At 40.0% G+C, this 69,500-nt stretch overlaps 8 protein-coding genes across 9 annotated transcripts; 5 read left to right on the plus strand and 3 right to left on the minus strand.

Moving 5' to 3' along the window:
- Nucleotides 1-261: 261 nt before the first annotated feature.
- LOC120775781 (xaa-Pro aminopeptidase 3) lies at nt 262-2,378 on the plus strand. Its single transcript, XM_040106118.1, has 5 exons — nt 262-439; nt 502-773; nt 842-1,649; nt 1,717-1,847; nt 1,906-2,378. The coding sequence occupies exons 1-5, from the start codon at nt 391-393 to the stop codon at nt 2,194-2,196; spliced, it is 1,551 nt and encodes a 516-aa protein (XP_039962052.1). The 5' UTR covers nt 262-390; the 3' UTR covers nt 2,197-2,378.
- On the minus strand, nt 2,269-10,563 carry LOC120775780 (general transcription factor 3C polypeptide 1). Its single transcript, XM_040106117.1, has 13 exons — nt 10,273-10,563; nt 10,016-10,212; nt 9,811-9,950; nt 9,543-9,752; nt 9,192-9,474; nt 8,608-8,972; nt 8,454-8,550; nt 5,562-8,396; nt 3,646-4,385; nt 3,431-3,584; nt 2,958-3,370; nt 2,568-2,839; nt 2,269-2,492 (listed from the first exon to the last, which is right to left on the minus strand). The coding sequence occupies exons 1-13, from the start codon at nt 10,358-10,360 to the stop codon at nt 2,377-2,379; spliced, it is 5,910 nt and encodes a 1,969-aa protein (XP_039962051.1). The 5' UTR covers nt 10,361-10,563; the 3' UTR covers nt 2,269-2,376.
- Nucleotides 10,564-11,023: 460 nt separating this feature from the next.
- Nucleotides 11,024-16,887, plus strand: LOC120775286 (probable ATP-dependent RNA helicase DHX34). The gene is made up of 12 exons (XM_040105399.1): nt 11,024-11,898; nt 11,966-12,332; nt 12,438-12,586; nt 12,649-12,870; nt 12,929-13,126; nt 13,186-13,380; nt 13,452-13,588; nt 14,956-15,549; nt 15,613-15,845; nt 15,909-16,185; nt 16,274-16,395; nt 16,463-16,887. Exons 1-12 carry the CDS (start codon nt 11,131-11,133, stop codon nt 16,651-16,653), a joined length of 3,453 nt encoding a protein of 1,150 aa, XP_039961333.1. The 5' UTR covers nt 11,024-11,130; the 3' UTR covers nt 16,654-16,887.
- A 2,593-nt stretch (nt 16,888-19,480) lies between these two features.
- LOC120774076 (5'-3' exoribonuclease 1) lies at nt 19,481-27,339 on the minus strand. The gene is made up of 19 exons (XM_040103394.1): nt 27,204-27,339; nt 26,901-27,017; nt 26,394-26,831; nt 25,870-26,311; nt 25,576-25,805; nt 25,404-25,519; nt 25,147-25,339; nt 24,912-25,085; nt 24,554-24,844; nt 24,225-24,493; nt 23,946-24,096; nt 23,714-23,882; nt 23,425-23,657; nt 23,041-23,355; nt 21,938-22,286; nt 20,878-21,851; nt 20,559-20,801; nt 20,368-20,502; nt 19,481-20,304 (listed from the first exon to the last, which is right to left on the minus strand). Exons 2-19 carry the CDS (start codon nt 26,973-26,975, stop codon nt 20,239-20,241), a joined length of 4,863 nt encoding a protein of 1,620 aa, XP_039959328.1. The 5' UTR covers nt 26,976-27,017; nt 27,204-27,339; the 3' UTR covers nt 19,481-20,238.
- A 569-nt stretch (nt 27,340-27,908) lies between these two features.
- LOC120775191 (segment polarity protein dishevelled) lies at nt 27,909-30,295 on the plus strand. Its single transcript, XM_040105246.1, has one exon. The coding sequence runs from the start codon at nt 28,357-28,359 to the stop codon at nt 30,112-30,114; it is 1,758 nt and encodes a 585-aa protein (XP_039961180.1). The 5' UTR covers nt 27,909-28,356; the 3' UTR covers nt 30,115-30,295.
- A 3,703-nt stretch (nt 30,296-33,998) lies between these two features.
- On the plus strand, nt 33,999-38,004 carry LOC120774936. Of its 2 annotated transcripts, none has more exons than XM_040104815.1 (6): nt 33,999-34,590; nt 34,657-35,269; nt 36,720-37,137; nt 37,206-37,384; nt 37,443-37,597; nt 37,687-38,004. In XM_040104815.1, the coding sequence occupies exons 1-6, from the start codon at nt 34,416-34,418 to the stop codon at nt 37,899-37,901; spliced, it is 1,755 nt and encodes a 584-aa protein (XP_039960749.1). In that variant the 5' UTR covers nt 33,999-34,415; the 3' UTR covers nt 37,902-38,004. The 2 variants fall into 2 exon arrangements, with proteins under 2 accessions (XP_039960749.1, XP_039960750.1); XM_040104816.1 differs by having other exon boundaries at nt 37,443-37,627; nt 37,687-37,775.
- Nucleotides 38,005-39,744: 1,740 nt separating this feature from the next.
- Nucleotides 39,745-46,236, minus strand: LOC120775910. The gene is made up of 4 exons (XM_040106302.1): nt 46,093-46,236; nt 41,590-41,900; nt 41,369-41,479; nt 39,745-39,904 (listed from the first exon to the last, which is right to left on the minus strand). Exons 1-4 carry the CDS (start codon nt 46,234-46,236, stop codon nt 39,745-39,747), a joined length of 726 nt encoding a protein of 241 aa, XP_039962236.1.
- Nucleotides 46,237-57,416: 11,180 nt separating this feature from the next.
- LOC120775909 (intraflagellar transport protein 56) lies at nt 57,417-61,895 on the plus strand. The gene is made up of 7 exons (XM_040106301.1): nt 57,417-57,507; nt 57,573-57,707; nt 59,645-60,054; nt 60,116-60,563; nt 60,637-60,969; nt 61,428-61,555; nt 61,622-61,895. Exons 1-7 carry the CDS (start codon nt 57,505-57,507, stop codon nt 61,818-61,820), a joined length of 1,656 nt encoding a protein of 551 aa, XP_039962235.1. The 5' UTR covers nt 57,417-57,504; the 3' UTR covers nt 61,821-61,895.
- Nucleotides 61,896-69,500: the final 7,605 nt, after the last annotated feature.

A 69,500-nucleotide genomic window follows, 5' to 3' on the forward strand; every position in this document is an offset into this window, starting at 1 on the left:
AATGCAGTTAAAATAACCATTTATTGAAAAACAAGTTTAGAATCATATAACTCGAAACTCAAGGGAAGTTAATCAAATATCTCATACGTTTTTATTTTCCGTTTGGGAAGGCCTAACTGATCCATTATTAAGATCCATATGGTGGTGCATTTGCTACGGTGCTTTCTAAACTGCCATAAGAAATGTTTCCCATAAAACCAACAACAAACACATGGCAGTTATTAAAGTTCGTTCACAATAGCGATCAGCTGTTCCGGTATGTGATAATACGAGCAATCAAAGTGATTACGTTTGACAAACTCTTATTTTTATCATTTATTAAACAAAATTTTTTTAGGAAATCGTCAAAATTTGTATTAGTTCATATATATAAAGAAACAAATCAAAAATATGTTTATTTTTAAGAATACGAGAAGAATTAAAACGCTCGGCAAATTTGGTAACGATAATGTGTCAAATAAGCTATATGGCTTGTATTAAATGTGGAACCTTTTTCTCTAGACCACAAAGCATTGTTATCATCATCATCATCAGCATCGTCATCAGATGCGCCGGCTGCTGCAACACTGAATAGGAGTTTCTTGCAAACTTTACGTTCAGAAACATTTGGTCAACCTACTTATGTGACACATCCACATCTTATAAATGAGGGTGAGCTTGTTATTGGACAAAATGTGGAAACATTTCGAGAGCGACGTTTGCGCCTTATGAGTGGCATACAAAAGTACGCAGAAGACCATAAAGTTGACCAACAAACGAAAAAATCAAATTTGGTAAAATAATTAATAAATAAATGCTATAATTTTCTTTTGTGTGCTTACAAACCAAACAACTCTTCAAGGTGATTGTGCCGTCCGCTTCCAAAAAATACATGAGTGATAAGATTCCCTACGTTTTTCGTCAAAATTCTGACTTCTATTACTTGAGTGGTTGTCTGGAGCCCGACTCTGTGCTCGTTATGTCCATAAACGAGAAAGCAGACATCAAATCCATATTATTTATGCGGCCAAAAGATAAGCACGCTGAGATGTGGGATGGCGCACGTACTGGTGTTGAGAATGCGCCCGATTTTTTCGGTGTTGACGAAGCATACACAGTGCAACAATTTCCAGAAATTCTCAAAAAACACATTACAAGCGAAAAACCACACGTGTGGTATGATATGGCCGCATCAGATCAACAGAGCCTAAGCAACGATGTTCAAAATGTGGCTGGCGCTACATCCGCTCCAAACTCACCCGCTACATTTATACAAAGCATGCGACTTTTTAAATCGATTTGTGAACAAGAGCTCATGCGTAAAACGTGCCAAATCGCTTCAAGAGCAATAAATGAAGTAATCAGCGAATCGCGACCAGGCATCTCAGAGCATCATCTATTTGCTGCAGTCGATTACAAGTGCCGCATGAAGAATGCCAGCTACTTGGCTTATCCGCCCGTGGTGGCCGGCGGCAATAACGCGACTACAATACATTACATAAACAATACGCAGCTGACCAAAAGTGGTGAAATGCTGCTTATGGATGCTGGTTGCGAATATGGCGGTTACACAAGTGACATCACACGCACATGGCCCACAGATGGTACATTCACACCCGCGCAAAAAGTCTTGTACGACGTGTTACTGCAATTGCAGAAGGAATTGATATGTAAGCGTTAAATATATGTATGTATTATTCAGCATCGAGACTTATTATTCCATTTATATGCTTGTAGGTACCTTATTGAAGCCCGGTGGCGAAACATTGGACGAACTATTCGATACGATGTGCATAAAGTTGGGCAAGTACTTGCAAGAAGTCGGTATCGCGCCCAAAGATATAGCTGATGATAACGGTTATGCACGTGTAAGTTTGGGTTTGGATTTCAATCAGTACAAATGTTGTTCTAACATATTTCCTGCAGGCCGGTTACAAGTTCTGCCCACATCATGTATCCCACTATCTCGGCATGGACGTGCATGACACACCCTTAATGCCGCGTTCATTGCGTCTTTTGCCGGGTATGGTGTGCACGGTGGAACCGGGAATTTATATAGCACAAGACCGAAAGGATGTGCCAAAAGAGTTTCGCGGCATCGGCATACGCATTGAGGACGATGTGCTCATCACCAGCGACAATAACGTGGAAGTGCTCACAGCGGAATGCGTAAAAGAGCGCGAAGAAATTGAAAATATATTTCTTGCGAAGCGATAAAAAAAAACACTCACTCATTTTCAGTTTAACAAAAAACACTCACTCATTTATAATACAAAAAAAAAAATTACATTGTGGTTGTAATGTAAAGACTTTGCGACAAAGCCAGCTTAATTTATTCTGTTCTAGTGTTAACAATCTTAAAATAAAAGGGTATTATCAGCTAACTAGATAAAACGTTTAAAAAAACTGCGTGCTGTATTTTTTCTTGCCAATGAAAATGGCCATACGTGTCATGGCGTCCGCATGCGCAGTCACGTAAGTGTGTTCTGGATCATAAAACTCCGTTACAATACCTAAAAGAGTGTTTTTTGTTATTATTTACAAAAAAAAAACAAAAAAAAAAAAATCAATGACAATCAGCTACTCACTCTCTTGTACGTCCTCATAAGCTGAGAAAAGGTTTACAGGTGCCGGTTTCATCTCGCTTAAATGAAGGCACTTCAATTCACCCAGTATTTCGAGTAGAAACATTATTTCCACTGGTGGCAAATGCGGAAAGTTCGTGCAAATATCCGAAACCATGCAACCCGAACGGCTAATACACTCGGTTAGTATTGAGCCCAACCAACGATCCAATACACGTCGATTAATGGTGCCATTCAGACGGATCCAGGCATGGGGCTTCATTACAATAACATCACTGCAAAGGAATATGTAAATAATTCGTTTAATTTTACCGTTATCATTTAAATTAAATTGTGTAAAAAATATTTGACAGATAAAACGCTACTGCAGATATTAAAATATGATTGGATTACCTCTTGCTGTCCTTTTCCTTGTTCTTGCTTTCTTTACTTGCGCTTTCAAAGCGTTTTACTGGCTTCGGTACACGCTTACTAAACCGTTGGTCGTCTGCATTGACTCGAGTATCGTCAGCTAATTTAGCTCTTTTACTGGTGCTAGATCCATCTGCATCATCGCTATCCGCTACTTCCGCATTACCACTTGGGCTTTGCTCGGCATCGCTTGCGCCGCGTTTGAGACTCACTGTACCATCAGGTCCTAATTTTTCGCGCTCCAGCCTTTTCAGATGGAAGGTGTGCACGACCCACGGGCGAATGTGGGATTTATGTACATACATCATGGTGGCAACACCAACACGTTTCACGAGATAATGCTCGGAGAGTAGACGCAAAGCGCGCGATAGAAACTGGGCGTAGGGGAATTCACGCTGTGAGAAAACACTCGTATTTTATTAATTTGCTATTTTTTTTATATAAAAAGTAAATACCAGCAAATCCGCGACGGGCACGCCGAGCTTACGCGCTTCAATAAATCGCAGCAGGTCTTCAACGTGCTGCTGTTCCATAGCATTAAAACCCAATTTGCTCAATTTTGGCTTAATTGCTTCGAAGGTGTTCTCTGTGTACTTCCAATGCGATTCACTATTGAAACAAATTGAATGTACTACATGTATAAACTTCCAAGCTCAGCTCATTTACTTACTCTACGATTTTCCTCAGTATATTTTCACGATCCAGTTCAGTCTCCGCCAAAAGTTGGGATACGAACACGTCATTGTGTGCCATTGTCATATCTTTAAATGTGTTGGGCACACATGGCTTGGCTTCCAACTGCAAAGTGGGCAGGTTCACTACAAACACATCCTGTGCACGCGCAAGACGCTCCTCCTTGTTTAGCGTCGGCTCATACTCATCGTTTTTGTCATTGTCCTCCTCGGCCATATTGAACTGCAGTATTTCACAACACAACTGATGCCAATCAACGGTTTTGTTGATCTTTACATTCGCCGACACACGTCCCAGATCCTTGCGGTCATAGGCGGTCTCTTTCTCGCGCCAAAATGACTCCAGCATGCGTACGAGCGTCAGCAAATTCGACGATTCCACCGTCACGGAACAGCCACTCAATGCGAGATTCAGCAACTTTTGTGGTGGCATCTCAGTCAACTCGCGCAAAATGTTGCGCTTCTCCTGCACTATCAGCTCGATGGCGTTAATGTAGTTGGCATGTTTGAGCACACAGTTGAAAGGGCATTCGATGCGCAGTGTATCGTGTTCGTCATCTTTATGCATCAAGCGGCTGAAATTGATCTCCACCTCCTGGTTGAGGTGGTCGAGTGCGCAGAAGAAGTGCAGGTGCCGCGTAGGCAGTTTGGATATGAAGTCATAGGGGCTGTAATTGATTTTGTAGCTTAAGTTGGCGGGTTGGAACTTAACGCGGACCTTTAAATAAAAAAAGAACAAGAAGTCACGTTAATTTCGGTTGCCAGAAGCTATAATATCCTTCATAGTAGCATTTCCTATAGCATAGGAAATATAAAAAAGTATAAAAAGATCTTTATCTTAATTTTTGTCGGTCTGTTTGTATGGCAGCTATATGGTGGTCCGATCTGAACAATTTCTTCAGAGGTTGCGTCCCTGTCTGAGACAATAGCCCATGCCAAATTTCGTGAACATATCTCGTCAAATGAAAAATCTTTCCACACAATCACTGCTTCCACTGTGCCTGAAGAACGGTGATTTCGAAAGATGAGCAGCTTTTTGAAAGAAGAGCACGTGTGAAATATTTCAGATCAATAGCACAAAAACTGAGTGACCAGATGGTATATACAAACAGGTGGACAGGCAGACCGACACTGTTAAACCTACTGAGCTGTTGTTGTTTTAGCGGGTACCTAGTCTCTGTTAGGATGGAAGGATTAGCTAAGTTGTCTTTGACGTCATCTAACGGAAAGCCTAAGAAACGTGCTGGTTCAACGGGGTCGGACCAAAGGGAGAAGTGTGTTAGATGAGTGGGGTTGGTGAGGCATGCAAAGAGGTGGACAGTGTCGTGCGGAGACTCATTGCACAAAGGACATACATTGGATACGTCGGAGTCTTTTCTGGGCAAGTAGGAGGTTAATCTGTTACAGTATCCAGAACGAAGTTGCGCAAGGGTCACTCCCGTTTCTCGCGGCAACTCGAGCTCTTCGTCTGCAATGAGTGGTGGTTTGACTTCGAGTACGTCATTCACTGGAAGGGAGTCGGTGAAGGTGTTGATGGCTCTATTGTGAATGTCGGTCAGTGCCTGTTGGAAGTTTGTTTCGTCCGAAGTCTGGTCGACGTATTGTCTAATTTCGCTAGCTTAGGTCTTCATAGGTTCTCCGACGTTTCCTTCTGGCTATTACAAGCTTAGTATTAGCTATATAATTCAGAATTGTAAAAATGGATTTTCGAAAGTTTTATAAAGGCAACCCAAGACCCTCACACAAAGCGCTCAAATATCCATTTTTGTATACTGTGCCTTGAAACGGTCGAAAAAAGTACTTGAAGACCGAATGGTGGAAAGAAATTTGAAATTTGTATTGGACTTTAATGTTCAAGCAATAGAATAACGGTAAATAATTTCCCGAACATTACCTGCTTCTCGCTGGCTTCATTTTCGAAGTTCTTCGTATATTCCGTTTCGGGCGCATTATCGAAAATGCAATGATAGTGATCGAGTATACGGTCCATTGAAGACAACGTCTGCCTTTGTTCAGCATCGACAGTCAATATATTGCTGGGAAATTTGATATTACAATCCCAAAAGTTTCGCGCCAAACCCTCGGTAATGAAGAAAAGTTGACCTGCATTGGGCGATCGTAGCTCCACCAAGTTTTTTGCTGGCTGCGCGCTACTAGTTGATGCCAAGTCCATAAATTCCTCTACGGGCTTCATAAAAACACCCATTGCGCTCTCGAAGAAACCAAAGAGAGAGTCGTAAACAAAATATGGTATGCGCAGATAGAATAAGCGACGTTGGTATTGCACCGACAGCGAGTAAGCCGGGCTAGTTAGTTGATTGGGTAGCTTTTCGATGTTTTTGCGCTTATTCGCCACGATCAGTGCGCCATTGCGCGCTATATGGAAGGCGCGTTGCAGTATTTCTTCCGAGAATTTTTTGAAAATCTCAAAAGTTTGTGCCGTATAGGAGGTCTTGTCGAGCGCCGAACACAACGAGCTGTGCAGCACGTTAATGGCCAGCATTGCCAGCGCATCCTGTTCGTCGGCGGGGTCAATATATTTCATAAGCTTCTCTTCCGTTGTCGCCATGCGTTTCACGTACAGACGCTCGAACTCATCGATACTGTCGGGTATGGTGAAGCGTGGTCGCAAAGCGGTAATCGCCTCTTTGCCTTTGGTGTTGTGCACCAACAGATGTAGGAAATGCAAAATGTTTATGAAATGCACCGCCAAAGCATCGCAGTACTCCTCACGCACCGTATAGACACCTTTTAGTTGTTGTAGAAAATTTTCACCATAGCGTTCCTGGATTTCCACATTGGTCTGCAGCATGTGCACCCAAGTGGGCACCTCCGGAATATGCCGTCCTTTCTTCACGATGTACTGCATACGCCGATGGCACGCTTGCGTAGTCTTGTTGCGTATGCCCAGGTTGTGTCTGATGACGTCACGACAAATTTTACCAACCACAATGAGTCCGAGTACCGGCACCGGCGCCGCTATGTATATATAAACGGCGCGTGCTAATTTCAGGAAGTCATCCTCATCCTTGCCCCAGCTGGCGCGCAGCGTGCGCATGTTCTTCAGTGCATCCCGATCGATGGCATCGCGTATGGAGGCCGGCTTTTTTTTGGCACTACGTTTGATTGCCACCGCATGTGGCAAGCGCTTCACGTGCCCGCCACGACCGCCGTGCAAACGTGTCTTGCGCAAGCCCATGAGACGCAAATGTTTACTGCTGCCGTTGCGCATTAACGGTATACGGCCCGTGCGTGTTTGCACCGGTTTCACGTTCGTGCGCAGTATCCACGACCAGCTGCGCAACGCATGCGCAAACAGATGCGCCGCAAAACCGGCTGCGCCTGCGCGATCGCCGGGCACTTCACCGTTATCGTAGTGTGGTGCATCGTCAAAGCTTACAGCGGGTAAAAAGTGAAACTCTCGACGACTTTGCGACTTCTCATTATGCTTGGCACTTAGCAGGCCGAGTTTGGTATACACACAAATGCGGTGCACATGCGTCCAGTACTGGGTGATGTCCTCAAATGTGGCAAAATGAAAATTCAACTCTTCATATTTGCGTTCCATATTGACAGTGGCGAAGCTGGCTTCCGAAGGTGTTGTATCGAGTATTTGTGTGCGCCGATTTAGATACACCCAAATCATCATAGTATCTTTGAAATTTTGGCTCTCACCCACTTGTATTAGACCCATGTGATTTAGTAGCTTCAGGACCATCGTGCAAATGCGTTGCAAGTAAATGCGATTTATTTGATTCTGCAACTCCATTGGCAGCTGTCGTATAAGATAGTGCTGGCGTATGGGGTGGGTCAAGTAATCGTCGAGCACATTGCCGCCCGTCGGCTGGAAGCGAAATATTTTATTGAATATTGAGAGTGGCATGCGTTCAATGGCGTCCAAAAAGTTCACCCAACCGGCCGGCTTGTCGGCATACTTCGGCAGCGGCGGTATGAATGTGCGCCAGTTAAGCTCCGACATATAACTGTGCTGCACCTCGACGCCAGCATGTAAACTCTGTAAAAACTCGTTCACCTGCAGCGATGGCTCCGTCTCTTTCCATGTGCGGAGCAAAGGTTCGTCGATTTCCAGCATCTCTTTATTTTCATTCAATTCCACCACGATATAGAAAAGAAACTCGTGCATGTAACGGGATATGAGGAATTTAGGTGGATTAGGCAACTGCTCGATGGCGGCGTTCGGCGTCGTACTTTTGGTGTCGAGGGCTTTTGGCGCTTTTCGTGTTAATTTTGCAGCACGCTTTCGCAGCATGCGTAATTTATTCTGTTTCTTTTGCTCCTCCCGCTGTCTGGTTCGCAAGAGCATATTTTTTAAACGTTTCACCTCCCTATCCACCAATAGGTGGTCTTGATCAATTTGCGGATGTGCTACATAATGGTATTTACGCATGTGTTCTTGGTATTTTAAGCGAATCTCGTATGCCTTCAAATTGTCGGTTTTCTTCATTTCCATGAGCATGCGCTGCAAGGATTTGAAGCAAATTTCATCTTTGAAACCACGCTGCCGCTCCGTTTCTTGCAATTTATTACGTAAAATAACGGTATTCATTATGGCGTGCTCGTTCAGCTGTTGAATTATAAAGTCGTGACGGGATTGCTGACGGCTGGTAAAGGTTATACGGAATGGCTTGTCCTTATGTACGTACTCCTCCACCGTGGCTTTGACTTGTGGACAGTCTACGGCCAAGGTTTCGTCCAGCTGCGGTGTGGGCTGCAATTGAGCTAAATGTTAACCACTTAGTTACTGATATAAATGTGCTTGACATACCGGCATGCTGCTGCTGAATTTGACCACTTCCGCTGGTTTTTCAACGCTCTTTTCTTTCGCCAACTTCTCTGCATTAATCACTTCTAATGCAACAAATCTAAAACGGACAAGTAACAGATATAAGTTATGCAAAAATATTTGATTTGGCAAGTACTTGTGGATGCGTTGGCGTCCCTCATCAACGACATGCGGTACTATCAAGCCGTCACGTTGCATCGCTTTGACCATCTGACGCACCACGCAGTGCGATTCGCTGAGATAATTGGATAGCTCTGTGTGACTGCAACCGCGCGTGCCATGTCGCAAGACAGCGCGATAGAATTCCTCCTTCAGCGGCATATCTACAAAAGAATGCTTATTATCGGTGAAAGCGTCTTTAAAGCTGATTCCCGTCTCCTTTTCCTCCTCCGCAAGCTCCTCCTCTATAAGCTCTTCTAAGGGTCTATCAGGGCTCCGCAAAGTAATCGCAAGAACACTTAGCTCTTTGCTTTTTCCGCTTTTGCGTCCAGTCAGCACTTTCTGAAAAATGAAATGTAAAACACCATTCATACTAAAATATATGTATGTAGGAATATGATTGTTGTTGTGGTTTTTGTAGTGGCAGAAAACATTATTTAAGTAATTTCAAGGAATGGTGCCGAGTTGACAGTTCTTTGCTGGATAAAAATCCAGGTCCGTTTCGGTTACTTAGACACGACTGTCGTGGGAACGGTTTAGGCATATGATCGTTTTACTTACTTTCACCTCAAAGATGCGCTGAAAGAAAGGAGTGAGTACAAAACGCCGGAATTTGGATTTACGTGCAAATATTGGAACCAAGGTGCGAAATTCTGTTAACGGTAAGTTTTGCTGTTCCGACTTTTTTACTAGCTCATAAATTTTTTCTATGAGAGTAATTATATTTCGGGGAATTTCCGGCACGTACTGCGGTAAATTGAGTAGGGATGTAACAACGGGACGATCACCACGAAATTCATGGAAAGGTTGGTGCTTTATCAAACCGAAATGAGCCAATTTTTGTCTAAAAGTATGTATGTAATTAATAAATACTCGTCACCATATATGTGATTAGTGTGTGCTCATATTTACTTGATATAAAAAATCACAGAGGAGTCTTTGCAAAACTGAAATAGGGAATAAGGGCCAGAGGTTGTCTCCCCATTGTAGCGTGAACGTCCTACAGCTTCCCAGAAACAATATTGTACCAGAGTTAAGTCTCGCGGAATAGGTTTATTCCGCGGTGTAAGCACGCAAAAGCGCAATTCTTGTGAGGCCACCACAACAAAGCGTTTATCCCACCTGCAATCAATGCCTGTATTAACAAAAAAATCTTATTTTATATAAATGTGTTGGTCACCTTTCCAAGATAGCTTCGACATTTAAATCACTAACTTCAACGGCTTCTACTTTCTTCCGCTCCTTATAGAATTCACACGAACCGCGTATTTCACCATCTTCAATTGGTACATATTTGTACCGCATAAATTTGTTGGGATCCTTTGAATGGAAATGATATATTTTGTGATATTATCATTATTAAATTTACTGGCGGTACTACCAACCGGCATAATGGGTACTCCGAAATCCGGGTCCACAAGCGTAAAGCGACTCTCACATTGCACAGTTGCTCTCTCCGTTGGTAATTCGTAAAAATCTAGCTGATGGTTGTTTTGTTTGATGAAATTCCACACACGGTTCATCACATCTGATGGCAGAGGTAATTCCACACCCAAGTCGATACTTAAGTAAGCCCATAGTGCTATAAGAACAAACATTAATATGTATTTTGGGAAAATTTTTATATATGAAATTTCAGTACATGGTAATGTTATGCCTTCTAAACCTTCCAAAGCAATTTCTTCTAATATAGCTCGGGAAATCGGACAACGTCGGATGGGTCGAGCCATATTTCAATGAGTTTTGTTCCACTATAAATTGATTTTCTCCAGAGCCAGCATTCAGCACACTTTATGAAACACTTAGGCACTACACAGGAGCTGTCATTGTGTACTTTGGTAAACAACTTTATTAATGTTGTTTTATTTTTGGTTTCGGAGATACGAAGCACACTTCACTATCTATTATTTTGTTTAAGAAACTTTAATCATATGTTTACAGCAGCTGTTTCAAAATATTTGTGAAAAGTGCCGTATATTTATATATTTCTCAATGGATGTCAAACTCTCAGTCTATGTTCAGACATGAAAACCTTTGTTGCTAATTATCAGCAACTTCTCGCTCTTTGTTGCCAGAGGTATCAAATACTGATGTGTGCCAATCTTACAAAAACTACAAACTAAGCTGAATTTTTATATAATGAAAAATACTTGTATTTAACATACATATATTAATAAAGTTAATAGTGTCTAATTATTTTTGTTTTTGCAAGAACTTTTTTTTAATATTTGTTTGTTTAATCTTTTAAGCAATTGCGAATGATTCCATTCATTCACAGTTTAATTGCCGGCTGTTTTATGTTTTCCTCTTCATAAACGTAAACATTTTATATTATCAGTTTTTATTTTGCTCTAACAAAAATGTGTCACAAAAAATATACAAAAGGAATTAATATATATTAAAGATACACATTCACAACAACAATTCGTTAATATTTTAAGCTATACATACAATTTGGACACATCGCGTAAACGTTCTTCTAAGGATTAACAGATGAAAAATGTCTAAATCGTCCAAACATTTTAAAAAATCGAGCTCTTTTGGAGAGGAAACCAATTTAATTAATTTTTCATTTTGCGACCACAAGTCTGTCTTCCGGCATTTGCTGGAAGGCAATGACAAACATTCGGCCCCCATTGTAGAGGATGAAACCGATTTTTGGAAATTTGTAAATAAATATGAAAGTATGTTACGCAGCGCGGGTCAACCAATACTCGGGAAACCCTTATCAGACGCTGAATTAAGTAATCCAGCATCATATCATAAGCTCAAATATATACCATTGCAATTAGAACGCGGCAGTGACTCCGAACAACTCAGACGTGGATGTCACAATAATGATGAACGAATATTCACAAAACTGAAAGCACGACAGTTCCGAGAAATTGTGCTCATCTATCTGGATTTTAAGCAAAAGGAAAGATTTACGAAAATTAAGAAATTACGCCTAGCACAAAAATCGCTACCCATCGCAAATTTCAAGCAAAAAATACAAGCTGAGCTCAAAGAAACACGAGTACTGATTATAGCTGGTGATACAGGTTGTGGAAAGTCTACACAAGTGCCACAGTATTTATATGAATTTGGTTATCGTAGCATAGCGTGCACGCAACCGCGTCGCTTAGCTTGTGTTTCACTGTCCAAACGGGTTGCGCATGAGATGCTTGACGATTATGGCTCCAAAGTTGGTTTTCAAATAAGGTTTGAAAAAAATAAAACAAAAAATACGAATATAGTCTTCATCACTGAAGGGCTACTATTAAGACAAGTAAGCACACATTTTTTTTACATACGTAAGTGGCTCAAAATTAATATTTTAGCATTTATTTTTCTAGTTGGCAGTGGAAGCTAATTTAGAGCAGTATGATGTGCTCATTTTGGATGAAATACACGAACGTAATCTCTTTGGCGACTTTTTGTTGGGTGTCACCAAATGCTTGCTACATGCCAAGCCAGATTTGAAGCTGATACTTATGTCAGCCACTATAAATGTGGAATTGTTTCATAATTACTTTAAGAATGAGGGAGCAGCACTCATTGAGGTGCCAGGCCGATTATATCCGATTAAAACTATTTTTATGCCACCACCAAGTTTGGAACTGAAAGGGGGTGCAAGCGGCAGCAAAACTGCTAAAAGCACGAATCGCTTAGATCCAGCACCTTACATACAAGTGTTAAGTTTGATTGATCAAAAATACCCTAGTGAGTAAAAATTAAAATTGCTATTAACTAAAAAATTATATTTGGATGACATTTCTTTCTACATCGAGTTAACTAATGTCAACATACATATGTATATATTTTTAGCAACTGAGCGCGGTGATGTCCTAATATTTGTTAGTGGCGTAAACGAAATCACAACGGTTTGCGATGCCGCCAAGGAATACGCTGAGCAAAACTCACATTGGATCATATTACCGCTGCACAGTGGTTTGGCGCTCGCTGATCAAGACAAAGTTAGACTCTTAAATAATAAATAAATATGCATTTTCTAACTGTAATTGCGTTTCATAAATAGGTATTCGACTATGCACCGGACGGCATGCGCAAATGCATAGTGTCCACAAACATTGCAGAAACTTCACTCACAGTCGATGGCGTGCGTTTCGTCATCGATTCTGGGAAAGTGAAGGAAATGAGTTACGATTCGAGTTGTAAAGGCCAACGCTTGAAAGAGTTTTGGGTATCAAAATCCTCAGCCGAACAACGTAAAGGTCGTGCTGGACGCACAGGACCCGGCGTAAGTGTTGAAAAATAAATAAATCACGTATGTAAGTATTTATGTGCGTATTTTGCAGACTTGCTTTCGCCTCTTCTCAGAGAAACAGTACGATACTTTCGAGGCATATCCCACACCAGAAATATTCCGTGTGCCTTTGGAAACGATACTTTTGCAAATGACTTCAATGGGTTTGCCGAATGTGCGTTCGTTCCCGTTTATTGAATCCCCCGAAGAAGAGTGCATTGAGCAAGCCATTTGGTCGCTTAAGCAGCATGTGAGTTTCGTAAATTTTTCCCTAATAAACTATCGACAGTGTGTTGTTTTGCATTATAGAATGCGCTTGCTGTAGATGAAAAGATCACACCACTTGGCAAGTCACTCTCCAATTTACCGGTTGACATTACAATCGGCAAAATGTTGCTTATGGGTTGTGTTTTTCCCGATGTTGAGAAGATTTTAACGCTGGCTGCTATCATGAGCGTGCAGAATCCGTTTACGAATCGCGCCTACACGGATCGCAAGTGTGAGGTTAGTTATTGATACAGTTAGTTAACATTATAAGATGTTTTTTGTTTTTTAATATTTCATTTGCATCGCAGCAAGAACGTGAGCCTCTTCAGTCCGATCAAGGTGATGTGTTTACCTTACTGTGCGCTTATCACGAGTGGCTGCAATTAAAATGGCATAATGAGAACACCAGAAAATGGTGTCATAAACTTGGTATTGAGGAACAACGGTAAGAGTATTTATTAAGAAAAACAGAATTTTCACTTGTAGAAAATAGTTGAATAGTTTATATGTATATATGTATATATCTCAGCAACTATTTGAGATACCTCAATCCTACTCGGAGAGAGGGTTACATTTTACCTCGAAATGGTAAGGTCGAATATAGTGAAAATAGGTGACTATCACGTCCATCTCTCTGATAACGATATGTATAAGCAGAAACCACCCAGAAAGAGAGGGCTCCGACATTCCCACGACAGCCGGTTCAACGTACCGGAATTTTATCTCACCAAGGGCTGTTTTTTCGGCGATCTAAAAAAAAAAAGAACGATCCTGGTAGCGTTGGACTTGCAAAAAGTCTTTGAAACAGTCAGTCACACAGCGCTAGTGCAGGACGTCGAAAAAACTACGGTCCTCCAGAACTGAAGAGGTGCGTTTCACTGCATCCAGGCGATTAGACCCAGACTTATCAGAATACTGCTCTCGGGACTACGACAGGATGCCTCTTGATGTCTCTAATCGAACACCTGCATAGTGAGGCCCGTATGCCCCCAGTAAAGGAGCACAATGAACTCTGTGCTTTCGCAGAAAGCATCCTTGTAGTCACCTGCTTGGAGCGGAACCGCCTCCTAGGAACATCAAGAGGTCATTTCTTAATAACGTCGACGATGACGACAATAGACAGTACGCAGACCAGACTTCGGACGCAATTAACTTCCGACAAGCACTGAACGCCATTCCCAGTGGAGCAATCAACACCTTCACCAACTCCCTTTAGGTGAATGTCGTATTTGGAGTCAAACCACCACCCATTGCAGACGAAGAGCTCGAGTTGCCGTGAGAAACGAGAGTGACCCTTGCACAGCTTCGTTCTGAATACAGTAGCAGGTTAAACTCCTACTTATCCAGAATAGACCCTGACCAACCCTGTCGAAACAGCACGTTTCTGGGGCCTTCCTTTGGATGGCGTCGACGACAATTTAGCTAATCCTTACCATCCTAACGGGGATTTGGTACCCGTTACAATAACAACCACATATCTTATAATGGATATCGGTGGTTCTAACAAATGAGCGGTTTCTTCGGAGAAAACGACGTGTTCAAATTTTCAGATCGATATCTCAAAAAGTGAGAGAGACAGACGGTCATTTATATATATATACCTTATAAGGTCTCCGTTATTTCCTTTTGGGTGTTATAAATTTCGTTGTAAACAATCAGAAAAAGTCCCCTAATAATTTTAAGAAATACAGGGTTGATAGTCCCTGGTCGGATAAAAATATTCGCTATTCCTGTTACATAAGTATACCCGACTTATGCCGATTATTTCATATTCAAAATAATTTTTTACTCAAATCTCCCTTGTCCCCACAGGTTTTATGAGATCACCAAATTGCGCAACCAATTCCAAAATATACTCGAAAGTTGTAACATGACCTGTAAGAATTCGGATGGCGCACCACTGAGCAGCGCTGAGCGTGCGCGCCGTCATGGTGAAGTGCGCCAGCTGAAGGCGATCAAACGCAAACAGAAATACCAAGAACCGCGCAAACGCAAAGTCCTCAAACACAGCGGTTACGGTGCAGGCGATGATGAGTACGACGACGCTGCCGCAGGCGATGACATACGCGACGTGGACTTCCGGCTGCAGCACGATGCTGGCAAATTGGAGGTGCTCTTAAACTCTGCCAAAGGCGACAAACTGCGCGATGTCTTGCTGCTCAAGCTAATCTTAGTCAGCGGCTTCTATCCGCAAATTGCGATTGCTGACGAGTTCAACTACTGCAAAAGTGGCAGTCAACAGTTCTTCCACACATTTCTAAAGCCCTTCATATCCATACATCCGAACGCGTATTTTGCCAAATATTTCGATGTGCTCAAACTGAACGATAGCGACATACTGGACAAGCCAAGCTACTACACGCCGAAGCAGCTACTAAGCACGCGACATCAGGTGTTGTGCTATCAGTAAGCAAAGTCACATATTTCATAAACGCTCTTTTTAACATTAATCGTTTACTGCACTCTTAGAAATTTGCTGGAGACCGCAAAGCCCTATTTGATGAATTGCATACGCATGCCTGCCGCACAGACGCTACTGCTGTTCTCCTATTCGGTGGACACCAATGCATCCGTCACACGCATAGTGTGCGATTCGTGGCTGTGCCTGGAGTTTCCCGTGCCGGAGACGGGCTGTGAGCTGCTGTGCCGCGCCATTAAACTGCGCCGTTTGTGGGCCAAACTGTTGTCACAAAAACTGACCGGTAATCATTCTACACTGCATAATAGACACTGAAGTGCTTTCAATAACATCTTTATACACGTAGATTTAGTAAACAATGTGGAGAGCCAAAGTGTAAAGAAGACGAAACACGCCAAAGACGAAGAGTCCGAACTCTGGGAGTCACTCATCGACTTCATAAGCGCAAATGTGAGTTATACGATAAAGCGCTTGCTGCCCGCCGACTTGAAATCGCTTTACACGCAACAAAAAGTTAGTAATTTCGAAGCTTTCGACGTCAATCCGTTCGCTGCCGACTATACGGTGAGCCATAACGAAGAAAAAGGTGGCATAAACGTGCTGGAAAATGTGGTTTATGGTTGGTGAGTGGAAGTAAAATTATATAGCTCAATATATTAGATATTTCGCTGTTGATGTCCTCATTAATATATCCACTACTCGCCAACTCAGTCTACAAGAAGTGCAATGGACGCTGGCAATGGAGGCGGAAATGCGTCAACACACGTGGATTTGCAAGACATGCGACACAGAGATGGCGTTGGACACCATAGAGAAATTGTTGCACAAAACAAGTGAGTAAATAATGGAGAGAGTAAAATATTTATGTCAAATATTATATTCAATATGTACTGCTTGTAGCTTGCCGCGCCACGAGCTCTTCTACAACAATTAAAAGCGAAGCCGTTTCACCAACGTTGCCTGGCACATCGGGGTCGAGCAAGGGCAGCGCTTACTTCTGCGAGTTCTGCCAAAAAGAATTGCAAAATATGAGTAAAATTGATATTTTGAAGCACAAAAAATATTGCAACAAAACTGATGCGGCGAAGTGAAATGCAAATAAACAGAAAACCAAGAAAACCCGTTAACTTCGACTACACAAAAGCTAAAGGTTACAAAAATATATTTATTTTCCTTTTGATCGGTCAGTTTATATAGCAGCAAACTATATGCTATGGTAGTCCGATCTCAGCAACATGTTTGGAAATTGTATCGTTGTCGTCGGTTTAACTAAATTTCGTGAAGTTATCTTGTCAAATAAAAATGTTTTCCATACAAAGACTTGATTTTCAGCGATGTTGTTGTTGTTATTGTTGTTGTAACGGTTATCTAATATCTTTGACCCCAAGTACGCCATTCACTGAAAGGATGTCGGTGAAAGTGTTTACTGTGACTGGCGGTCAATGCATGTCTGAAGTCAGTTGCGTCCGAAGGTCCGACGACATTATCATGCAATCATCAGCGTGCGAGGTAATAGAAATTCTCTCTGTTGGTTGAGGGAATTTCGAAGCAATTATACGTAACCACCAATTCTTCTCAATTTGAAATTTTTACCTCGCAACAGTATGGATGATTGCCGACCGCTCAGGTAGTTCATAGTCCGCCTCTTCAACCCCGGAGGGAGCGTAGATTTTTCTCAAGTTGTTGTTGTAGCGGCAGAATTCTGCCGAGTTGATTGTCCTTGGCCGGATGAAAATCGCACGCAGACCCGACTATCGAAGGAAGTAGCTTTGTGTGGTTGACCATGTCAAAGGCCAACGCTACGAGGTTTGTCCCCCCGAAGGGTGAATTTTGGTTGAGGTCATGAACTATCTTTATGACGCTAAGTGATGTGCGCTTTACAGAAGCCAAGTTGGTGGTTTGCTGGACTCAGGTGGTGAGGGGAAGTCGGTGTCAAGTGTCTTCACTTCTGGGGAGAGGAGAGTTATCGAACGATAGGACTCCTCTTTGTTGGCGAGTTCCCAGGTTTCAGTAGCGGCATCACTCTTTTGATTTTCTACACATCGCGTATTTGAAGAGTGGTCAGCGACAGGTTGAGGACCTTATACCAGTTGGTGTTATTCCAGCCTAGGTGCTTTAGCATCAGCATGTTTATTTCATCAGGGCCAATGAAATTGGAGGTTTTTGCTTTATTGATGACACTCCGAATCTCCTCATCGGTGAAAGTAGTGCACAGCCTTATGACATTTTGCGCAGCCGTTGTGTAACACATCATTTGGCTTTATCTACCGAAGGGTGCAGTGTGAATTGCCAGCTAAAATAACTCGCGCACTTCTTCGGGTCTGAAGAGGCATGGCCTTTGAATTGTATTTCATTTCTCTTCGGGTTAGACAAAGTCTTGGCAGTAGTCCAAAGTTTTCTCACATAGGTGGAGAGGTTGCAAGACTTCAGGTGCTCTATCCACTTATGTTGATTTACCATTTCTCGTATCTCAAAATTGATATCTCATGTTGGATATCACAGGGATCGGTATGGCGTCTTGAGCTCACGCTAAAACGTGTTCCGCAATTCTTCCAGCAGGGATGAAGTGAGCGGTAGCAGCTGCGATCACCTTGCGGAATTGACGATCGCAAACGATCACGTCCGAAGAAATTGGTAATGCGGTGAAAGTGTTCTCATGAAATTCTGTGAAGCCGACCCAGTAAGTTTTGTTAAAGTCAACGAAGGTACGGTTATCCACAGAAATAAACATGTGAGGTTTCTGGATCGAGATAATTATGGGCTGTGACCAGAATCAGCATGGATCGCCAGGTTATGCAATTTATCAGACTACCACCAACCCATAATTCTGATACGGGCTTCGTCATTCATTGTGCAGAACGTCGAATCGTCTATCTGTTCCGCCAGCTTTCCACTATCCTCTTTCGACGGGGATGGACCGTCGGGTGAGGGGTGTCGGATGTGTAAGGTTAACTGGTCATGCAAAGAGGTGGTTAGAGTCATGTAGGGACTCATTGCACATATATGTATTTGGTATGTCTGGGGCGATTCCGGAAAAGTGGGAGTTTAACCTGCTAGAGAATCAAGAACGAAGCTGCGTAAAGATGAGTTCTGGATTGATTTTGATCGATGAGTATGTAAGGCGGTCTTATAGTGGTTCGATAACGGCGGTACCGACAAATGAGCAACTTTTTAGGAAGATAAGGACGTGTCAGAGTAATTTAGAGATTGCACAGACGGGCATGATTAAATCGACTCCGCTCGTTATATCATCTGAGCATTCATATTCGTAGTCGGAAAAGTCTTTTCGTATTTTCAATCAAACTTCAACTATTTTTTTTAATCTTTATACTACAAAATAAATAAACAAATATGTACCACTTTTTGCCATTTTTTCCGCTAGAGACTTATTCGATCAGTGCAAAGCTTTCATTAGTGTAAATCGAACTTTCGAAATTTCCAGAACGAAAGCGAGCGAACCATTGTTGTGCTTCACGAACTGAGACAGCATTGTCTCCGTGAACTTCAAAAATTTTATTGGTGGCTTGCGTGGCATTCTTCCATTTTTTCTGTAACTTTATTCCAACTTCGCTGAATTTTATTTTTTTTTCGTTAAATGAAGCTTAAAATCTCACCTTTCCAGCACTATATGGTATGACACAATGTGATTGTGTGATTCCCACGACAGTCGGGTCTACGTAACCGGAACGGACCCGGATTTTTATCCGGCCAAGGACTGTTAACTTGGCAGAATTCTGTCGCTACAACACAATGTGATTAGTAGCACAGGTGATATACGACTGCAACGACATCTATTGACAAAATACGAAAATACTTTTTCGATCACCCAATATATTTAACTTTGAGCGTCTCTGACGTTTTCTTCTGAATGTTACAAAGTTCATGATCCTGTGCAGGATATAATAAAAACAATATTTGTTATTTTTTGCTGTATGCCCAATTTTTTGTTGTTTGGTTGTTACTATTAATGTACATAATATGGCCAGCTAATACATATACATATATAGTTGTAAGTCTAGGCGCGGCCAAGCGCTTCTTTTTAACACTTAACCGTTAAACTAATTACAATAATTAAAATAATTTACATACATGAAGTGTGTGTGTGTGTACTTTTTTACAAAATATGAGATTGGGCATGGGGAATACATATATGTATATATATTTATATATGTATGTATGTATGCATACGTTAGCATTAGTAAAGTTTGTATATCGAATAATTAAGCTTACTTGCGGAATTTTTTTCTTTGCTTTTTTTCTTAAATAGCGCTAGATTTAGATTAATGTAATTATGTGATGCGATTCATCATCGGAAAAAACAATATGCAGCTATACAATAATTTATATATTTAAGCCTACATATGTATGCATATGCAGATGTCCAATAATTTACATGTGAAGCTCGTTGGGAAAACAAACTGAATGGTCAAACAACATGAGATACTCCAAATTTAACTCTAGCAACTAGCAATTAAACGTAAAACAATTTTGCGAAATTTGTAGGACTTAAAAATGCGCTGCATATAATTTTCCTCTTTTTTTGTGATTTTCGAAATTTTTTAATTTTAAATTTTTTTGGATTTTTTTTATATTTTTTTTATAAAAAGGTATGGATGTGTTCGACAGCTATTTGATCAACAATAGCTGCCTCTATAGTTTCACACAAAGAAAATAGCTCACTGAGCGTTGTCAAAACGTGCGCCGATCTTCGGGACGCGCGGCGAACGTTTTCTTCTCGGCTGCTGCAAAGGCAAGAAATTTAGTGAGTGAAGTAACAAGAAAAAAGCAAAAACAAAATTAAATACCTCAGCTTTAGCGCTGCAGCCCTCATTCTTGGCGGTACTAGTTGCTTCTGTGCTGCTTTGCTCCGGCAGCTGTTGCGCATTTTGTGGCAGATTCTGCGTGTTTGATGCTTCGGACATGATTTGCAATTTGCTCAACTGCAAGCAGTGTTTGAATATAGAAAATCTGTTTTTTTAGAGAATTATTAACTTACATTTTGCTGCAGCGCCTGCACGTTGGCCTTCTTGGTGTTTATGGGTGCGCCTTTGACGGCGCTGACGGTGCGCTGGCGCTCTTGGTGCGGCGTAGGCTGTTGCGGTGATGCCGGGACGTGCGCTTGTGCCTGCTGATGGGCGTTGCCGCGCAGCACCTGCAGCGGTATGAAGGCGCTTCGCGCATGACCCATGTTCTCCGTTGTGGCGTTAGGTAGGGGCTTTTCATTAATCGGATGGATCATCTAAAGGAAGCAAAAAAAAAAACGAAGGAATAAAAATTAGATGTCTGTCGGTGAGAAAATGTCGTAAGCAGCTTACTTGGAAGGGCAGCAGCGGCGGGTGTGGCGGTGTGTGCTGCTGCATTGGGTACACTGGCGCATGAAGCATCTTTGGTGGATAGCAGCCACAACCCATGTTGTTGTAGTGTGTTGGCGGCGGTGGTGGCATCGGCTGGCCAGGCAGCCTATTGACGGCTCCGTAAGGTATCAGCGGTGGAGCCAATTGTGGTGGCTGTTGTTGCTGTTGCTGTAGTGGGAAAATGGGCTGCAGCGGTCGGTTGAGCGCTTGATAATGTTGCCGCCTATTTGGTGGCAGTTGTTGTGCTTGCTGCGCATCGCTGCGCCAACCAGCCGGCGGTTGAGGTAACTGTTTCTTCAACGGTTGCGGGCCGTCGCTCTTGTCCTTTTGATTCGTTTGCGGCTGCACAGTGGCTGGGTTCAAACCGACACCGAGCAGACTCTTCAACGCTTGCGTGCCCGCTTGACAATCGCTCGCTTCGCTTACATTCGCCGTTTTCGGGGCGGCTGTTCGGTTGCCGAGTAGTAACTTTTGCATTAGCTGCTCTTGTGGATTCTCCGATTTCGCCGTTGTATATTCGCCTTTTGTCGTCGAATCAATTACTTTGCTTTGGATTTTGCCATTCCTTTGCTCCGCATTGGCCAGCGCTAGTTCTTTCGCCACCGTGTGCTTCACTTTGGTTTCCGCCGCTGGCATCCAGAAGTCATCGGCGTCAATTGCACCGCCACCACCGGCACGTTTATATGTGCTTTGCGCGGGCAACAATGCCTTCGGCGGCTCGGTTCTCGGTTGCAGTATGCTAATTTTCGCATTATTACTGCTGCTAGGCTCGTTGGAGCCGCTCGGTTCACTTGGCTCGCTCGACTGTTGTGGCGTCAGCTGCTGTTGTTGTTGTTTTTGTGTTTGTGCAAAGCCATTGTGATTGTTCTGCACATCTCTGTCTTCGTTTGGTAATTGATTCGGCTTCGTGTCCTGCATTTCGTTTTGTTTGTTATCTATCATATGGGGGGAAGAGAGAAAACATAAAAGGTGTGAAGTAGAATATATACAAATATAAAGTAAAAAAAAATCTGTCACTCACCTTGTGCGAAAATGTGTAACAACGCCGACTCCGATACCCTGTAAACGCGCTCCTCGGCAATACCGTACACATCGTTGCCGCTCGGCAGATGCTTATCGAAGAGTATCTCATAGAATATGTCTACGGACTTCACACATTCCATGCGCACTGGGTTCGGATCGGTTATCGGATACACGCCGATTACGGTGCCCTTCGCACCTAGCGGTACCATGTAGGTGGTCTTCACCACCACCACACGATCGAATAATTTCACAGGTCGTTTGGGCTTGTAGATATTTGCCAGCGTTACGTCAGGTTTGAGCAGCAGGTGGGGCTTCACTTGCAGCTTTACAGTCTTCACAGGTAAAGTCTAGAAACAAGAATAAAAATAAAATTGAAAAAATCAAAATTAAATACAGAAAAAAAAAATTTTAAAAATATTAAATAAAAAAATTTAATTAAAAAATACAAAAAATTAAATAAAAAATTAAATTAAAATTAAAATAAATAACATAAAAAAGTTTTATTAAAAAAAAATTAAAATTAAATAAAATTATAAAATTAATAAAACAAATCAAAAATTAAATTAAAAAAAAAAAAATTTTTAATTAAAAAAAAAAGTAAAAAATATAAAACAAATCAAAAGTAAAATTATAAAACAGACGTGTGCTCTTCCGATCTTTAAAAAACAAATCAAAATTAAATAAAAATAAAATTATAAAACAAATCAAAAATTAAATTAAAAGAAAAATCAGAAATAAATAAAAAAAAATAAAATTAAAAAAATCAAAAGTAAAATTATAAAACAAATCAGAAATAAAATTAAAAAAAAAGTTAAAAGAAATCAAAAAAAAAAAGACAAAAAAGAATAAAAAATAAAATTATAAAACAAATCAAAAAGAGAATTGAAAAAAAAAATAAAATCAAAAATAAAATAGACAAAAAAAAAATAAAAACAAATCAAAAATAAATACAAAAAAGGGTGGCAAAATTTTAAATTCAAAAATTGTGGATTAAAAATTGGATTTTTCATTTTTGATTCCAACATCTTGGATTAAAAATTTAATTTTTGTATAAAAAATTTTCAATCCCATTTTTATTTTTAATGTTTTTCCATGTAATACCTTTAATTGTTCGATGGCGTCCAGCACGCTCTCAACGGCTTCCTTCTCCATTGTTTGTGAGCCACATAAACGTCTGTCTGCCTTTACATGTTCTTGGCTCTTTAGCCACGTGATAATCTCATCTAATTTATGCTCACCGACTTCTTCGGGGAAGAGATCTTCTTCAAAGCAGAATTCATTGCGCTCCGAGGAGCGACTTAAGTAATCAAAAACCATGGGATACTTTAAATAATACTCTTGTATCAGCGATATGGCTTTGGATGAATAAAACCACTGATTGTTTATGCGACGGCAATAGCCTGCGCGCTCTTCTTGCTGCAAAGAAAAACAATAAAATTAAAATCATACTAAATAATGAGCTTCTTTACTCTAACACACACATACCTGCTTGGGAAATTTAAGCTGCAAGCCAATATTGACCTTAGACACATTCTCCGGCAATTCCTTTCGCCGCGCGCCCGCCACCACCAAAACCGTGCCAGTCACGCGACCAAGACAACGCATTTGTACACTAACTGTGGTGGCAACTTGGAAGGAATTCACGTAGTCACGCTCCAATTTGTGTTGCAAGAGCCGTGCGGCCGTGAAATCAGGCTCGGGGAGTACCGTTATATTTACTGTAATTAAAATTATTAAATAAATGAACAAAATAATGTTATAAGCGTTGTTATACCTTTCAAACGACCACATTCATATACGAGCATGGGATTAAGTACAGTGCCTTCGCTACCAAAGTAAGGACTGCCTAAGAAGAACACTGTACTGTCGGTAGGAAAGAAGTTCTCCACCTTTTTGGGCTGCGTCACCACGCTTTTTTGTACAGCAATCTCAGAAACTACAGCCTGCGAATAAATAACGGTATAGCTTAAAAAATATTTAAGGACAACAACAAATTTTAAACTAACCTGCGCCGGATAGGCGGTCACCGAATAGCCCCAGGCATCGTTGACGATGATCTTGCCTTGATTGCCACAAACGCAAGTGGTGCCTATGTGTACGCGCACATGCACCAGCACCGAAAAGTCGTCCAATTCAATGCCCATGCGTGTGCTGAGGCTGGAGGAGGGGGGAAAAAAAAACAAAAATATATAAATCATAGTTAATCATAATAAGTCAAGTAGTTTGGGCACAAGCAAGCATATTTAAGCACTTACTGGGTACCCGTCACAACAACAACAACTTACTGTTCCTGTGCCGTCTTCATGTGGATTTGAAATAGCCTTGGTTCCATGTCTTTTATGCCTTCGGCGTCAATGTATTTTTCCCTGTTGGATATGCCAACTACTTTGGATTTGATCAAATGCGGCCAGCCAGTGTAAACGACTTGATTCAAATACTTTTCAGCAACAGTGTAAATATCATCTAATCCCTTGCGCATATGTGGCTTCAGTATTAGATTTTCGCTGCGACTTGGTTGCTCGAAAACGCGTACGCGCGCAAATTTCAACTCGAACTATGTAAGAAATGGCATTAATGGACAATATATAAAAAGTAACAGTTAAACTCAACATACGTCGTATTTCAGATGCTTCATGGTCGGAAAGCCAGGGAAGAAGACTGTACGTGCGGCATTTGGCAGCTCCACACATACAGTCTTGTCGGACGGCACAGCGATTTCTTTCGACCAAATCTGCTGTTCGGTGCAGAACACACTATATAACGGTCTTAACGAGAATATACCGGGCGCGCTGCCTTGCGATTCCGGATGATAATCGTACTGTTGCATTGGACCATGACGATTTCGCTTCATTTCGGCTGGTGTGAGATTTTTTTCGCAAGCTCTCATTGCATCTAGCAAACGTTTCTAAGAATATGCATATATTAAAATTTAATTAGTAAGTATAAACTAGTAACATGTGTGCGTTGCTTACTTCGTCAATGAATGGTATTAGGACGACCGCTTCCCATTCGTGTTTCTTGCCATTTAAATCGGTTTCGAAGTCTTTTGGATAAAACTCGAGCAACTCGCTGGTGGTGCTGGTCATTAGTTCACGGTATGCTTCCGGCAACAAGTCCTTGCTAGCGGCTGGTAGCACAGCTAAGAGCTTTATATAAATTGCAGTTAAATTTTTGTTTTGTATTTTCTCATTTGTGTGGTTAACTTACCTGTTCGAATGGCAGGAACGGTTCACCCAAATTAAACTTAATTCTATAGTCTTTAAAGTTTTTCAGGTCACTGATAAACGGTGCATAATGATGGGGATAATACCAATCCCATGACTGCACACCTCTGTAGTAGTAGTCCAAAATCCATTGAAGTGCGGTTATGTAACAAATAGCTTGCTCACGCTTTGATTCACTATAATTTGTAAAATTTATTATATATTTTTATATCGTTACCACCATTATAATCATGTATTTACCAATTCATATCGTTTTGATTCAACTTATTCATATAATAATTGCGTTTATAAGTCTCAAACTCATCCGCCAAGTGTTGTTCTTCATCGGACAAATCTTCGTTGTCATCTTCTAAGAACTGTAAAAAAAAGCAATTATTAAAAAATAGTTATTGGAATGGCTTCATGTGCTCACCTGTCTGCTGCTCTCAATTAGATCAGCGAGATCAGCATCTTGATTGTCCAACGTTATCTCATTTACATCAAAATCGAATGCTTCATCTATGCCGTTTTTAGTTTGTTTGGCTTCGAAATATTTCAAATCTGCGTGATTTTCCTGAAATATTTCGTATTCGACATTCGAAAGTTCGGCGAAATATTTCTCCAAACGCTCCAAATTTAATTTTCCCTTCACATTAATGTTGCCTAAAAATAGTACAATTAATTAATTTAAAAGGAAAATTCATAAAAAAAAATGTTATGCTGTTACCTCCAAGCGTTGGGTAAACTTTGATATAGGTCTTATATAATAACGGCAACGCATTTGAAGAGATATGCATACACGGCAAATGCGGTATAAAATCATTGCCCACAAGGAATCCCATCAGTACCCAGTCATCGATAAGATTTGATATGTTAAAATTGTCATAATTTTTCTTTAATTCGTCAAATTCCAGCTCTAGATATTCACGCAACAATCCTAAATGTAGTAGGAAAAAGCGCGTCTCCTCAACAGAAGCTTGCTTTGTCTTACGTCCGAATTTTACTTCTTCGCGCAATACTACGAAATGGAGCTCGTGCGTACATTGTCCCAAAATAATTAAATCTGCATCCAATCCATAGAGGCAGTGGCGCGTATTCGGATCATAGTCTTTTTGTGATTTGAGGTATCGAATGTAATCCATTATTTTATGTTCTCCTTCGCCTGGTGCCTAAAATGTTATTATATATTTAAATATATATACATACGTATTTGAGTAAATTAAACGTTATACAAAATATAACTCGACCTACATCATGCCCACTCAGTATAACACGGCACTTTTGCCATAATGGATCTGAACTGATTTTACTCTTTATGAAATAGCGCAGTGCCTCTTGCAGACGCACCATAAATTCGGTGCCAGGCGTAATGCAGTTGCTATCAAAGCGTTCAGTTTCACGCACTTCACCGCGACTTTTGGCTTTCGCTTCTAATATTTCAGCATCTTTGGCAGAGCGAAAACGCCGACTGCGCTGTTGATTCATTTTAGCGCGAGGGGCTACGCCGTCAACGGCCATAAAAAATAGCTTTTGTGGCTTAATTAGAAAGAATAACTTATCGATGTAATTAAAAATGTCTTTAAACATGTTTTCCTCTGTAATAGTAAAGTGAAAGTTGCTGTCATCAGGATGTGAACATGTATGTATAATTCCGTTCATGTCAAGATAAAGATTGTCAAAATCCGGAATCTGGAGGAGAAATTCAAAAACATTGTTGTTGATAATTGCCTTAAAACATAGTAAAAATTTAACACTTACACTTTGTTCTCTTGCCAACTCACTCAGGCAAGGGTAACGTTCGCTGATGTAGCGGAAAAATTTTGGTACTCCCATATTTACAGTTTTTTTCCAGAGGTCACAGTCACAGCCCACAAACTATATTATAAAAATAAGATTTTTAAATTGTACAATATCAAAACATTCACTTTTTTTCAAAACAGTATAAACACCAATTTTAGTGGTGTCCTTCAATTATTCTGCATCCAACAAGATTTGCAATCTGTTGGTTTGTTGTTGTGCTTCTTGAAAATATTTCCACGCGCTAACAATAAAAAAACATACCAAAATAGGGAATTATACAATTCTAGTTCCTAACAACTTTCACTGTTTGTTGAATACAAATAATTGCGGAATTTATGCAATGTATTCTAATTTAATCACTATAAAAACAAGTGAACTAAGACCAACTTTTTTGCACCATTTGTTGCAATGAAAAGCAAATAAAAACGAAAAATTTGGCAATTTATTCAATTCAAAGTCCCGTTCGATTTAGAAGAATACACATGGTTGCATTTCCTAACGGTGGTTGTAAAGTGATGCCATTAAAAATATTAGAAGAATTATAAACAGATATATATGTAAATTAATGCCAAAATTTTAATAAAATTACTACATGTAATAAAAATTAATCAATTTGACTTCAAACAAATATTTTTTTCAAAAAACACACAATTATTATAAAGCCTGTATTGAAATTTGCATATAACACGACTCCGAAAAAGTGGGATTTGTGCCGAACGTGATTTGTAAAAATTCGATAAAAATTTAGTTTATTAAATATATTACATAATAAAAAGTATTTATATATAAATATACAAACTTTGCATAGATATGTTTTAGAAATTTAATATTAAAAATATATATATTATTGGTATTAGATGCCAGTGCATTAAAAATTCCAACACTGCTTCCAGGGTATTGCACGAAGTATACCGTGAACTTATCATCCACACATGTGTGGATTTCAAATTCGGAATGTCAAATAGTTTTGCTGCTTTTTCGCTGTCTGCGTATTTTTTCCAGTAATTAATTAGTAAAAAAGTACTTGTAAACAAAAAGAAAATCAGTTTTTATTAATTTTAGAGAATAAGTTAAGCATTTCGTATACGATCTGTGTTATATGTGAAGAAGAAAAGTAAAAACGTCGCTATTTTAAGCTAAAAAACATGCTCCGACGCGAGCAACGCCTTCGGTGAACAGCAGCGGAGGAGCAGCGCCCAAGCCCCACTGTTAACCCAACCCAAAAGAAAAAAATTCTTGAAACTTCGTCGGGGTATTAAAATGCTATGTATTGATGCAAATTAATGTTATAGCAAAAACAATAAGAGTGTATGAAAACAATTATTCTTGAAATATAAAGTGATACGGAAACAAAACAAATAAATAAATTTAGCACTTATCGAATTTATAAAACACATACACACACAACAACAAAATGGACGCAGATAAGAATAGTCATGAAACAAAAGTCATCTATCACATTGATGACGAGACTACCCCTTATTTGGTGAAAATTCCCATACCCTCGGCGCAGGTTACACTAAAGGACTTCAAAATGGTGCTCAATAAACAAAATAACAACTACAAATATTTCTTTAAATCTATGGATGCGGATTTTGGTGTGGTAAAAGAGGAAATTGCTGATGACTCCACTATATTGCCTTGTTTCAATGGGCGAGTAGTTTCTTGGCTGGTTTCAGCTGACGGTACAAATCAGTCTGATAACTGTTCGGAGTTGCCAGTAAGCGAATGTGAGGTGCGTCCAAATATGCGTGGTGCTCAACAACAGAAAATCGGTGGTGGAGGAGGAGTTGTCGGTGGCATGATGGGTGTAGGCATGTCTTCTATGGGAGTTGGTGGTGGCGGAGGTGGAGGCATGGGTGTAGGTTTAGCGAATACTGGCGTTATAACAAATCCGATGATGCAACATACTCTTACATATCAATCTGCTTCAGTGCTCTCAAGTGATTTAGATTCGACCAGCCTGTTTGGCACTGAATCTGAAATAACACTTGATCGTGACATGACCGACTACAGCAGCGTTCAAAGACTGCAGGTGCGTAAAAAACCACAAAGGCGTAAAAAACGTGCTCCAAGTATGTCACGCACATCCAGTTATTCATCGATAACTGACTCGACAATGTCGTTGAATATCATCACCGTATCCATAAACATGGAGGCGGTTAATTTCCTGGGTATTTCGATTGTGGGCCAATCGAATCGTGGCGGCGATGGTGGAATATATGTCGGAAGCATAATGAAGGGCGGCGCTGTAGCGTTAGATGGTCGCATTGAACCAGGCGATATGATACTGCAAGTAAACGAAGTAAACTTTGAAAACATGACCAATGATGAGGCTGTGCGTGTGCTGCGTGAGGTTGTACAGAAGCCTGGTCCCATCAAATTGGTTGTAGCTAAATGCTGGGATCCAAATCCAAAAGGCTACTTTACCATACCCCGAACTGAGCCGGTTCGTCCCATCGATCCGGGCGCATGGGTGGCACACACTCAGGCATTGACTGCACACGATAGTATTATTCCCGATATACCAGAGCCGATCAAAGAGCGTTTGGATCAAAATAATTTGGAGGAAATTGTAAAAGCCATGACAAAGCCTGATAGTGGTTTAGAAATAAGAGATCGAATGTGGCTGAAAATAACCATACCGAAGGCATTCATTGGTGCCGATGCCGTTAATTGGGTACTAGAGAATGTTGAAGATGTGCAAGATCGCCGTGAAGCACGTCGTATTGTATCGGCAATGCTACGTAACAACTATATTAAACATACCGTTAACAAGCTGACATTTTCTGAGCAGTGCTATTATGTCGTTAATGAAGATCGTAATACACATTGCCGTTCAAATATCAGTCATGCCGATACGGAAAGTATTACAAGCGACATTGGACCTCTGCCGAATCCTCCAATCTATATGCCATACTCAGCCACCTATAATCCCAGTCACGGTTATCAGCCCATACAATATGGATTAACAGAGCGACACATCTCTTCCGGTTCGAGTAGTTCGGATGTGTTGACGAGCAAGGATATATCAGCATCGCAAAGCGACATCACATCGGTTATACACCAGACCAACCAAATGACCATCGCTCATGGCTCAAATAAATCTTCCGGTTCGTCGAATCGTGGCACCAACGAACAGGATGCGTCGGTTTTTAATTACGTACTGTAGAAATTGCAATGAAATTGTGTTTATTCTTTTTATATACAAGTACATACACACATAATTATACATAAATACATTACATGCATACATACATAATTTTGGATAAAATTTGGAGAATTTAGTAACCACAATGATAATAAAAATAATTAAATACCACATAACGATAACCATAAAGTAAATAAAATAATAAAAACATATAGTTTTGACTTATTATTTAATATATTCTCATGGTTTGTAGAATTGAGGGAATATTTCAGATATGTAAGACTCTATCGATGCCAAAGTGACTAGTGGAAAATATACCATTAATTGTTTAATTCCAAGCGACATCCACTAATACATTTATTACAAAATTTCATTAAATTGAAAGTTAATGGTACTTTAAAAATGGTAAATAATTCCAGCTTTCTGATTTCTAATGCATATGTATGTAAGTATAAATATTTCAATCATACGAATGCATAAATTATATTTTTTTTATATTTTTATAGGCTCATTTATATCTTACACCTGGTCTTTCCAACTTAGTAGATGTCTTCCTCTTCCTTTGCTCCTCCCGACGGGTACTGCGTCGAATACTCTCGAAGCTGGAGTATTTTCATCCATTCGGACTACATGACTTAGCCAGCGTAGCCGCTGTCTCTAAACTACTGTCTAACTATGTAAACGTTGACGTATAGCTCATCGTTCTATCGGCTGCAGTATTCGCCTAAATCTTTCATAGAACCCTTCTTTCGAAAACTTGTAACGCCGACTCATCAGATGTGGTCATCGTCTATGCCTCTACACAATATAGCAGGAAGCGGATGATGAGTGACTTGGAGGGTTTTGTCTTTGTTCGTGACTTTAAGAGAAGACTTTACTTCTCAATTCTTACTCAGTCCGAAGTAGCACCTGTTGGCAAGAGTTATTCTGCGTTGTATTTCGAGGCTGATGTAGTGCAGGCTTAAAAAACACATTTTCAACACGGGTATAGCTTCTAGTACAAGCTATCAGTTTTACGACATGAAGCCAGAAACTCTTGAGCACCTGATTTTAAACTACACAGCAGTGTGTAGACGCAGTGTCAAGGCCGTTGGATCTATATACCCGAACTAACAAAGTTAGAACTACGAAATCACAGACCTGCTAAAATCCGGCATAATTCTGCTGCCGTAGAACGCCTGTCGGTGCATTGAAATGATTGCGATGATAGTGAACTTTGCGCTTTCTTTTAAACAATGTGTTGATATTCCACCATAACAACAACAAACAGCTATTTTTCTGTGATTGCTTTACATGACCTCCAAAATACATTTTCAGAAAGAACACGATGACAATATTGTCCTATAAACACATCATACGCAAAAACTTCCAAATAAATGGGGTAAATCTTTTTGGATCCATCTAGAAAGAAGCCTTCGTGAAACCGTAATCATCCTTACACAATTGCGTTCTGGTCATTTGATTGAAGTACTACCTACTCCGGCGCTGAACTCCAACAAACCAAATTTATTCATTTAATACTCCATTCTTTAAGATCCAACACCAATGAATGAGTACAATTTCTGGTACTACCGTTAGATGCCATTTTCAGCAATAAATTGGAGTGAAGTCGCTGCTACGATGACAAAGCAGGAGACTTTCATACGTTTCCACGACAGTGGATACCTAACCAGTATGATCATTCATCCAAATTACTTCAGGAATGTTTTCTGCGGTTAAAAAAACAATAAGCTCCAAATTTCAAAATTATATTTATAATTTCAAAGAAAAAATATCTACTGCATACTTTCTGGCGCTAAGGTATTGTTTAAGAATTATTGAAAGTTAATAATACAAATTATATAGTTTTTTTAACTGAATTTTTTTTGTAGTTTTATTTTTGTTTAAAGTTCTAAACTTATCTGGGGAAAAAATTCTTTCATTATATTCGCATATGACAAACGCACTTCAGTGCATACATATATACATATTATATATGGATAAGGTATAGAAAGGGAAGCTGTATGCAGTTTTTAACAAAATATAAATTTATAAGTTCTGTATTAGAAAGTGGACCATCGGATTTGGTTGATTAAATTTTGCTAACTTATCTTCTTCTTTGTATGGTTACTGAATGAAAACACTATAAATATATACTGTTATATCCTGAACTATGATGTTTGTAACACACAAAACGAAACGTCAGAGATCCTATATGATTGTCCATCCGTTGAGTCCAATTTTCGATACTTGTTCGACCAATTTGACTGGTAACTGGTGAATGACATGCGTGGTGTTTTGTTCCAAGCGCTAAATCGGAAATCGGGGAAACGGGTTGTCCGCATATTCTTTAGACTTTACATATCTCCACAGGAAAAAGTCGAATGGTGTGATATCACGTGATCTTGGGCTCAAAACCACCGATCCAAAAAAGAATTTTTCTGCCTTCCGAAGTGTTCTCTCAATAAATCCATTAATTGATGCGATGTGTTGGAAGTGGCGCCGTCTTGTTGAAACTAAATGTCGCCGAAATTACTAGCTTCAACTTTAAGCATTAAATGCGCGATAACGGTTGTTGTTGTTGTTTCAATGGTTATCAATCCCCGTTATGGTAAGGGTTATCTGTGTTGTCATCGACGTCATCTAACGGGAGGCCCAGGAAACGTGCGATAACGGTCTCCATTGACGGTTACGTTCTCACAGGCATCGTTTTTGAAGCAATATAGACCGATAATTCCGCCGGCTCACAAACCACACCAAACCGTTGTTTGTTTCGTTGAAGTCGCTTGGGAAGGTCGAGCGGCTCCAGCTCTTGCACAAGCTGTATTTTGTACGCTTTCTATTTAAGATATGGATGTAAAATGTGCCGAGTCGTTCCATACGTCAGCCCGAGTTGCTGCGAACAGCGCCGAATCGACTTTCCGCAGTCTTCGTCTACACTCTCAGCTACGGCTGCTATATTTTCGTCATGGAATCATTGTATTTATGAAGGGTATTACAAATTTTCTAAATGTCAAACTAACTGACGATGCTTCAGTCCAGACCTTGAAACCTTTTTTTGATTCGGTGAACTAACCGAGTTAATATCTCATTCGGTTCATAACCTCGGTTTACTTTTCAAAGGTACATAATCGAGAATTACCACGCCCACAAAGATCCAGCCAAACGTGCCGATTTTGCTGATTTGTCATATGTTGCTCAACTTGTCCTTCTAGTTAAAATTTGAGCATTTTTTGATAGGAAGCGATATCCTCTTACTTAGAAGTGTGTATGATAATGTCTTTGACACCGCTGCCAGAACTGCCAGAATAATGAAATGAAATGTGGTCAGAGAGAACAAAATGCTGACTTCTTGGCGAAGAAACTGTGATTTGAAATGCCATTTCAGCGAATTTGGAGAAACTTTTTGACTACCAACGACCAATATCGACTGATAATTTTGAACCCAACAGAGTTGAAAACCCCGGTTATATCGATTTACAGCTAACTTGTCTCCCAGACTTTAAGTAACATCGACCGAATTCAAAATTCCTAAGGTAAATAACTCCAAAAACAGACATTAAGTAGCGATTCCGTGTTTGTATCAACAGCGGCTAACGGTTAACGGCTAGATTATCAGGTTTCTTGGTCAGTGCACATCACTAGTTTATTTTGTAACACATTGTCAAAAATTCCAACGTTAAGAGTGGCTTATCGCCAATAGAGGAAAGATTTCCCAATGTTTTTTTTAAACTTCGTGGCTCTTGTGTAACAATATACCGACTTCTTAACCTAAAATATTTTTAACAATTTTCTCTATACAAAATTATTTCGACTTCGTCGACTCTGACCCTTATAGAAACCGCTTTGACTAATTTCTCGATTGAAGCGCCAGCTGTTCAAGTGGATTTATCACATCTCAAAGTGTTGACAAATAGACTCTTCACTGCGACTTTGCATGTGGAACGAGTCAAACGCAGATTTCGTCTCAAGCGTTTGAGCTGAGGTATGTCTCTACTTTACACTTACGATAAATTTGGCATATTGGCATTTCGTATTTATTTATTTGTTATGCTAACTGATTAACGCCTTCTCATATGGACCTCGCCGAGACATTTGTACGTGCTCACATACACACCGACAGACATAGACGCATGCTGGTAATCATTTTAGCCGCTAATAGAGAATATCTAGTTTGATGTCATTTCGAGCTGAGCACCGGAGATCACAAGTCGTGACGGGATTTTTAATTTATACACACAGTGCTTGAGTGCATATTGAGTTTTCGATTGGAAGCAACTGAAGGTAGAATCGTCTAACTGCCGCTGCAGTGGTTGTTTGTTGCTGTTTGGGACTGTTTCGAAATGCGTTTTGAAATAAACGTACTCGTATTGCTGGCGCTCGCCTTTGCGCGTCACTGTGCGGGCATGATGCGACCGAGCGACGCGCTGTCCGTAATGGCTGGTGAGGGTTTCACGGCCTACTTGGATTTACCGAAGACCTTTGGTGCCATCGAGAATTGTTGGTTTCAATTTGGAGGTAAATAAATGTGCGTCCAATTTTTGTAAGCAACTTCTATAACTCTGCAGTGTTCTTCATTTATAGCTGAGGAGAAAATTAAGCTTGACTTGAATGCCGCTAATGCCATCATAACGGCGAATGCTGAGGAAGTCTTACCATTCTCCAGTACCGTTTGTGGTGTACGCGTTAATAAAGTGTCCTACGTTTCCGCGGACACTTGGAAGCTGGAGGTTGAGAATGCGTTTGGTGATTATGAACGCGGCGAGCTGAAGCTCTCCGTACTCGCTACGCATAAGAAACACTTCAATACTAGCGTCCAGTTGGCCATCGGAGAGGGCGCTATATCCTGCAGTTTGTCCGACACAGCGACAAAGGAATGCAAAATCATCGATCATAAGAGAAACCAGATTTGGAATTCGTGCAATATTTATACAACCATAAAACCGAATCGAACATTCGATTGTTATACCAAAAATTGGGGCAGCATGACGCAGAGCCATGAACACATAGTTGTTGAGGCTAAGAATAGCAGTTTGTATACCACGGCTAGTGTAACGGAAGGCGACGACAGCATTGTAATGCGTTGCCAGTTCAAAAGTGAGCTACGCGGCTGTCAGGCCGAATCGCCAGATGGGAAGACTGAGTTGTATCTTATGGAGGGATTGTATAATGGACGTTACTCGGCTTATGACACATTGTGAGTAAAATTATGCATTTTGTAAATCTTAAAAAATTATAATTATAGTGCGTATTCTTCGGTTCGGTTCTTCAGTTTAGAAACATAACGTTCTTAGGGCATGCAGACTTTTTATTTCTTTAGCTAAACTAACACATTTTGGTTTGAATTAACTTGTGGGTTTGATACGACTGGCGCGCTGTTGTTAACTCGGAAATAATCGCGTAAACGGTGGCCACGCCAATTAAGAAGAAGAAGAAGATACTGTCTGACAAGTGTAATCCTTTGATTTGAGAAAATTTAAAACTCGACAAAGGTTACGCCTCAATTGAAATTCTAATGAAATTGGGTTGGACTGTCAAAAAAGGGTACTGTTCAGATCAAACACTGTATAATTTCGATAAAGTGTTACTAGCGGTCTAGTAATGTTGAACATACTCCTTCAGAGACTCATAATTCACACTTTAATTTTCCAGCTCGAACAAAAGGTCTTTCATAAAGTCGTATCAGTTTTCGCCGATTCAGGTTATTAGATATAATGAAGCTCTCTTTGTGCTCTCAGAATTCACTTGAAATCCCTCAGACATCAAAGAAGAATATAAGTATATCAATTGAAAAGTCCCCGGTATACCATATTTTTGGCAAAGTTCGTTTTTTTTATTCAACATAGTTCCCTTCAGTGTATCATCCTGATTATTAGAACCCTCCAACTCTTCGATACCATTTTTGTAGTACGTTTTGTACTTTGCTGTAAAATAGGCCTCAGCTTCGGCGATCATCTCTTCATTCGACGATAATTTCTTCCCAGCGAGCATTCTTTTGATATCTTAGAATAGGAAATAGTCTCGGGGGGGCGGATCTGGAGAATACGGTGGATGCGTAAGCAATTCGAAGCCCAATTCATGGATTTTTTCATCGTTTTTACCGACTTATAACACAATGTATTGTCTTGGTGAAACAGCAATTTCTGTTTCTTCAAATTCGGACCTGTTTCCACGCATTGGAGCGGATTCATCAGGTGCAGTTTACTCGGATGACTGTCGATTGGACTTCGAAGTAAAATGATGGAGTCATATTTCATCCATTGTCACAAATTGATGCAAAAACTCGGCTTTATTATGCTTGAACACAGCCCCGAATCATCAACTCGTCCAAGTTTTTGGTGAAAAGTGAGCTCAGGCTGCACCCACTTTGCACAGATCTTTTTATACCTTTATGTGAATAAATGATATGACGTACACTATCAGTTGATATCTTTAGACTGACTGCTATCTTAAATAACTTCACTTTACGGTCTTCCAAAATAGTTTTGTGGATTTTTTTGATGTTTTCGTCGGTAATAACCTTTTTTGGACGTCCACTGCGTTCAATGTCTTCGGTTCTCATTTCACCACGTCTAAACTTTGCATACCAATCCTTGATGGTTTTCCTAGGGTCGAACTAATTTCCCTCTTACTATTTCCATTTTCAGATATTCAAAGCAGCGGTGTGCCTTGGAAATCCCTAAGCCACTCAACGAATCTGAGTTGGGTCTATGGCGTATATATAATACAGAAGTAGTCCCGCCAACAGGTTGTCTCTTCTACATTGGCAAGCCGAAAGCACAAATTATGGCTGAGGAGCTCAATACACTAAACGATATAAAACAAGTTCACGCTTACGATACAGATAAAAACATCGAGTTGTTTACCTGCGAAGTACCCTTCATTATATACGATTGTTACCTACGTGATCCCAATAATACGGTATATTTTCCGGATTCCATACGATTTGAGCGCACACGCACCTATGGTCAATGTCATTTCAGCAATATGCCGGTAATTGCAGGCAGCTGGATTTGTGGCGCGCGCGGGCATGACTATGCCAAAGAAGTACTGCAGAATTTTGAGGTTAGTTTCATTGGAACTACACTTTCCGCTAAATACTTACAAGTTTTTCGGGTTTTTCGGGTTTTTAGGTTATAGTTAAGCCGAAAGTCGGTGAGGTACTCACTGAATCGCTGAAGTTGAGACGCGGCAAGGCGGTGGAGTTGATCTGTCAGAGCGCCTTCGAGGAGCCACTCACCCATTGCGCATTTATCGATCCATTGGGACGTGTACACCTGGTGGGCACAGCGCATAGCATCAAAACCGCAGGGTAAGCTCCTTACTTATTTCATTTTATTATTTCTATTTTTAACTCTGTCGAATTACAGTCACGTGAAATATTATGGACGCGGTTTACTTTGGGGGGATTGTGGCGCGCAGATTATGGAAACTAACAGCGATGATTATGGCATATGGAAGTGCCAATTCGTCACATTCGCCGACAAACGCACTTCGATTTTTACACTGCGACTGCGTGAATCCGGTAGGCGACCATACAAAAGAAAACTTTAAGGTTTTTTCACACACAAATTTTTATTCGTTTCGGCAATCTCCTCTCTTGTTTTCCAATAGTTATTCCGGGTTCCGCGATCGGTCTCGGCGTTGGCATCACAATCATACTTGTACTTCTGTTGGGTTTATTACTTGCAACTGTGGTTTACCGTCGTCGAAATCGCACAGCACAGCACAATTTCACTTCATCCGATCCGCTCGAGGCGAATTCGAGCAACTCTGTGGTAATGACTACGTTGGGATCCTTTGAACAGCCAAGTATTGAGAGGTTATAGTTGATATAATATATTTCCTTAAAATATTAGAAGTAATCTTTGATCCAATTATGGGTGGGTTTTATCCTAAGCTATCTGTATTACTTAGGACTGTGTTCATTACTTTGTATTATGTATAATATAATTAAATGGTTATTAAAAAACTTAAGTTTTATAAAAAGAACGTGTTTTGTGTGGAAATATATTATTGGTACTTATGTATATTCTTGATAGTTATGGGACCGTATCTTTTGCTCTTTATGCCCTTCTTCATGTAAGAGTGGGAGCCGTTGTCGGCAGGTTACGGCGTGAGGGCTATGCTATTTTAAAAATATTTCTGTGCAATGTTGGACTTCGATTTACCTGGGAATTTAACCCAAAATTCACCGAAATGAAAGTAGCATTAAAATTAAGTCCTCATGGTGTTATATGTAAGCTTGGAACTATCTAATTAAAAAGGAAACTTGATGAAAATTACCAAATAACCTAGGATGAGAACGTTATTGTTTGTTTTAACGACCCCAGATACTGATTTTAAGGTATGTACCGCTTCAACCGGTCTCTTTGTGAATGTAAAAGAATTTCTTTACCCGGAGTCTTAATCAAAAATGATAAAATTGTCGTACCATTACTTCATTACTATTATTGCAAACGAATTAGTGACTGAGTTATTCAAATAAGCTCCAACAATTGTAATGGAATCTGCAAGTTATATCGGGATTTTCAATAAGAGCGCTACAAAAGAATTCCAGACGCTGAACCACGACGGTTTACAAACATAAATCGGCTGATACTGCTGCAATTTCCCGTTCGATATTCGTTTATCAATCGTCGCTGGGTTGTTGGCATAGACCATAGACGTAGCCTCACAGGAAATAGCCTAATGGCGTCAAATTGCACTACCGAGACGGCCAATTGTCTCTGGGCTATTTCGTGAGATAACACCTTCACCAAAATGGGTTTTCAATAAATCGATTGTGACATTCGCTGTGTGGCTTGTGGCGCCGTCCTCTTAGAACCACACATTGTTCAAGTACATATCATTCAATTCGTGCCAAAAATATTCTGTTGTTATTGAGCGGTGGCGATTTCCATTCACAGTAACATGCCGGTCTTGACGGTACGGTCCAATGACGCCGCCGACCAATAAACCGGCGCCGCACCAAACCGTAATTTTTTCGGGATGCAATGGTGACTAATGGAGTATGTGTGGATTGCTGCCTGACCAATAACGCATATTTTTTTCTTATTATCGGAGACATTCAGCCAGAAATGAGCCTTATCGCTGAAGATGATTATTCGATGAAAATCCGGATAATTTCAAGCCCTTGCTCAGCCCAACTCACGAACGTACAACGATTCTGGTGGTCAAGCGGCTTCAGTTCTTACGTCAATTGGGTTGTTGGCCAGATCTCTTCGCAAAATTTGCCACAACGACGTCACAGAGATACCCAACGCTTGAGAACGACTTCTGAGAGAATGATTTCTTCCTCAATTGATCCGCTAGCGGCAGTATTATTCACGACACTACGGGCACTTCTTTGCACTGGCACGAGAACATTTTGTACTGTGCCTGTTTTTTCCACTAGAGACTCATTGATCTGACGGGACGATTATGACGACCATAGCGCTCTTAAAGTTGAGGCCACTGACGCAAAATTTATATGGTGCCGCTTGCTGTCCCTATGGAAAAACCCATTATATAGTAAGGTAGGTTCCGAGACACCTTCTAAGTTTACGGCGCCGTATCTTGAGTTTAATAAATAAAAAAAACTCTCTGATTTTGTAAAATAAACCCCCTCCCCCTTCCAAAGGCTTTTACAGAATAAACAATTATTTTAAAATTTTAGGAATTTCAAGTTTTTTAATCGTCCAGCTCTAAAACAGTTGTAATTTGTTCGATTGGCGCGTAGGCACACGCAGCGTAGGTGGCTGCGCAATCGCCTCCTTTTCGGCCAATGTGTTCCGCGTGTCCATAATCTTTGTCATTCGGGTTGCCGAGCTCATCACGTGAGCGTGAAGGACTATGTAAAGAAGAAATAAAGTATTATTAAAATAGAAATTATATATGTAAAAGAGAGAGAGAAAACTAATACACAGTAATGAAAAAATATTAGCTCTTAAAACCAACGATTAAAAAAAAAAAAGTATCTTAAATTAAAATGAAGATATTGAATAAAATGAAAAGCAAAACAGGATAACGTTATAATGTCTGATCAAATTTGACTCGGATTGGCAAAAAAAGAAAGTAAAGAGAAAGGTTCTGCGGAAGATTTATGGTCCTTCTCGCATTGTCCATGGCGAATACCACAGTCGATGAAACGATATGCGATGATCTGTACGAGATATACGACGACATTGACATACTTCAACGAATCAAGAGACAGCGGCTACGCTGGCTAGGTCATGTCGTCCGGATGGGTGAAAACATTTTGCTTCTGAGAGTATTCTACGAGGACCCGCTGGGGGAAGAAGAGGAGGACCTCCATACCGTTGCAAAGACTAGGTGGAGAAGGACCTGGTTTCGCTTGGCATTTCCAATTGGTACCAAACCGCGAAGAGGAAGAACGACCAAGGCCGTGGTTGTAAACTCGGCTATAAGTACGTAAGCGGTGTCTACCCATAAATAAGTATAATTCAAGAATAAACTTCGTTTCATCGCACGAATTTTTATCATTGCCTTCAAAAAAAGCTGCTGCTGAGCCAGTGCAACGCTTAATTCAATGTCTCATACACTTGTTATAAGCCTCGGATGCGAATTCCTTTAGCGAACTTTGGTTTTTTCCGTTTGTGCTCATTTTTGAAGCGCTTTCCGATAGATCGTTGGACAGATTCGACTTCATATTTATAAACCCATGCCTTGTCACCAGCGATAATGTGTTGTTTGAATGTGGGGCCCTCAGCTCCGTTATCAACCATCTCTTTGGAGGCCTCTACTTTACGACGTTTTTAAAAAATTTGCAGGCCTTTTCATACTAAATAGTCTGCCGTTGACATGCTTGATACCAAAAATATTAACTAAAATGTGTTCAGTCGATCCATAAGAGATGTTGGGACCCTCTGATCTATCGTCTTTGATATAAGACGATTTTTAGGCACTGTGTCTTAAACTCTTTCGATGTTATCGCATGAAGCAAGTTTTCGAAGACATCACTACCTTCACCGCCTTTCAAATATTTGCGTCCGTGTTAAAGTACACTCCCCAAAACAGTTCTGCAACATTTTCCCCCAATTTCGTAGCTATCAGTCCATCCGAAACACAAACTCGTTCCATGCTATTTTATGTTTCCAAAAAACAACACTTGGCGATCAAGCTTCAAACGAAAATAGGATGTACGAACCTAATAAATTTTTTATCGATTTTTTTGTGCACCAGTCTGGGTAAAATTTGATCAGATGTAATAAAAAGTTAATATCTGTGGTATGTCAATAAAAGCAAACTAAATCTTATAAAACTAGTTCCATTAATGTCTCTCAAGTTCGCTTACGTCAAAATAATATGCAGTATCTCTCCCAAAATGCCATTATCGTAATGTAACGGTATTGCCGCATGCTCACAAATGCTCCGCAGCATACACTCACGCCCCGCGAGGCCCGCTCTGCTTCGACAAAACGAAAAGAAGAAGAAGAAAACATAAATACATCGCATGAAAAAGCAACCTCAAAAAATTTTATAATAAATGAGATAAATCAACAGCTTCACACGCACCTATTCATTAAGATTTCCATGGCTTTGTAGATGAGCCAACGATAGGCCGCTGCCGTTTGCTGTTTGCTCTGCCAATTAGTGTGGAAGCTGGCACTTTGCCGCCCGCTGGTCTTCTGCGCATGCGTAATTGTGTTGTTGTGATAATCATCGTCGCCCCCAAAGCTGCGTCTGTTTACCGATTGTGGACTTAATTGTGTTGGACGCCATTCAGCCGCCGTTTCGGGCAGAAAATATTCTGCTTTGAGTACATAGCCAGAGGTGACCGATTCATAAGTTAGATCCTCGACGGGTATACCAATGCCGCCAATAAACTAGATTGTAATTATGGTGAGAATAACGGTATAACAGAAATAATCATGTGTGCATGTTTGCTAGTTTAAAGAGCGCAAGAGCGCATTTTATGATTTTCGAGAGCAATTCTATTTTTACTACAAATTAGGCATTTTATTTTAGTTTGCTGAGTGATTATTAGACTTATTATTAGTAATTTGTAAGTGCAATGTATTATCAACTTAATTTGGGTGCAATACCGACCTGAAGGCTTAATGAGGTTACACTTATAATATGGTTAGGTTTGTTTGTTTAGAAGTGAATGAAAAGTGATTTCAGTGAAATTGAGGTTAATTTTTTAAAGAAAGTAAAATAATAAAGGAAGTAACAGGTGATCCAAGTCTAGGTACTTTTTTAATAGCCTATTTTTGACTGATCACGCGTGAGTCGTGTCAAGCTGTCATGTTATTTTTATTCAGTATTGTTTGGCATTTCATCATGGAACGACTTGCGACTGAACGTAAACGTTGGTTCAACTTTATTACGAAAATTCTCGTTCTGTAAAAAATTTGTTTCACGAGTTTCGCTTAACTTATGTTCAACATATTCAGCCTGCTGAGCGTACTACGCTCAAACACCATCACCCATCTGGAGACCCTGCATTCATTATTGGATAATATTCGACCGAATAGACCAAGTCGAGCACGGTGAAGAAAATAAAGAGTCGATTCGGCGCCGTTCTCAGCAACTCGGTCTGACGAATGACTTGGTGCATTTTTCATCGAGATCTTAAATTGAAAGCGTACAAAATACAGCTTGTGCAAAAACTGAAGCTTCTCGATCTTCCTAAGCTGTTAAATTTTTGTTGTTGGGATCCGTGAAGTGTAAAGTTTATGCGGATAATCGCGCTTCGATTTAAGTCTTGGAGGAACAAATTACGCGTGTCATTCGCCAGTTACCAGCCGAAATGCTCTAACGAGTCATTGAAAATTGGATTTAATGGATAGGCTATCTGAGACGTAGCCGCGGCCAATATTTGAAAGAGATAATCTTCAAAAAATAAATGCCAAATAATATTCTTTTGAAGGATAAAAAACATTCCCCATTAAATTTGAAGTTTCTGTGTTTTTACTTTAAAAAAGTAAGAGACCTCGAAATGGTTCACTCTTTATAAGTATGTTATGATTTATTAGCTTCGTTCGATTTGCAGAATATCCACAAATTTCATAACTTCAACTTTTTGACTATGGGATACGCGACTTGCTGCTTGCTTGATTGTCTCAAATACATATCTCCGAAATATGAAGTAATAATCCAATAGTTGTCAAAACCTTTCAACAGAATTACGAAAAGCATGTTTTTGAATAGAAATGAAAACTACGATGAAATTGCCTAAGTTTAACTTCGAACAGTTTTTGCATGATTTGGATTGGTAAGATATTTTCTTCACTTTTCCGATCCGTAAAGCTAAGATTGAGTGGTCGAGAACTTTGCTTTTTTTATACGAGGTTTGTTCAAAATGTCGGGCAAATATAAAATTTTCGCGGACTACGTGTACTCGATTTTCGATTGCTTTATTGGGTTTGTTGGCACTCATATCCCTTTCATATTCTGAACAGGTCAGCCATTTTGAATGTTTAGTTAATTTTTTACAGCTGTGTTGCTTGAATGCGTTTTGGTTCGTCTTCGATTTTTTTTTACCGAAATTTCTCACTTTCGACCAGAAGCAGCGCGGCGTTGTCATTGCTCGGGAGAGGTTGGACCCTGTCCGCGCCGACCCAGATTTGTCCAAATCATAAGGGAACCAAAGCTTAATCATCTCAATGGAAGCAGTCGCATGTGATCAAGATCCAAAATGCGCGCCAAGTCAGGCAGAATGTGAAGGAAGTTTTCTACGTTTGCAGAGGACGCCTCTTGAATTCAATAAAGAGCATTAGCTGTAAGTTATGCGCAGTTTGTGTGAAGCCAGCCGATAGAACCGCTCGGATTTGTGGAGAACAAAAATTGTTTTGCACCATGATAACGCCCGTATGAACGGATCTTTGCTTGTGTGCGAATTTTAGCCAAAAATAACACTTTAAAGGTGCCGCAGTCATCGTATTCCACAGATCTGGCCCCAGTGACTTTTTTGTTCAAAATAAAATAACACTTTAATGGTGCCGCAGCCATCGTATTCCCCAGTGACTTTTTTGTTCCCAAAACTGAAGAGGTCCATAAAAGGACGATGTTACGCTACTAATGAGGAGAAAAAAACTGTATCGAAGGAGGATCCAAACTAGATCACTTTTTTAGTGCTTTGAGGATTGTGAAGACGCTGGCAGAAGTGCAATATACGGTATATCGGATATTACTTTGTTGGCGACAACATAGATATTCATGAATAAATAAACACTTTGATTAGAAAAATAAAACTCGTAATATTTTTTTTTTTACTTATTTTTTTTACTTCTATTATTTTTCTATTGAGTCGAAATAGTTTATCGAATCTGTTGGACGAAAACAACGCGAAATATTAAGGGGTCAGTACGGTAATCTTTTTTAAATTTTTTTGTTTTACATTTTCTGTTCCCTTATGCCCTTAGAATTAACGTAGAAATCCACTTTTCTATTGGAAGGTTTCGAAAAAGGCCCAAAAATAATAATACCGCTGGACGTTCGGAGCGCTCGGAGTGCACACCTCAAACTTTAAACGCGTTTTTCTCAAAACACACTTTTTTAAACTGGCGGACATGATTTCGGTCGAACTACTCAACCGATTTAATTTTTTTTTTAATGTTCACAAAACGCCTGGCCATCGTCCCTATATTTTTCATAATTTATTGATAATGTTATGACAAAATTTATGTAAAAAAAATATGGGGAAAAATTAAAAAAAACGTTAACTACGTGTCCGCCAGGGAAAAACGCATCTCATCTTCACCCAGCCATTTCATGTCGTGAAAAAATTCCGAAAAAAATTATTTATACACTCCACGATATATGTACCTCATGATATGTGAAAAAAGTTCTATTGTAAAATAAAAATTTCTATGAAAAAAAAACATATGTTACATAGGTTTACGGGTTTTAAAAAATCGAAATTTTTAATTCTTTTATTAAATTCTACAACACGTCTAGAATATTGTCCTAAATTTTCAAGTTGATCCGAATAAATAGTTTCGGAGATACAGTGTCCCGTCTTTAATCGCGTTTTTCTCGAAACTGTGTTTTCGAAGTTGGTTTGCAAGATTTCTCGACAACTACTCACACGGATCTTCATGAACTTTTACACAGGTCTTTGAGATACAGTTCTGAAATATTTGGACGAAGGATTTTTTTGATTACAGCTATTTCAAAAAAAAATATTAGGAAGTATTTTAATACTTTTGTCAAAATGTCTGCCAAAAATCCAATTTTCAGTTTTCGTTTTCTTCCGTCCAAGTTCTAGGTTAAGGTTTTAACTAAAACACGTATTTTTTCACTTTAGATGATCCTGTAAGGAGTTATTCTGCCAACGCTGGGTTTCAAATATTTTTGTCCAAAAAATTCAGATGTTTGTAACAATAAAAAATTCGAATAAAATATTAAATTTTTTATATGAGAAAGAAATTGTTGAAAAAAGGCTGTTTTTTATCCGAGGAAACCGAGGGAAGCTCAGAAAACTAAGGGTTCATCCAGGCATACACTAACTATACGAGCTTCGCTTCGGTTTTAAAGTATGCTTCTCAAGCAAAGCTTGGAAAGTTTTATCTAAATACGCCAAGAGAAATTTATGCCCCGCACGAAAAAAAGTAATCACTGAACTTATGTCCCACTTATTTCCCGCTCTCACTCGATAATGAGAGTGGTGTATTTTATTTTATTCTGATAAATTACGACAGTGTCGTGATGCGTTAAAAAGTATGTAGAATTTATTTTTCCACCCATTTGGATCACAAACTCAATAAATTTTATTATAACAGTTTGTTAGTCTGAGGTTTTCGTTACTTTTTTGTTTAGTACGGAAGCTGAATGTTATTTATGGTATTTAGTAAAAGAAAGCTCACTGGGTTTTCACAGTTGAAATGGTGTGCATGTAGAAATTTTAAACTCTTTTATAGCTTTTTTCACATTTTTCACTTGTTATATTTATAACATTTTTAAATTTTCGTATTAGTTTTTTTTAGTTGAAAGTGCAGTTAGTTAAATTTATTTGGTTTTATTGGTTAAAAAACGTTTTCCATTGTGTGTGTTTACAGTTTCTCAGTTCCTTACTTGTAGACGAGTTGGCGCTGTTGGGGGATATATCAGTGTCCTAGCCTGTCTATGTTTTCTTACGTTAAATGCATGCGTTGAAATCACATAATCAAAACACAGCAGAAATGGCCAGAGTGCCATGAAAACCGTTCTTAATGCCATCTTTCCGATGAGAGACCACGAAACGCAACACTTTCGAATTTATATACACGATATGCTTCGCTGACGACGCGCCATTAACTGATCTAAAACTGTCAGTTCAAATGGAAATTCTGCTTACGAAAGTGACAGCTCGCACTTAGCTGTGAAGAAATGTTCTGGCTTGGAGCTTTCTTTGTACATAATACATACAAACACACAGCTATGAAAAGAAACATTTTTTTGTAGGCTCATAGTAAAACCATTTAAATCTCATGAGCAGCTAAGTGAAAGGTGTTACTTGCAATGTGTTTACGCACTTATTTATTTAATGAGCGCAGACGTAATGATTAATTCATGCGATTAAGTGTAAATCTGTTCATAACGAATTTTTAAAAAGGTTCTCTGTGCTTGCCCATGATTTTTACATATTTGAGAACAAATATTTGAGCACTTACAGGCCAAGCACTTCTCAGGCACGAGTTGAGTAAAAATAACGGCATTTGAATAAAACTTAAATACTGTTCTAAGTGTACAACATAAATGGGTCACACGGGTGATTTTATTCGCACTCAGAAAAAATATTTATAGCACAGTACTGTTTATCAATGCTCTTTAAAGGACTTTTTAAGAAATTGACTCGAGGTAATCCATTCTGTTTCGACGGCAGTTTAACTAAGATGAACTCAAAAACTACCCTTAATAAAAATTAGAATGAACATCTTACAGTTTTCAGCTTAAAAACAATTCTAAATTTAGCAAGTATAGCCAGACCGAGAGAAAATATTTAAGTTCTATTTCTTCTTTTCGATACTGCTGGTGCGTGGGTAAGAGTGTTGTCACCTTGGACTCAATTAGCGCTGAATGCGGCATTTTGATGCACTATCGTAGGACCTTAAAATCTCGCTATTTGGTTTCATCGTTGCGCTCAAACCATATGGGGGCTCTCAATGAAACTAACGTGGTTTTCACCGCTACAAAACCGGTTTAGGATATCAATGAAATTCTTTATTCCAGAGAAAGTAAATTCAATGAAATTATGTATGGCATTGAACTATTGAACCACCACGGGTACGCATGCAGAAGTCCAGACGCTGAACCCAATTTTCGACGGTTTTCAACATAAATCGGCCGATACCGCTGTAATTTCTTAAATGGTCGCTGTCTTGTTGGCATATACCATAGACTTGACGGAGCCCCACAGAAAATAGTCTAACGGCGTCAAATCTCACGACCGAGGCAGCCAATTGACTGGGACATTTTGTGAGATATCACGTTCACCAAACTTGGGTTTCAATAAATTGATTGTGACATTCGCTCTGTAGCTTGTGGCACCGTCCTGCTGAAACCACATATTGGCCTAGGCCATTATCATGGGGCGAAAAATATTCGGTTGTCATTGAGCCATTGAGGCAAAAATGAGCCTCATTGCTGAAGATAATTTTTCGATGAAATCCGGATAATTTTGAAGTTGTTGCTCAGCCTAATTCGAACATACGACCGTTCCTGGTGGTCAAACGGCTTCAGTTCTTGCGTCAATTTGATCTTGTTAAGATGTAGGCTAAGATCTTTTCGCAAAATTCACCACAACGACGTCACAGAGATGCTCAACGCTTGATAACGACGTGTGAGAGACTGATTTGGGTCCTCCTCAATTGATGCCTATCTCACTGGCACGGGACAATATTTTTATATATTTTTTTTGGATTCAAAATTTTCCACAGATGGTCAATTGTTGATCTGACGGGACGATTATGACGACCATAAATTGGACATAGCGCTCTTAAAGTTGAAATCACTAACTCCGAACTTCGGTAGTAAATTCTGATAATTTCAACACGTTAGTGGATCGTATATCTTTCCATTATATTATGGCAAACCTTACAGAAGAGAAATGTCAAAAAGCGGGTAAAAATTTGACGTCGTTTGCTGTCCCTATCGGTCAAGTTTTTTTGCCTAATGGGTTCCAGGTATTTGTGTCGGGTTTGAGATAGAGCTTTTCCACAGATAAGTCTAAAGAGGCTCTTAGCTGTGTCAACTCGTCTGCCTTTTCGTTGCCGAAAAGTTTTCTGTTGTCCCAATTATGGACAAGTTGTGCTGACCTGCGTGTAAAGCGTTCCTCCACTAAATGATGAGACAATTTAGTTAGAATTAATCTCTGGTGTCGACAAGGCAAGCAATGCTGCCAGGCTGTCCTTATATATGGTTGCTTTCTGTATCCTCCCGCAGTTATTCAATAGCACTTCATAGACCTTCTCTATACTTAAGACTTCCGTTTGAAAGATATTGTCTGAGTTTGGTAGTCGTGTAGAAATAGAGATATATTCATTAGTCTTCAGTAGCTTTGTTCATCTAACGGTTGTTTGTAACACCAAGAAATAATATACATATATTATAAAGATCAGTTCAAAAATTAACTTTGGCTCATGAAAAATTTTCTCTCGATTAATACCCTCCATTAGCAATCTGCTGCCCTTTAAACTTGAAAAATTCCGAAGTCTTAAGTGGAAACGAGGGTGTTATGCAAATCTTGCTACAATTTCTACCGCTTGTTGCATTATGGCAAACATATGAGGAGATGTAGCTTAATGTAGAGCAGCTTCGTTAGCTTACTGCTTTTTACTTCGTTCACATGTTGTATCACTTGAATATGTGGTCGGATATATGCTTGTGGTTGCTCTGTAGGAATATTCACACACCATTTTTCAAATGGTTTTGATTTGCTTAAAAAGTCTCTTCTTCTTTGATGTTACAACGGAGGGTTGGTTTGGGCCGAAAACATAAAACTTCGCCACTTGACTCTATCCATAGCGATGTCATGCCAGTTGTACTTTCCAAGCGCTGACAGGTCGCTATGTACTTGGTGCTTTCAATGGATGCGTGGGCGTCCTTGCTTCTCTTATCTACCCATGGATTTCGAATCGAAGAAGCTTTCCGGTGGAACATCATCTTCCATGCGAACAATATGGCCTAACCAGCGTATTCGTTGAATTTTTATGCGCTAATTATAACCATGTCGCCGTAGAGCTCATACAGTTCGTGCTTTCATCTTCTTCGATATTTATCGATCAAGTGGATAGATCCAAAGATCTTGCGAAGAGAAGTTCCAACGAAAGCTCCAACTGCTTTTTCATCCCGGTTCGTCATCGTCTGCGCCGTATAATAGGACTGTGAGACTGTGTAATTCTTGTTCTTCGAGAGGGCGATATGTTCTCACTTGCCTTTAGGCGATTAATATCGATCTGCGGTGAATACGAAAAAAGCAAGCTTCAAGAGGAAAGTGAGTTGGCGTTTCAAGGGAGGAAGAAAGCTTGAGTTTTAAGAGGAAGGATGGTAGGACTTTACAAAACGGATAAAAATATAATATTTTCGTTTGGATTTGAAATTATATTATCACTGCATTTTGCCATAAAACCCTTCTTTCCAATTGATGATAAATATTCAAGACTTTCTTCAAATCATAAGCGATACTTTTCTTACGCGGTCTTCTCTACAAGTAACAAACAACAACCACATACATCCATATGTGTAAATATTTAAAGGCACTTTGTCGTGGCAGTCGCTTGTTGACTGCCTTAAATCTGATGCATGAGGCATGCAACATGTGCATTATGTGCCACAGCGGCATCCTGCTCAGCTAAACTTTCTGCTCCTCAACAAAGGACGAAATCTTGATTCAATTGCGTTTACTTGCTTCGCAAGCCTGTTTGGGTTCATATGTGTGTCGCGTTGCTTGTTTGCCTTTGGAGGCGAGTGCGGTGGTGTGTATGTGGCGACTGTTAAGCAGATAATATACTGACTCACCATGGCGCTTGACTCGCTTAGCTGCCACAATGTTCACATCACTTCCGTTTCATTTTGCTTCGGCTTAGGCGGTGCAACACAAACGCTTTGGGATTATGCGAACAGAGTGCAGCTAATAAAATATGCTAAGTTTACACATTTTCTTAGCATCTCATAAAAAAATTATTGCAGGGGATGTGATTATATGTATGTATATGTACATACATATAAACATATAAAGTTGTTGATGTACATATATTTCCGAGAAGAGCAGGTCATACATCAAGAAAGTTAGTCTGTAAGTTGAAAGTGTGCTGTTTCGATGCGTATATGAGAGAAATTGGAAGTTAAGAAAAAAATGTTATTGAGAAAAAAGGACGCATAAATCTAGTTAAACCTTCATGTGATTATTGTTAGAGTTCGGAAGAAGTCAAGCGGCTAATTACCCTTGGCAAGATGCATGTTTCCATCCAGACAAAAAATATTCGGAACAATTCGTGCTTCGCGAGCCTTTATAGGTTTTTGGTATATTTCGGTCAGACATGGGGACGTACTCGAACTAATCTAATTAATTTGTGGACCCAGTACTTTTGCCATCTTGCTACTTTTTCTTGTGCTTAAATTTTCATTCGTAGCTTTTGATGACTTCTTATTCATCTTCTTCTTCTTTACTGGCGTAGAAATCACCTTCGCGGTTATAGCCGAGTTAACAACAGCTCGCCAGTCGTGTCTTCTTTTCGCGAGGTAGCGCCACTTGGGGATTCCAAGTATAGCCAGGTCCTTCTGCACTTGGTCTCTTCAACGGAGTGGATGTCTTTCTCAGCTTTCACCGGCGGGTACTGTGTCGAATACTCTCATTGCTGGAGTTTGTTCATCCATTCGGACGACATGACCTAGCCAGCGTAGCCGCTGTCTTTTTATTCGCTGAACTATGTCATTGTTGTCGTATATGTCGTACAGCACATCGTTCCACCGACTGCGATATTCGCCGCGGCCAATACGCAAAGGATCATAAATCTTCCGCAGAACCTTTCTCTCTAAAACTCGTAACGCCGACTCATCAGATGTTGACATGATCTATGTCTCTGAACCATATAGTAGGGCGGGCATGATGAGTGATCTGTAGAGTTTGATCTTTGTTCGCCGGGAAAGGACTTTATTTCTCAATTGCGTCGCACTGAGAAGTAGCAGCTGTTGACAAGAGTTATTCTGCGTTGGATTTCGAGGTTGACGTTGTTGTTGGTGTTAATGCTGGTTCCACGATAGACCAAGCCAAGTCGCGAGTGAGACGACTGCTTGTTTGAAGATAGGAGATATTTCTCGTTAACTACCAAACCCATTTTCTTAACTTTCTTATCCAGTCTGGAGAAAGCAGAACTAACGGCGCGGTTGTTGAGCCCAATGATATCAATATCACTGCGTACGCCAGCAAATGTACACTTTTATATAAGATAGGTATCTTCTCTATTTAGTTCTGCAGTTCGAATAATTTTTTCCAGGACTAGATTAAAGAGGTCGCACGATAAGGAGTCGCCTTGTCTGATCGAACGGCTCGGAGTGGTCCTTCTCGATTCTGACGGAGCTTTTAGTCTTGCTCAACGTCAGTTTAGACAGGTGTATTAGTTTTGCGGGGATACCAAATTCAGTCATCACGGCAGTTTCGAGCTGTCAAAAGCAACTTCAAAATCGACGAAGAGGTGGTAAATGCCGATCCTCTTTTCACGGATCTTTCCAAGATTTGGCTTATGGTGAATATCTGGTCGGTTGTTGATTTTCCAGGTCTAAAGCCGCATTGATAAGGTCCAATAAGTTTGTTGACAGTGGGTTTTAATCTTTCATACAATACGCTCGATAGAACCTTATATGCGATGTTGAGGAGGCTATCCCACGGTAGTTGGCGCAGTTTGTGGGTTCTCCCATTTTGTGGACTTGGAACAGCACACTTAAATTCCAATCATAGAGTTCTCGTCCGACCGTATTTGAATATTTCGGTCGGCAATCCATCGGCCCCGCCGCTTTGTTGTTCTTCAGACGGGTAATTGCTATTCGAACTTTTTCTTCGAAATTGTTCTCCTACTGGCTATTTAATACCCTATCGGATGTTATGATTCTCAACGGTTCTTTACTATATGTCAGGTCGTCCAAGATGAAAAAATGGGTAATTTGCTGATATCGTCGCCGAGGCTTTATTTCTCACTTGGCTGATACTATGCACGGTTTCAAAGCTGACTACCATTACTTTGTAATGTCCTTAACATCACATTAAAGCAAAAACTATAATGATTCACAGTGCCTGTAATCTCGTTTATTATCATGCGGGCTCCCGCGCAGAAGATTCTAGACTACACCACAGTCCCATGAGTCCGAACAGGGATTACATCGCCTCAATAGCTCCCAGCAGGATACTGGAATTTATCACTGTGCTGGGACCATGTGATTCGTTGTGAGAGAGGGAAGGGCATAAGTTTAAGCCTAAATTTATTTATATCATTCAAAACGGCACTAACTTTGTTCCTAGTCACGAAATTGTCAATGGAACCGAGTATGCAAAACGTAAATGTTCGAATCCACGATAGTTGACGAAGTACGACGAATTCCACTTTTTGTGAATTGAAAACTGGGACTTAAGTTCCAATTCTGTAAGAACCTGAGATCTATCATTTTTCAGTTCTTTAGCGCCGATGATGGAAACACCATGTAATTTTCTTTCTTTTATCATAAAAAAAGTCATCTTGTCTTAAAATCCTTAGTAAGTTCACGAACGCAACACCGGGTTTATAAGAATTCGTAATTACTTTGGTTTCTAACTTTGTTATTCGATAGCAGCTCTTTCAATTGTTCAATTACAATTGATTTTGCTCACACATAGATCATGGTGTGATCGAGCGTGACTTCAGTAGCGTATTTTCCCGGCGTTGTAGCATAGCACTATTTGAAATGCTCCGAGTCTATGTTCAATCCTGATATCTACATTTAAAATCGCAAAAGAATATTGAACCATGCGCCGATCCTTTCGCCTTCGACCAAAAATAGCGTCGCGTTGGCATTTTTCAGGAAATGTTGGACTCAGGCCGCGACGACCCAGATCTGTTATAGAGGGTCATAACTGGTGACGAATCATAACTTTATGGTTATGATGTGTAAACCAAAGCTCAATCATACTAATGGAAACTGCTGTATGAGCCAATACCGAAAAAGCGCGTCAGTTTTCTTCTATTGCAGGGCGGTCGTGCTTCATGTACAGTGAATAAAGAATGTCACCTGAAGGCTACGCGCAATTTAGGTGAATCAATCCTTCAGAAACACTTGGATATGTCGAAAAACAAAAATTGGTTTTTGCACCATGATAAGGCCCCTACTTACGCATCGTTCCGTGGGCGCAAATATTTGGCGAAAAACAACACATTAATGATGCCGCAGCCACCGTTTTCCCCGGACCTGAACCTCTGTGACTTTTAATTCCCAAAACCAACGATATGGCACGCCATTGAGGAGATAAAAACCGCGTCAAAGAAGGAACCAATCAAGATCACGAAAAATGACTTTTTTAGGTCTTTGAGCATTGAACAATACGCTGACAGAACCGGCAATTCAATTACTTTGAAGGGGACAAAACTGATATTCTTGAATAAATAAACACTTTATGAAGAAACACAAACTGCGCGATACTTTTTGAACAAACTTCGTACTACCACTTTTACTCCAAAGACCCTCTCTGTTCATTTTCTCAACACCTCATAGTTTAATAGTGGCTCCTTCCGAGAAGAAAGTAAATGGAATGGATTTATAGGTTAAAGCTTAAGCCGGTTAATGACCAGGTATTAGAAAATTAATTATACATACATATTTAATTTGAAGTAATTTCCTCCACCCTCACTCCACAACTTGCTGAGGCACAAATCGCAGCGCGCTGTCGAATGATGTCAGAATATCATGACTGAGTGTCAGCATTTCACTTTACTTTCAAAGAAAGTGACCGTTCGCCGCTGCTTTTGCTGTTGCTTTAGCTATCGCTGTCATTGTTTGTCGTATTTTTGCTGCTTTTGTTGTCTTTGTCTGCCGCCGGCGATTGTGCAACGCTTAAATGTCCTCATTATCGCATTGGCGTTAACGACGGTAATGACAGTGATGGCTACGCCGGCTCAGCTCAGCTCGTTCGCACTTGACTCCAACTCCATGCAGTCAGCAATACGCTCTACGCTTTGACATCCCTTACGTTGCATGCCCAGCTGTGGCATGTGTCGCATATAGCTTGCGGCATTGAATGGAATTTGAAAGTTGATGCCAGCAATCAGCGCGACGGCACTTTACGTCAGCAAGGCGGCGTAGCAAAAGTCATCTCTAGCGTCACTTTTTCCTTCTGCTGCAGTACCACGCGTGAGCGGAATGTATGAGTGTGTGCGTGTGCGTGCGAAGTGAGCGGCGTCAGTTGCCGATACTGTGCCACGCGCTTTTGCATAATTTGCGCAATTTTGCATAAAGCATGAATGCAAAGTGCACATCGCCAGCCAGCAGCCAGCAGCTAGCATCCAGCTTCAGTGCAGCAACGGCAGCTCAGCATTAGTTTTTATGTTTGCGTCGCTGCTGTTCAAGTCGAAGAGCCGTCAGCCGTTGCACTGCAGCTTTGTTGCAGTTGTGGCCGCGTCACATAATGAAGGGCTACCAGCCAGCCATTTATCACACGCGTACATTCACACACACACATCCTCTCACACTCACTCGCACATATATCTACTTAAAGTTTGCATTCTTAATCCTTGCACTTTGGCTCCTCCGCTTGCGGCTGGCCGCACACGCATACATACCCTTTGCGTTGTGGTTTCGCACGGCTCGCACTTGCGTTCGTGCGGACGGTCGGTCGCTTGCCGGTCCATTCCAGCGCTTCTGTTTATGTGCTAAATAGTAGCCGGTTGTAGTTTGCTGGAAAATGCAAGTGGTTGCATTAGAGTCCTTGACTGCAAAGCTTGCCTCCATTGAGTAGATGATACAAGGGTTTTAGTTGCCATTTAGAGCACTGTGGGGTGATTCGGTTAGTAAGTAAAAGTTAAACGTTTATTTCATAGGTAAAAGGTTCCAAAAATGTGCGCCAACAAGTTATACAAGGTTGCCAGAATACTTTCTCCGATTGTACTTTTTAGATGGAAATACTATAGTGCTAAAGGAACTCACTATAAAGTCATTATGCGAGGTTTGTTACTTCTAATTCGAAACCCGTTTTTCCATATATTCTTTTGTAGACTTATTTTGACCAAATTTTCGAATCACTTTTACGTATTCGATTTAGACCACTTCGAATACAAGCATTCTGAATATTTCAAACACTTTATTTGGCTTTCAAAATCATTGAATATGTAATTAGTAATCGATTTGAGGGATACAAAAGTTATTAATTTGTATCAAAAATGTTTTTATTTAATTTTTCTGTCTATAGCTTGGGTTAGGTTATCCTATCGGCCAATAAGCCACGCATATACCAGCTTGGTTCTTTGCGAGACAAGATGCAGCTGCGTTGTTGGGTCCAAGAAGAGTAGTCAGCCTTTCGGATTGCGCTTGACGCGAATTTTAACAGACTCTGCGGCCTCACGATCGATTCCTCCTCCAGTGTATCATACCGTGGGGACCCCAGATGCTTGCAGTGTAGTCTTATCAATACGGAACAAGTGCCCAAGGAATGCACTATTGTTCCCTAATCTATACATTTTCTGCAGTCTTCTCGTTCTGTCAGTCCCATCCTGCAAGCATGTTTCGCCGCAAGACAGTGTATTGTCTTCATGTTCTTACAGTCTCTTCTATCGGGAGCCAATAGGAATTTTGTGTACCTCTGATCTACGGTTTTGCACGTGGCTTTTGCAGTTTAGCACCCTGGTATCTCATTCCATCGGGTTTTGCTTGCTTCTATCGAGATCGTCGTATAAACAATGCATGGGTTTCCCAATGTTTATCAAGTTTTTGGATGTTAGTCGTACACCATTTTTGGCAATCTCGTCCACTATATCATTTCCCTCGTTGCCTTTGTGGTCTGGCACCTAGTAGAAGTGAACTTGCTTGCTTCTGGTAACACTTTCCACTGCCTTCCTGCTTTCCAAGATACTTCTGGCCGATATGCGATACGAGGTTATTGACTTGATTGCTGTTTGGCTGCGTAGATGTTGACTCTGGAGTTTCCTGCAGGTACATTAGAGGCAAGCTCTGCGGATTTCGCAATAGCAAAGACTTCAGCTTGAAATCAACTGCAGTTGTCCGGCAACTTGAAAGGTTGCCTTGTGCCTAACTCTGGAAAGTGTATTCCCGCACCAACTCCATCGTCCATTTTCGAGCCATCCGCATAGATTTTTAGAGTGTTGCGCGTAGCTAACTTAATTTCACGCCAGCCGTCTTTATCTATGTTTACTTTGAACCTTCATTCCTAGTTGGAAAGTCGGATTATATAGTCAGTGTTTGTCCAACCGTCATTACCTACCGAGATTCTATATGTAAATTCTCCTGACCGTCCCGTTGATTTTGCTGCGCTGTTTTCAGCGAAGAGATCTATAGGTGCATGTTTAGAATCAGTCTTTAAAGCTCTTGTTATGCACAGCACAGCGGGCCTTTGAACCCTTTCCATTGGCTTCGGGTAGATGGATTTCTGTAGGCCTGTCCACCATACTACTGAAGTGTAGAGCAGAATTGATCTTACATTAGCTGAGTAGCACTAGTGCATGAGAGAGGGAGAGGGGTTGTGCCGAGCATCTGCCTACAGCATATACAATATTTCTAGCTTTGCTCACTCTTTCTTCTACCTTGTGCTTCTATAGCAGTTGCTTTTTATTTATCAAAGGTGGCTTCCATGGAGAAATTTTGTGATTTCTTTTGAACACGTTTTCTCCATTTTAAAACAAATTTTGTTATTAATAATAGTTAATACCATAAATATTTACACTGTGCAATAAATTATATGCAACAACTATTTTGAGCTTGCCACTTACAGCGCTTTCCACTTTGCCACACTTTAGAGAAATATGTTAGCATAACCTTAACACATGAACCTGCGCGAGAGCGCACAGGCAAGCACGAGTGTTTGTTTGTGTAACCACTTATATCTGATAAATTATTGTTGCGTTGATTTATAAGTGACTTTTCGCTACCGTCCGCAGTTGAAGATTAATCTCCTCACCTTGCAGTGACATTTGATTTCACTGCTGCAAATGTCAAATGGGCACTTAGGCGGTCGAGTGCTGTGGAAAATAAATTCTGGTATGAAAAGATAAAAAAAAAATAAAAAAAAGGTTATTTGGTACATTCTTATAGGACTGTAAAGAAATAATAATTATGAATAATAAGGGTGAGTTTACACACGCCTGTAGACAAGCCTATTTTTGGCACTTTGACCACCCTAGCAGTTGGCTCGTTACTTAGCAACCGTTAACCAAAACAAGGCAAGGAATGATAACAAAATTCATTTTTGTTTCGGCGGTTAGTGAAAATCCGTAAAAATAATTTTTAAAGTTAAAAAAAAGATTTAAAAATAATATGGTCAGTTAAAAAATAATATATATTCAATTGGAAATAAAGAATTATTACTTCTCCTTTAAAAACAGATTTTATCCAGAGGTAAAACGGATTCGGCAAACTCACGGCAGGCAGTTAGTGCCACACTTGTCAAACGCCTACCCAATTCACTGGAGGATTTCATACTCAAGCGCGATTACACTGGTGCTAGAGTTTTTCTCGAGGTACACATTACAAGCGAACATATATTCTTTGAGAACTAAAAAATTCTTATCATAAGCTTAGAGTTTTTTCATTATAAACCAAAAATATCGAATGGGTTAAGGATATCAATGAAGTTCTTTATTCATATGAAAGTACATTCGATGTCATTATGTATGGAACTCGATTTCTTTTGCATGGCCACCACGGTCACGCTTGCTGAAGCCCAGTTTCTGAACGCAATTTTCGACGGTTTTCAAGCATAAAGCAGCCGATACTGCTGCAATTTCACGTTCGATATTCCTACGAAGTTCATTAATCTTGGTTATCGTGTTGGTAAGACCAAAGATTTGACATAGCCACAAAGGAAATAGTCTAACGGCACCAATTGACTGGCTCACTTCGTGAGATAACACGTTCACCAAACTTGGTTTTCAATAAATCCATTTTGACATTCGCTGTGTGGCTTTGGGCGCCGTCCTGTTGAAACCACATAATGTCCAAGTCCATATCATCCAATTTGGGCCAAAAATATTCGGTTAGCATTGAGCGGTAGCGATTCCCGTTCACAGTAACGTGCCGGCCTTGATCATCACGAAAGAAGTACGGTCCAATGACGCCGCCGGCTTATTAACAGCACCAAACCGTAATTTTTCCGGAATGCAATGAAGACTCATCGAGTACGTGTGGATTGCTGCCTGACTAATAACGTATATTTTGTTTATTAACGAAGTCATTCAGGCGGAAATGAGCCTCATCGCTGAAGATGATTTTTTGATGAAAATCCGGGTAATTTTCAAGTTGTTGCTCAGCCCAATTCACGAACATACGACGATTCTGGTGGTCAAGCGGCTTTAATTCTTCTTTCAATTTGATCTTCTAAGAATGTAGGCCGAGATATTTTCTCAAAATTCGCCACACGACGTCATAGAGATGCCCAACGCTTGAGGACGACGTGTGAGAGTCTGATTTGGGTCTTCCTCAATTGATACGCTAGCGATAGCAATATTCTCGACACTACGGGCACTTCTTTGTCTCACTGGCAAAGGAATATTTGGTACTGTACCTGTGGTTTAAAAATTTTCCACTAGACGCTCAATTGTTGATCTGGCAGGACGTTTTCGACGGTCAGAAATTGGACGTAGCGCTCTTAAAGTTGAGACCACTGACTCCGAATTTCGGTAGTAAATTTTGATAATTTCGACTCGTTGTTGGATCGTATATGTTTTCGTGATAAAATGGCAAACCTTACTAAAGCGAAATGTCAAAATAGCGGGAAAATATATGGCGTCGTTTCTTGTCCCTATCGATTTCATTTTGTGTACTCCCATTGAAAAACTCGTTATAAGGTTTCTTCAGCAAGTGATTCAGTGTTGTTGAGGGGTTTTTAACTGGTACACTTTGTATAAGGCTAGAATAGAACATACTCGTCCAATCTTGTATGCTGTATTGTCATCGGGATACTCCTATGGTACGTCCAGTAAAATTATGCATTCGATAGTGCCATTGCCAACGATTATAATAAGGCTGTTCCAGAGAAAGGTTGGTTTCCAAAGTGATTAAGGTGTTCGAAGTTTGAGTTTGGATAGGTTAGTTCTATTAGTTTTCTTAGATAAGACCGAACAGCGATGTTCCCATATTCCTAGCGAGGGCAAGAGACTAAGCAAATAGCTTTAATTTTGCATTGTCGATAAGAAACACTGGAGGAAATATAGAATGTATTGAAGAAACATGCGACATTTTTATGAATCTGTTGACTCAGCCTGAAACCAGTTCTGCTTTCATATTGAGCTTCTTACATACACTTGCTTTTGGGACCTACAATTTGTTCATAAAAATTACTAGTTTTCTGTTGGAGGTTGCAATCTGGATTATATGGGCTGTCTTTAAAATAGGCATCACCAAATATTTTTTGTTTTAAAAGTTATAATATTTCTACTGATTCTACTTCCTCCTCAAGTTTTCCAGCGAAGATGAAGACGAAGAGCAGCATTTGATCAAGGAACAGTGGATTGCGTTCTGCAGCTTCCACTTAGGCGACTATCAGCAGGCCTTGCAACAATACAAAAGCATACGTGATGCGGAACCTGCTACCGAAGACATAACCCATAATGTCGCCGTTTGTATGTTCTACCTCGGCATGTATGAGGAAGCACACCGACTAATGGAACAGACACCGAACACGCCGTTGAAGCTGCGTCTGCTCTTTCACTTGGCACATAAGTTTGGTAACGAGACGCAGGTGACACAGTTGCAGGATTCCTTGCAGGAAGATGTCGAGGATCAGCTAAGTCTCGCCTCGATGCACTACTTGCGCGCCCACTATCAAGACGCAATTGATATTTACAAGCGTTTGTTGTTGGATAACAAGTATGTTGATCTGCGGCCAAACGGTTTCAGCGATATTCACGGGGTTCTTGTTTACTTGCAGAGACTACCTGGCTATCAATGTTTATCTGGCGCTTTGTTTCTACAAACTGGACTACTATGATATGTCGCAGGAAGTGTTGGATGTTTACTTGGCGAAGCATAAAGACAGCACCATAGCAACCAATCTGAAGGCCTGCAATCGCTTCCGTCTATTTAATGGGCGCGTAGCCGAGCAAGAGATACAAAATATCGCAGACAATGGCACTTTCGGTGCCGATCTAATACGACACAACTTGGTTGTGTTCCGCAATGGCGAGGGTGCCATGCAAACATTCCCGACTCTCCTAAATATCGTGCCAGAGGCGCGTCTCAACTTGGCTATCTATCATCTAAAGAGCGGCAATGTGCAAGAGGCCCACGCATTGATCAAGGAACTCCAGCCGACTGTGCCGCATGAATACATTTTGAAGGGGGTTGTGCATGCGGCGCTCGGTCAACAGATCGGTTCGGTGAGGCTTTTATCGATAGCGAAAATTAAAATCTGCTAGCTGGCTAGTATCAACTCATTAACTTTTCCTATAGAAAGAGCATATAAAAACCGCTCAGCAGAATCTACATTTGGTTGGTAGCTCAGCTACTGAATGCGACACCATACCCGGTCGACAGAGCATGGCTTCGGCTTTCTTTCTCTACTCGCAATTCGAAGAGGTCTTGGTTTATATGAATTCTATAAGAAGTTATTTTGTCAACGACGATACCTTCAACTACAATTATGCTCAAGCGAAATGTGCCACGGGCTACTACAAGGAGGCGGAAGAGTTGCTCATGCAAATAACGGATATGGACATAAAGAACCAACACACTTACTGCATGATCATAGCGAAATGCCATATACACGCCGGACGCCCGGAGTTGGTGAGTTTTCATGTTTATTTTTGAGTTTCGTAAACTTCCGTAAGACCTGCTCTAAGCTATCGGACGGATTGGTTCAACCGAGCATAGGCAGCTGCAAGAAGTTAAACTTAGAGATCTTACGCTGAGTTGCTCTCTGAGTTGCTCTCTATGGCAGAATACGAAATAGGAAAATATTTAAAGAGGATAATTACATTATCGATATTACCGGACGGACGGACTTATGTGTATGAATGAAATTTGTAAAGGAAATTACTCTGTAGTCTTTTGTTGTCGAAGGGTTTCATATTTCGTCGTCGTCAAAAGACGAAGAGCTTGACAGAGCTGTTTTTTAGGATGGTCCAATTCAACGAATTACTCCTCGGAGTTTATAGCAAACCCTCTACCATCTGAAATCTAGTCTTTGTGAACCTCTTTAGCCACAAGCTTGAATGAACTCAATGCGATTTTTTCCTTTACAGGCTTGGAATGTTTTCATCACACGCGACACGAACTCTGAAGCATTCTTACTACTACAACTTATTGCAAATGAGTGCTACAAATGTGAGGAATTCTGGGTGGCCGCCAAGGCTTTCGATATGCTGGAAAAGTAAGTTCTACTAGAAATATGGGTGAAATTCCTATTTTTAAATTATTGAATTACTCTCATCAATAGACTCGATCCAAGCCCAGAAAATTGGGAAGGTAAACGTGGCGCTTGTGCTGGTGTACTCTATGCTTTGGCTTCGAAAGCTGACAAGGGTTGTCCACCGAATGGCGTAACCGATGTGATCGGTTTACTGCGCGACTCGTCAAATCCACAGGCAGAAGCGATGATAAAAGTCATACGCAAACATATAAATAGTTTGAAATAAGTGTAGAAAGTTTATATTTAAATTAAATTTTAGACCCTTTGAAAGGAAATAAGAATAAACCTAACATTGATGATATTGGTATCGAGTTGTTTTAGGGAGGGATTTGAGGAGAGGTGCTTTTAAGCTAATCTTAGCTAATCTTTGAATAGACAGTTCAACTTTGAGAATATATAATATAATAGCATCTAGTAGTAAAGCCTTAAAAGAGTCACGTTAAGATGAAGGAGAGTTTGACGTCTTATAACGGGTGATCCAAGTATTCAATGGCTTTTTTTGACAGATCACGCGTGAGTCGTGAGAGTATACCCAAAAAAATCTTAAATTGAAAGCGTACAAAATACAGCTCGTGCAAGAAGCCTAAAACCGCTCGACCATCCCAAGCGACATCGCGTCTTGGTTTTGAAAAATACCAAGAAGATCCGCCGTTCTCGAGCCAAACTTTGTTCAGTGATGATACCCATTTCTGACTCAATGGATTTTTAAACAATCAAAAGTGCCGCATTTCGAACGAAGACCAACATGAAGAGATACAAAAGCCACTATTTCATCCAGAAAAAACAACAGTTTGGTGTGCTTTGTGGGCCGGTGAAGTCATCAGTCCATATTTCTTCAAAAATGATGTCAGTGAGAGCGTAACCGTCAATGGTGACCATTATCGCGTCATGATAGCCGACTATTTGATGCCTGAAATTGAAGTTATAATTATTCTCCAAGCAGTTCTTGTTCCTTGCAGTCACCTGCTTGGAGCGGAACCGCCTCCTAGAAAAATCAAGAGGTCACTCCTCAACTATTTCGACGACATCAGAAAAACTACGTAGACCAGACTTCGGACGCAACTAATTTCCGACAAGCACTGACTGCCATTGAGAGTGGAGCCATTATTAAAACCATCACCGACTCGCTTTCAGTGAAGGGCGAACTTGGAGTCAAACCAGCACCTATGGCAGACTAAGAGCTCGAGTTGAAGCGAGGAACGAGAGTGACCCTTGAGCAGCTTCCTCCTGGAAACTGTAGCAGATTAAACTCCTACTTATATAGAATAGACCCCAGACCCCCTACGTGCAATGAGTCTCCGTATGACACTGGCCACCGCTTTGCATGTCCCACCAACCTCACTTATCTGACACTCCTCTCCCTTTGGCTCGACTCCGTCGAAACAGCATGTTTCTTGGACATTCCGCGGGATGACGTCGAAGACAATTTAGTTAGGTACCCGCTACAATAACACTAGATCGAGAAGCTCCAAAATATTTCTAAGAACGTCTAATCACTTTAAGGGCTTATGCTTCTGGTGAAGCTCATAAACAATAAGTTTTTCAATCGCATAACAATTTTCATATCTCAAAAATATTTTTAACAATCAACACGCTTGCGTAAATCCCCAAAAATATGTTATGCTAATAATGTATCTGAATGCTACAAGCTTCTTCCTCCCAATCCTCCCGAAAACGTCGCCAGCAACACTACAAGCTGGTGTAATAGAATTTTCAACGCGCATCATGAGCTGCTTTCAAAAGCATCTATGCATGGGCGATGCCTTAACTCGCACACACACACTACCACACACACTGATGTGCTGGTAGAACCCGTTAGCTTTGATGGTTAGCAACTTCAGTGAAAATATTGCAGAATGGCAGCACTTTGGACGCGCAAAGATGTGACGCTGCCACAGTTTACAATTGGCGCATTTGCAATTCAACGGCGACGGCGTCAATGGGACTACAACAACTGCAATAACAACAACCAGCACATGCACAGCCACGCCAACAGCAGCGTTTGAATGACACTTGTTCATGTGTGTGTGTGTGTGTGTTGTAAAGGCTGCTGACGCTTTGTGTCAATGTTGCCTGCCACTAGGCGCCTGTATGTGGGTGTATGTGTGAAGGGGGTGAGTGCGCGCTGATGGCTACATTGAATTTGCATATTTGATATGAGTGTGCGGAGCGCAAATATTTACAGGGCGTGCGGTGTTCATTACGAGACACTCACACTTCCAATTACATAGTCACACTCACACTCATACACGTGCATACGCGCGCGTGCTCATCTATCGACGCTCACTCATTCAAATTCATGATGCAACTATGCCATTGCCACAAGCTTCCACGCCATCATCCACAACGTCTTCAACACCGGTCCGCCCTCTGGCACCCACAACGCGCCCTTGCCTGCCACCAAACATTGTTGTTGCATTGCCTTGCTGCCTTTTTCCTTCCACTTCGGTGGCGTGGGCGTGCGGCGCTGCGCGCTGGAAGACTGTGCAACACGCTTCTGTAAACGATTTTCCTTTTGCATTTTTCATGTGGCAAATGAATGCATGCGGTTGGTTGGTTGGTTGGTTGCATGCCACTCAGAATGCTAACGGGTGATTGTGGTATTTATATTCAATGCCTTTTAATTGCATTGTTACCGTTCCAGTTGTTGTTGTAATAACTAATTGTCGTTGCGTGTGTTGTTGCTGTTTGGCTTTGTTTGTTGTTGTTGCTGCAGATTTGCACCAATCAAATGAAATAGAGTAACCATATCGTTTGCATTATAATTTATGCCATGCATTTGTTGTCTTTAGCTCAGCTTTGCCAACGGCCGACAGTCGCTGAGGTGTCTAAGCGGCGCTTCTCTTTGTCAGGCGCGCTTTTCATTACGTCATATGGATGCAAATGCGCGTTCGAATATTCCGTTGTCAAGATGAGGTGTTTGCTAATTCATGCAACACGCCCGTGGCATTTATAAATTGCTGCAGTTAACCCATTTAAGTGAGGTTAGCTTGCGCTGAAGTGTTGGAGTGTTCTGAAGCATTCAAAGGCGCGTAATTGGAGAAAGTAGATCAAGTGATTTTTTTGCTGCGAAAATATTTAAAGAAAATGGGGTTATTAATGCTTCCCTGATTGTTTCTAAGGCGAGAAGGCATCCAAGATTCATAGAAGATTTCTAGGAGGTGAAGTAAGCCTCGAAATCCAGCGCAATATAACTCTACAAGTCGCTCATCATCTCCGTCCTGCTATATGGTGCAGAGGTATGGATGATGATAACACCTGATGAGTCGGCGTTAAGAGTTTTCGAGTGAAAAGTTCTGTAGAAGATTTATGGTCTTTTGCGCTTTGGAAGCGGAGAATACCGCAGTCGCTGGAATGATGAGCTGCACGAGATATACGACGGCATTGACATAGTACAGCAAATTAAGTGGCAACGGTTACGCTGGCTAGATCATGTCGTCCGAAAGGATGAAAACCCTTCAGTTCTGAAAGTATTCGACGCAGTACTTGCCGAGGGAAGCAGAGAAAGAGAGAAACCTTCACTCCGTGTTAAAGACCAGGTGGAGTAGAACACTGTAACACCATCCGTCCGTCTATGCATAAGTGACATAACAGGAATATTACTTAGACAGCTTAGAACGCCGGTCCGTTGTGTTACCTGCAGCTCCTATATAATAGATCATAAGGCCCTTACAAATCGAGAAAGCACTACGAGCAAACCGGTTCCCCGAAAATAAGACTGTCGACTTGTTTCATTCTTAGGCTTGTAAATGCTGGACAATGAGGAAGAAAGTGTCTGGATGTTTCCATCTTACCGTCTTCCATATAACTTGCGTCCGTCAAGACTTTTAATCTTAGTGCAATAAGCCTATAGGACAATGTCCTATAGGGACTCCCTCTATTACGGCAAAATGAACTTTGCTAAGGGCAAGTAATTCATATATTACTTTCTTTTTCTTCTTCTTTATTGGCGTAAACACCGCCTACGGTGTTATAGCCGAGTTTAAAGCAGTGCGACAGTCATTCTTTCTTTTCGCTGTTTGGTGTCAATTGGCGATTTCAAGTGTAGCCAAGTCCTTTTCCACCTGGTCTTTCCAACGGAGTAGAGGTCTTCCTCTTCAAAAATACTACAGCTTCCATGGCATAAAGCTTGACGGAGAGCTTTTACAGAAAAATCCAACTCCAATATTGTCTCCCAGCCTCGACTCATCCATGAAAAGCCTCACTACGTCTATTCTCTAATGACTTTTCCCCATCGATATATCCCTCGTCGGTATTTTAGCAGAGCAAATGCTGTCACGAGTGGCCTCTGCGATGCAGTGATCCAAGTTTTCATGAATGCAGTTGAAGGAAAAGATAATTTCTTTCATATACCCACTTTCTCTGAACCTTAGAGCACACTTCGCAGCAATCTAGTACAGTGGTAGTATATAGTGAACGTAGTTTCTTGTTTATTTTTTAAGTAGATGGATTAAATCGCACACTCTGCGAGAACAGTTTTATAGTCGTTTAAGCCTGGTAGGTCAGCTTCAGCCTTAAAACTTGTTAGACTACTACCCGTACTACACTCAGAACTTAATATCCTTAAATCATAATTAATATCTTCTATAATGCTAACAATCAACACCCCCGTTGTTGCTCTTGCTTACTTTGAAGTTTTTTGACATTTTACTGTCAAGATATTCACATAAATTATTTCTAGATTAAGTTTAGCTAAGAACCTATTGATCGCCATTTGGTGTTAAGGAATAGTAGATACAAGAACTCTTCTTTAAAGTCTGCTTGAAAAATATAGCTCGAATTTAAATAAGGTTCCGTAATAACGCCGCTGAAGTGTATCACTACTTGGCAAGGGATTGATAAAAAGCATATGCTAATATATTTAGGAGAGAGAGAAGCTCTTACGACATGTTGCTCTTCATGGGTATGAAAAAACTGTGTTATGCATTTATACGACACTTAAATAGGTGTAAAGCAATTTAATCATTGGCACGTCGCGGCTATTCGAAGCGTTGTGAGTAACCCAGTAAACCAAAGGAGAGAGAACGTGACGAGTTGGCGATTTTTAATGGGAAAATAATTTTATTAAAAGCAGAAAGAAATCTTAAAATCTTTGCATAAGTATTTTAATCAATAATATGAAATAATTTTATATAACGGGTGATCTAAGTAGAGGAACTTTTTTCAATAGCTTTTTTTGACATATTACCTGTAAGTTGTGTTAAGGGGCTATACCAGTGTGATACTTAAAATTTTTTTTTTGTATTTGCTTTTCCGATAGTTTATATTTCCAAAAATATCCTGTGAAATCGGCAAGGTCGTCTCTTGAATAGCTTTTGGATGGCAGCCTTCTAAAGAGCGATCACTCGGAGGTGCAAAGATATATAAGTGAAACATTAAACGCGTTTTTCTCGAAACGACATTTTTCGAAATTGCTGACATCATAACTCAACGACAAATTAACCGAACGACTTCAACAACGTTTACAAATCGTTCAACTTTATTACGAAAATTCACGTTCTGTAAAGAATGTGTTTCGCGCGCTTCGCTCAATTTATGGTCAATATACTCGGCCTACTGAGTGTAACTTAATACCATTGCCCATCTTGAGACCCAGCATTCATTATTGGATAGTATAGAGTCGATTCGGCGCAACTCGGACTGACCTAAGGAACGACCTGGGTCATTTTACGTCGAGATCTTAAATTAAAAACGTATAAAATACAGCTTGTGCAAGAACAGACGCCGCTCGACCTTCCCACGCGACATCGCTTCGATCTATGGGCTCCTGAAAAGTTTCAAGAAGATCCGACGTTTTCGAGCGAAGTTTTGTTTTTAGCGATGTTTTGCTCATTCCTGGCTCAATGGGTATGTAAAAAAGCAAACTTGCCATATTTGAGACGAAGAGCAACTTGAAGAGTTTCAAAAGTTGTTATTTCATCCAGTATAAACAACGTTTTGGTATTCTTTGTGAGCCGTTGGAATCATCGGTTCATATATTTCAAAAAATGATGTTGTTGAGAACGTGACGCGCCATAATAACCGAATATTTGATGCCTGTAGTTGAAGCGCGTGATCTTGGCGATATTTTGATTCGAGAAGACGGCGTCACTTCCCACACAATGCATCGATCAATGAATTTTTTCAGTGAACACTTTGGTTAGTAGATAATTTCACGTTTTGGGCCCGTCGATTGGCCACCAAGATCGTGTGGTATCACACCGTTAGACTTTTCCCTGTGACGATATGTAAAGTCTAAAGTTTATGCAGATAATCCCGTTTCGAATCAGTCGAAATGTTTGAGTGAGTCATATTAGTAGAGATACAACTTAAAAAATAAATACCAAAAAATGTTCTTTCGAATGATAATAAACATTATAATAAATATTTCCCATTAAATTCGAAATTTTAATCTTTTTTTTTTTAAGTAGGAAACCTCGAAATGGTTTACCCTTTATATATACATTTGTGTTTAAGGGGCTATTGGCTGTCGGAGTTGGCTCTTTACTATCTGTAGTACTACATTTTTGCCATTTTTTGTATTTGCTTATTTATTTACATATTCATAGACTTGCCTATATTTAGACATGATATTACAGTATTGCTTGGCAGAAAAGCACCTCTACTTTTTTCAGTCTTACTGACACTTATTGTTTTGCCACTCAAACTTTTGCGTTTAAATCACATCGGAAAGTGGGACAATTGTGTAACATAAACTCTTCAATATTAGTTACAACCTCCAATTATCTTATATGAATGTAAATTTCGCAAAATTTTTTTTAAATAACACCTAATAGATTTTTTTTGCTTACATAAGTGGAATGTGTGCTAAAACTTTTCACCATATTGTAGAAAGCACACTCACACATGCGATTCCATATGCAAATGAAAAGTGTAGAAAAACATTGTAGCATTCAAGGTGCTCGCTTTACTTTTCATGTATTTATGCATGTATTTATCTATTTATATATCCTCATCTCAACTTACATTTGTATGTACGTAAATAACTGTACATACTCATAACTGCTATGCGCAAGGCGGACGTGATTCAAATAGCAAAGAGCTTACATTATTATTATCTACACACAGAGCTAACAGTTAATGCTACATATCTATTGCGGAAATTTACAGTAACCGAACGAACACACGAAGAGAAAGATATGCATGTGGTTACTAACCGCTAACTAGTACGATGTGGTAGTAAAGCGGAACAGTTGAAAAAAAAATATATGTGCTGTCGAAATTTTAATATATTGGATACCTTAAATCGATTAAAATAATAAGCGAAATAAGTTTTTTTGCAAAAAAAATCTGTTTTTTTGGAATTATAATAAATAATAGTTATCAATTTGTTTAAATTTTCAAATACATAGGTGGCAACCCTTTTTGCAATTATACTAAACAGAAGTTGTCAATTTAAATTTTCAAATAGGTGGCAAACCTTTTTTAATTACTATAAATAATAATTATCAATTTGTTTATATTTAAACTTTGAAATAGGTGGCAACTCTCTTAAAACTTTTCAAAATAATGTTCTCATACTTAGAAAGTTTTGCTAGCCATACTGTAATATATAATTTTTTTCTTTATTTATTAAGGATTTTCAAATAGGTGGCAACCCCCTTAAAAATTTTCTAAAAAATAAATTTGTCTTATACTTATTTAGTTTGTTGCCCATCATGTAATTAAATTTGGGTTATCAATTTATATGCAAATGAACAGAAAGGTGGCAGCCCTGTTCAAAAATATAAAAAAGAAAATATTTCTTTACATATTTATATTGTTGCCAATACTGTAATAACTAAAATTATTTAATTAATTAATTAACAATTTTCAAATAGATGGCAACCCTCCTAAAAATATTTTAGAAATAAATTTTTCTTACCATATACTTATTTAGTTTGTTAGCCATATTGTAATATTTAAA

This window comes from Bactrocera tryoni, chromosome 4 (genome assembly GCF_016617805.1).
Source record: "Bactrocera tryoni isolate S06 chromosome 4, CSIRO_BtryS06_freeze2, whole genome shotgun sequence".
NCBI classification, from domain to species: Eukaryota; Metazoa; Arthropoda; class Insecta; order Diptera; family Tephritidae; genus Bactrocera; species Bactrocera tryoni.

What these genes read in the sequence shown, in the direction of transcription:
- LOC120775781 (XM_040106118.1), top strand. Translation starts at nt 391, where the DNA reads ATGTTTATTTTTAAGAATACGAGAAGAATTAAAACGCTCGGCAAATTT. An exon ending in AAACGAAAAAATCAAATTTG is followed by an intron (nt 774 to 841) that starts GTAAAATAATTA and finishes CAACTCTTCAAG; the next exon opens with GTGATTGTGCCGTCCGCTTC. An exon ending in ATGATAACGGTTATGCACGT is followed by an intron (nt 1,848 to 1,905) that starts GTAAGTTTGGGT and finishes TATTTCCTGCAG; the next exon opens with GCCGGTTACAAGTTCTGCCC.
- LOC120775780 (XM_040106117.1), bottom strand. Translation starts at nt 10,360, where the DNA reads ATGGCTCGACCCATCCGACGTTGTCCGATTTCCCGAGCTATATTAGAA. An exon ending in TCGGAGTACCCATTATGCCG is followed by an intron (nt 9,951 to 10,015) that starts GTTGGTAGTACC and finishes TTCCATTCAAAG; the next exon opens with GATCCCAACAAATTTATGCG. An exon ending in GTCGAAGCTATCTTGGAAAG is followed by an intron (nt 9,753 to 9,810) that starts GTGACCAACACA and finishes CATTGATTGCAG; the next exon opens with GTGGGATAAACGCTTTGTTG.
- LOC120775286 (XM_040105399.1), top strand. Translation starts at nt 11,131, where the DNA reads ATGTCTAAATCGTCCAAACATTTTAAAAAATCGAGCTCTTTTGGAGAG. An exon ending in CGCTCGCTGATCAAGACAAA is followed by an intron (nt 12,587 to 12,648) that starts GTTAGACTCTTA and finishes TTTCATAAATAG; the next exon opens with GTATTCGACTATGCACCGGA. An exon ending in CATCAGGTGTTGTGCTATCA is followed by an intron (nt 15,550 to 15,612) that starts GTAAGCAAAGTC and finishes CTGCACTCTTAG; the next exon opens with AAATTTGCTGGAGACCGCAA.
- LOC120774076 (XM_040103394.1), bottom strand. Translation starts at nt 26,975, where the DNA reads ATGGGAGTACCAAAATTTTTCCGCTACATCAGCGAACGTTACCCTTGC. An exon ending in TGAAGCATCTGAAATACGAC is followed by an intron (nt 24,494 to 24,553) that starts GTATGTTGAGTT and finishes TTTCTTACATAG; the next exon opens with TTCGAGTTGAAATTTGCGCG. An exon ending in TGACCGCCTATCCGGCGCAG is followed by an intron (nt 23,883 to 23,945) that starts GTTAGTTTAAAA and finishes ATTTATTCGCAG; the next exon opens with GCTGTAGTTTCTGAGATTGC.
- LOC120775191 (XM_040105246.1), top strand. Translation starts at nt 28,357, where the DNA reads ATGGACGCAGATAAGAATAGTCATGAAACAAAAGTCATCTATCACATT.
- LOC120774936 (XM_040104815.1), top strand. Translation starts at nt 34,416, where the DNA reads ATGCGTTTTGAAATAAACGTACTCGTATTGCTGGCGCTCGCCTTTGCG. An exon ending in TACTCGGCTTATGACACATT is followed by an intron (nt 35,270 to 36,719) that starts GTGAGTAAAATT and finishes TTCCATTTTCAG; the next exon opens with ATATTCAAAGCAGCGGTGTG. An exon ending in CATAGCATCAAAACCGCAGG is followed by an intron (nt 37,385 to 37,442) that starts GTAAGCTCCTTA and finishes GTCGAATTACAG; the next exon opens with TCACGTGAAATATTATGGAC.
- LOC120775910 (XM_040106302.1), bottom strand. Translation starts at nt 46,236, where the DNA reads ATGGCATTAAGAACGGTTTTCATGGCACTCTGGCCATTTCTGCTGTGT. An exon ending in ATGGAAATCTTAATGAATAG is followed by an intron (nt 41,480 to 41,589) that starts GTGCGTGTGAAG and finishes TTGTCGAAGCAG; the next exon opens with AGCGGGCCTCGCGGGGCGTG. An exon ending in ATACTGCATATTATTTTGAC is followed by an intron (nt 39,905 to 41,368) that starts GTAAGCGAACTT and finishes TTCTTTACATAG; the next exon opens with TCCTTCACGCTCACGTGATG.
- LOC120775909 (XM_040106301.1), top strand. An exon ending in GTGCTAGAGTTTTTCTCGAG is followed by an intron (nt 57,708 to 59,644) that starts GTACACATTACA and finishes TTCCTCCTCAAG; the next exon opens with TTTTCCAGCGAAGATGAAGA. An exon ending in TCGGTCAACAGATCGGTTCG is followed by an intron (nt 60,564 to 60,636) that starts GTGAGGCTTTTA and finishes CTTTTCCTATAG; the next exon opens with AAAGAGCATATAAAAACCGC.